This window comes from Gymnodraco acuticeps, unplaced genomic scaffold (genome assembly GCF_902827175.1).
Source record: "Gymnodraco acuticeps unplaced genomic scaffold, fGymAcu1.1, whole genome shotgun sequence".
In the NCBI taxonomy this organism is placed as follows: Eukaryota; Metazoa; Chordata; class Actinopteri; order Perciformes; family Bathydraconidae; genus Gymnodraco; species Gymnodraco acuticeps.
The window spans coordinates 256,880-328,182 of record NW_022989970.1 but is presented as its reverse complement, the minus strand read 5'-3'; the positions used below and the strand labels follow the sequence as shown (position 1 = coordinate 328,182).

Sequence of the window (71,303 nt, the reverse complement as noted above, 5' to 3'; positions counted from 1 at the left end):
AAATATAGAACCTCTGTATATTTAAAATGTTCAAAATACAAGAATATCCTGTTATTGACAAGTGATTATGTTTCAAGGTCAACACACTGGTTGGATTAAAGGCTAGCTCTTACCGATATTTGTATTGATCAATGTTGCAGAGCTTCAACATGGCAATCTGAGGACATCAACATGGTCTGTTAATATCCTCTTGTTGGCTGACATTAGATCCTAAAGATATTACATATTCAAAGCTCCAAGAAAAGCAGCAAATGGACACATTTGAGAAGCTAGGAGGAGAGAATATTTTCCTTTTATTATGATCTATTGGATATGAATATTGTGGATTATTATTCACTTAAAAACAACTTGAAAATAAAGAACAGCAGAAAATAAAATACAGAATTTATAACAAAAACAACCAGATACATTTTCCGTCCGTTATTCAACTAATTGGTTAAGTGTAACACGCAGAAATAATCCATAAAGGAAATAAATCCTGCAGATAATGCAGTCAAAGGTCTACAATATGATTATTAGATGTCTTTTTGTTGTTGATTTTATTTTTGTTGTTTAATAACCCAGTGGTTTTTATTCAGTATGTTAAAATAGTTAAATTCTTTCTTGGTTGTATTGTGCTTAGTTTAATCGTTACCTTATTTTCTCACTCACCTTGTTCAAAGCTTAAAGTGCTGCATTCATGAACCTTGGTGTTATTTGTGAAGGAGCTGGGCAGAGATATCTATGATATGTATGCTGAGTATGAAAGTGAGGATGAGGAGGACCGGCTGCCGGTGACTTCCTCCCACTTCCTGCTCTCGCCAACCAAACACTTCAATCTCAACATCAACGTCGGAGGAACGGTAACTTTACTCAACTTCTATCTAACAGTGCTTAGACCAGAATATCGCCTATTAGGAGAAATCGACCCTACTTCCTGCTTGATTTACTAACCCATTTCAGTTTCACAGGAGATTTCCTGTTCATGAAAATTAGTTTTAACATTTAACTCCACCATGCTGAATTGAAGAAGACTTGAAACAACTATCGAGACCATCAATTCATTAGGAATATGTATAGTGAGTTAATAAATCAAATGAGGGTTGTTTTTATATATACTATATATATATTATGTATACTTCTATACAATCAGGCCTATTTTTGCAAACCACGTTTAATGCACTTCCAGATTTACTTCATTTTCAACACCCATATATTTGATACACGAAAAATCATTTGTTTCAAGGACAGTAAAAGGAATATATTTGTTTTTCAGTGACGGTATTATGTAGTTTCAGCTGATAAATGAGAGGCATATTAATGGAGACAGTTGTAATTTCCAAAGGTCATTAATTATGAGGTGTATTTTTCCGGTCTCCATAACCATTTTTAAATGTGTTCCAGTCACACTTTAATTACTTAAATTCTCCTCTTACTTGTCATTATTTAGAGTTTCCTTTCCCCTGATTGTCTCCTGTCTTCCTCTCCTCCAGGTGTACCACGTGCCCTACAGGTTAGCAGCCAAGTATCCAAAGACACGGATCGGGCAGTTGGCCACGTACAAGGACCACAGCAGGAAGTTGGATCTGTGTGACGACTACATCGTGCACAGCAACGAGTTCTTCTTCGACCGGGACCCTCAAATCTTCCACAACATCTTCAACTTCTACAGGTGAAAATAAGATGTATTGTTCAATGAAAGAAGTGAGTTTTCCTCTTCTCAATGGGATCATTATGGACCTGTTCTTCTGTCCTCTCCATCAGAACTGGAGTGTTGTACATTAAAGACGAGCTGTGTCCCCACAACTTCCTGGAGGAGATAAACTACTGGGGCGTCAGAATCAAAAACAGCCATCGCTGCTGCCGCATCTCCTTCGAAGAGAAGCAGGACGAGCTGAACGAGCAACTGAAGATACAGAGAGAGCTGATAGCAGAGGTGGGTTGAGGGTTTTCTTTTTATGTTGAAGGTTTTTTATTTATTTCCATGGATCACCACAATAGGAATGTATTTTCTCAATGAAAAGGAGTGCTTATCACAAGGCCTGTGTTCAACATTGAACCTTCAGACTGTTTGCTAAATACACTGTATTAGCCACAACTCAGATAGAATTAAGCATGCTGTGGGGATGACTGTGAGTTAGCAACGCCCTTGACGAAAAGCAGATTCATTGGCTCTTGAAATATAGAATCTGTGGCAAATAAAAGTTCAAGGCACTTAGAGACTTTGTCCAGCAAGATACTCTCTATAAATGAACACCACTTTATGGTATTTGAAACCAAATTGGAAATGGAAGAGGAAGATTCTAATTGAGTGAACTTTAAAGTGGACCTATCATGCTATATTTGAAACATATATTGTAGGGCCATACCTATATAAAACATGTCTGTGAAGTTTTTTTTTCAAAATACCAAACAGATCATGCATTTTAGCCATGCCTCATTTCGCTCTATTTGCTCTTTTCCAGCCCTGTTTTTGCAAGGGCTGATTCTGCTTTTGTGGCAGACTACAGCGCCACCTACAGGCCTGGCATATGTACTACAGCGTCTCCAGCGCTTTCGAGCGGTCTCTCGTTCCCCTGATAGGTGGAGAGTTGCCTATATAAGCGGAGCACCCCTTTTCTGACGTCAGAAAAATTCAAATAATAATCAGCTCCGTTGCAGCCCCGTTTTTAGAGATTTGGGTACGGAGGAAAAGAGAGGCTTGTGTTTTCTGACACACCGGGGACACATATTCCTGTATAAAAAACGTACAAAAGTGCATTTTGCATGATGGGTCCCCTTTTAAATGGTCAGTTCCTTGTATTAGGAACAGTGTGCAGCTACGATATATATACAGTAGCATGGGGATCTTAAACCTTGTTCATTCAACTTCACGTTACCCTGAATATTCAAGGTTCAAGGCTTTTATTAGTCATACGTACATAGCTTCAGTGTTGTTTTGATGATGAACATCTTAGGTCACAGGCTTCTCCAACAGTGCAACAAAAACATTTGAAAAACAGAGCATACTTGAGGCAGTTCTCAGTGGAACAAAAAATCCCCTCAAAACTAAGTAATAATATTTTGTACACACACATTACTTTTTCTCCCTCCAGTCTCCTTATGTAGTTCTGCAAATACAGATATCAAGAGGTCTCCACCTTCGGGCTGCCGTGGTTCAGCAGTCGATGTTTTGTATTTGAACCTGTGAGATTGAGTTGGCAATCTGCTGGCTGAGTCTGCGTCTGGCTGACCTACATTATAAATCACCGCTCCGCCTCGCCGTCTTGACAGATGGAGAGCAGAGAGTAAGCTTTTTTTCTTGGCACAGGTTCGGACAGATGTTTCTATCACAGAGGTCCCACGTTCATGCAGTTTGCGTAACAGTTTCTCTCCCGTTGTGTTTTCTTGGCTCACGAGTTGGTGTGTTGAATTCCTTCAGTCCTCAATCCAAAGTGTCCTTGGGAAAGACATTGAGACCAAAATGACACCCAAAGGCAGCAGTGTGTGAGCATGTGTAGACAAGCATTAGATAAGAACCTGATAAAACCCTACCATCAGTGTGTGAATGGTAGTGAGTTGTTGTTGGTCTATAAAGCTGGATCTGGACATGTTGTGGTTTTGCCATGGCTTCTTTGTATTTGAACCGAGGATTATTCTTCATTAAAGTCATATTATTGGCTGGAGTTGGCACATTTTCAAAAAGATATTTCCTATTCTCTGACCCGCATGTATTTCTGTCCCTTCCAGATGGAGGAGGAGGAGAACGAGGTGTTATTCGACGGCTTGGTCTTCGGGCCGATGCGGAAGAGTATCTGGAACGTCATGGAGAGGCCGTTCTCCTCCGTCATCGCCAAGCTGATGGGCATCGCCTCCTCCCTTTTCGTGCTCATCTCTCTGGTAACCATGGCGCTCAACACCGTGGAGGAGATGCAGTACAAGGTGTGTGTTTACTGTGTGTGTGTGTGTGTGTGTGTGTGTGTGTGTGTGTGTGTGTGTGTGTGTGGTGTGTGTGTGTGTGGTGTGTGTGTGTGTGTGTGTGTGTGTGTGTGTGTGTGTGTGTGTGTGTGTGTGTGTGTGTGTGTGTGTGTGTGTGTGTGTGTGTGTGTGTGGGTGTGTGTGTGTGTGTGTGTGTGTGTGTGTGTGTGTGTGTGTGTGTGTGTGTGTGTGTGTGTGTGTGTGTGTGTGTGTGTGTGTGTGTGTGTGGTGTGTGTGTGTGTGTGTGTGTGTGTGTGTGTGTGTGTGTGTGTGTGTGTGTGTGTGTGTGTGTGTGTGTGTGATAAAGCAAATGCATTCTGAGCAGGTTAATGAGAGTTGTCAAAGTTTTCTTCGATTGCAGGGCTATATTTATAGATTTAACTGTTTTTAATCCATAAACAAATAAATAAAAAACCAATGTGTAAAAACTATAAAATAATAATACAGAAAAGAAAGATCAGTTAAACAAAACGTGCATTTTAGCGTGTCAGTTAAAATCTTGATATTCTTACAAACCTAAAATGACTAGGAAAGGGTTTAGTTAAGTAATACATCTGATACATTTTTTTAATTTTTTCATAGACTTCTATACAATCAGTCTTTCTTGAAACCAGAGGATTAGATATCCTTTATTTATTTGTTATTAACTATGCCGTTTGAGAGAAATGTGACAAAGTTGTAATCTTGAAAGGTCAATAATTATGAATCGGTTTTTTTTCAGTGTTGATAACCATAAGAGTATTCACAGTATTATTATAATCCAGCGCTATATTCATAGATGTATCTCCTTTTCAAACAAATAGAAGCAGTTCAACAAAAACGGGCATCTTGAATGAAAATCTGGACATTCAAAAAATAATAATTCACAACTTAATTGTAAAATAAAATCATTTACATTAAAGGTCCCCTATTATACTGTTTTTCATCAATATATCACAGGTCTCAGATATATACAAAACATGTCTCTGAAGTGTTTGGCTCCAAACTCCAAACAGATCATTGCAGAATTACCCATAATCCCCTCTGTTTCAGCCCTGTTTCCAAAGTGCTGATTCTCTGTCTGTTACTTGATGAAAATAAGGAGCCTCTCCCCACGCCCCTCTGAGAGACATTTGGTTACAAAGAACACAATGGTGCTCTAGGAGGAGATTCAGGTGATAAACTGGGGGGGGGGTACTTGGTTGGTGATTGGCTAATGGTTACACAAGCCAAAAAATCGTTATGACATCATAAAGTGGCCAAAATCTGATCAGCTCATTTTCAGACAGGTTTTTATAGAAATGGATCAAAAAGAGAGAGAATCTTTTTTCCTGAAACTTCCAGAGTCTCTTTCCACAGAGGGGACACATGTTGATGTAGAAGAGACATGAAGCAGAGGGGACACATGTTGATGTAGAAGAGACATGAAGAAGAGGGGACACATGTTGATGTAGAAGAGACATGAAGAAGAGGGGACACATGTTGATGTAGAAGAGACATGAAGAAGAGGGACACATGTTGATGTAGAAGAGACGTGAAGAAGAGGGGACACATGTTGATGTAGAAGAGACACGAAGAAGAGGGGACACATGTTGATGTAGAAGAGACATGAAGAAGAGGGGACACATGTTGATGTAGAAGAGACACGAAGAAGAGGGGACACATGTTGATGTAGAAGAGACATGAAGAAGAGGGGACACATGTTGATGTAGAAGAGGCATGAAGAAGAGGGGACACATGTTGATGTAGAAGAGACATGAAGAAGAGGGGACACATGTTGATGTAGAAGAGACATGAAGAAGAGGGGACACATGTTGATGTAGAAGAGACATGAAGAAGAGGGGACACATGTTGATGTAGAAGAGGCATGAAGAAGAGGGGACACATGTTGATGTAGAAGAGACATGAAGAAGAGGGGACACATGTTGATGTAGAAGAGACATGAAGAAGAGGGGACACATGTTGATGTAGAAGAGACATGAAGAAGAGGGGACACATGTTGATGTAGAAGAGACATGAAGAAGAGGGGACACATGTTGATGTAGAAGAGACATGAAGAAGAGGGGACACATGTTGATGTAGAAGAGACATGAAGAAGAGGGGACACATGTTGATGTAGAAGAGACATGGAGAAGAGGGGACACATGTTGATGTAGAAGAGACGTGAAGAAGAGGAGACACATGTTGATGTAGAAGAGACATGGAGAAGAGGGGACACATGTTGATGTAGAAGAGACGTGAAGCAGAGGGGACACATGTTGATGTAGAAGAGACATGAAGAAGAGGGGACACATGTTGATGGAGAAGAGACATGGAGAAGAGGGGACACATGTTGATGTAGAAGAGACATGAAGAAGAGGGGACACATGTTGATGTAGAAGAGACATGGAGAAGAGGGGACACATGTTGATGTAGAAGAGACATGAAGAAGAGGGGACACATGTTGATGTAGAAGAGACATGAAGAAGAGGGGACACATGTTGATGAAGAAGAGACATGAAGAAGTGGATTTTGCATAATAGGTGACCTTTAAAACAAACTGTCTAAAACTTGACCTGCTCATTGTTCTTCCAGACGCCGTCGGGCCAGCTCAGCGGCAGAACGTACGGCGAGTACGTGGAGTCGTCCTGCATCTCCTTCTTCACGCTGGAGTACCTGCTTCGCCTGGTGTGCACCCCCGACCTCAAGAGCTTTGCCCGTAGCATGCTGAACACCGTGGACCTGGTGGCCATCCTGCCGCACTACCTGCAGATGGTCCTGGAGTGCTTTGAGGACCACGACACACAGCTGCACTCAGAGGAAGTCCAGACTGTGGGGCGGCTGGGGAAGGTAAAGAGGGGGCTGATGGGAGAGGGGAAGCAGAGGTGGGAAGTAGTACAAATACTTTGTTACTGTAGGCCTACTTAAGTTCATTTTTCTGGTATCAGTACTTTACTCCACTACTTATTTTTCTGACGACTTTTTACTTCTTACATGTTGAACACAAACACCTGTACTTTCTACTTCTTCTTGACTCATCTGTACTTCTACTTCTTACTGTGAACTCAAATACTTGTACTTCTACTTCTCTCATTTTCCAAACAGGCTGGTTCCTTTAGTTTAAATGTGTGTTTGGTGGCGTGATCATTATTCTTTAGAGTCATTGCGTGCCTATTGATTTGAACACGATCCGTGTATCCATCATTTCCTGGTCTTCTCTAAAGAAGAGGGACCAATGGAAACGTTGTCATGTTTGCCGTTGTTCAGCATGGAAACATTCATTAGCTAACAATGACATTATTGTTCTATTAATATAAAGGGAGGTCAGGTACTCTTTAAAACAGCTGCTAGTTATGGGTACTTTTTACTTAAGTACATTTCAAAGCTTCTTTACTTTCACTTGAGTAAAGAAGTTTAGTCAGTACTTCTACTTTTACCAGAGTATTTTTAAACACGAGTATCTGTACTTCTACTTGAGTAAAGGATGTGTGTACTTCTGCCATCTCTGAGGGGAAGATGGGATGTTTGGATTCGTCTCACACAGTTCTTCCTCTGGGGTTTTCTGCAGGTGGGTCAGGTTCTCAGGATCATGCGTCTGATGAGAATCTTCAGGATCTTGAAGCTGGCTCGACACTCGACCGGCCTCAGAGCCTTCGGATTCACACTGAGGCAGTGCTACCAGCAGGTGAGACTGTACATACAGCTTGTGAAAGAAAAGCCATATCTATACATGGATACCAAAAAAAAGAGGAATTCATTTTGTTGTATCTTATAGTATGCACAAAACACACAAAGCTTTGCAAAGGTTCAAAATGCTAGAATATTTTTGCTTAATTTTCATTGCATGTTACGGCTCTGCATGACTTGAGTCCTGTGTCTCGCTGGAAAAGACTACATTACAAATATGTATGTTCATCTTCAGGTTTATATTTGTACTTTGGGATTGTAGCCTTTGCAGAACATGTACATGCTCAAAAACCTATATAACACACTACAGGAAAGGGAAAACTCCAAAAAGCAAATAGGGCCTCTTGACATCTTGAATTTGGATGAACTAAAAACCCTTAATTAGTCTCCTGATTTCGTTAACTCTGCTGAGGACTATGGAATCTATAGGACTTTGACCAAGGTTGTGCTATCCTCAACTTTTGCCAAAAAAAAGAAAATAGCCAATGATGTGAGAAGAGCTCTGCCTTACCATGAAGTTGGGATGCAGCATTTGATTATAAACAAGTGTAGCCAGTATATTTAGATGGATCTTAGACATTATGCCTTAGTTAAGAACGAAAACATTACATTTACGAGGAAATATTAAACAAAACATGTTTCCTTGTTCAGGTGGGCTGCTTGCTGCTCTTCATGGGCATGGGCATCTTCATGTTTTCAGCCATGGTGTACACGGTGGAGCACGACGTTCCCAACACCAACTTCACCTCCATGCCGCACGCATGGTGGTGGGCCGCCGTGAGTCCACACACATAAACACAATGACGTTCAAACAACATGTATTCTATCTGTTGTGTTTGTATGCTGGAGGATTACAATGTTAATCCACTGGGAGGCAGATCAGTGCTCAGTCTTCCCTGACTAACACCATTATCTTCCCGGATGATTTTCCTTATACATAACTCAGGAAGTTACTTTACTGTAAGCATTGAGGTTAGGCGTTACAATATTTTATTTTTGTATTGACTTTATTGGTCCATTCATGTTATTTGTTCAGACTCATTTTTGTACATGCAGTACAATAAAACAAGACAAAGAAACACAGCTTATTGAATGCCTTGAATCACAAATAAAAACATATACATACTTATATATAACTGTTTTGCAATCAGCTTATTATGTGAGTGTTTTATAGTTTTTCTCGTATCCCCCTTTAAAATTATTATTGTTTATTTTATATCTATATATTTTTTCCCTTCGAGTCAGTCTGATATTCCGAATTTGTAGGTTTTTTAGATTATAATTTTTTGATTTGAACTGTAACCCATGCTATTCGTGGTAATACATTCGTTTACACTACCTGTCACTGCCTCACAATAAAAGCCTGTATTTTTATGCTATGGCTTTAGAAAATGTATGAATTAATTTCCGACAGTAACAGCAAAAACTACTAAAGAAAGACTTGGATTACATTTTATTTTTATAGTTCATTTCACAATATAAATTGAAAACACTGAATATCTTGAATATCTTATATTGTGAAATTATGTTTTAAGACTGTTTTCTAAAAAAGACTTTAGGGAATTAGGGAAACAACGTATGACATTTGAAAACATTACACTTATTGTTCTCCCCCAAGATTTTTTTTTTTTTTAAATTAAGGTCACACCAAGGGCAAAACGTCAAAATGGGAAATCCTTGCCCTGAAAATAGAAAACGTATTATAAATAAATATAATAATAATAATAATAATAATACACAACACTTATCGCTTTTCTAAAAACTCAAAGACGCTTCGACAGAGATAACACAACAACAAAAACAAAGAAAAATACAAGAAGAGACAAACAAAAACTGAAGAGAGGGGGGGGGGGGGTCAGAGGTATTGATAAATATATTGACAAGTGAATATATTGCATCGAAAGAAACAGAAAGGTCTTTGGAATAAGAAAGATGAGCATGTCCTCAACATCTCATTCTGTCTTAAGTATTTCCACGTGTTATAATATTGTCTGGTTTTGTCTTTCATCCCCCAGGTGAGTATTTCCACGGTGGGCTACGGCGACATGCTCCCTGAGACCAACCTGGGCCGTATCTTCGCCTTCGCCTGCATCTCCTTTGGCGTCATCCTCAACGGCATGCCCATCTCCATCCTCTACAACAAGTTCTCCGACTATTACACCAAACTCAAGTCCCACGAGTACGCCGCCGTCACCAAGGCCCGCGGGAAGGTGCACTTCGCCAAGAGGGCGGCGAAGAGGTTTCACGACTGCTGCGAGGACGTCGTTCAGCCAAGGAATTCCCATCTGCATACAACAAGGTTTTAGATGTTCACAGTAACATGTGTGGGAGGTCAGGAGTGACAGTCAGAGATGTGAAATGAACCAAAGACTGACTATGGACATGGTCAACATGACGTCATATGTTGGTTTCTAAACTCTCAGTTTGGCATTTTGGCCATCTTGGATTTTTGGAGGCAGTAGTTTGAGAGGCTGGAGCAAAGTGCAACCAAACGCCGGCTGGACAAGACACTATCCTGAAGTGAGAAGACACAGAGACGTAAACATGGGCAACATAGTGGAAGTGGACTGTCAGTCACAATTGAATCCCTAAAGCACTCCCTGCTTTATTAATAAGTTTAACATCATGCTGTATTGAAGAAGACTGAAAACTAGCACGTGAGACCATACACCTGTCAGGAAAAGGTTTACTGTGGAAATAAATCAAATAAGAAGTACGTCATTTTCTCAGAGACTTCTATACAATCAGGCTTATATTTGCATCCAGTGGAGTTGCAACCAGTTGCTGCTTTAAATGAACTGTCTGTGACATTCTGTACAGGCCGTTTTTGTTGCAGAGTAACACTGCTGGATTCATGGCAATTTGAACCAATAACAAGCTGAGAAATCTCCAGATGTCTGGATCTCAGTTCAGAAACCTTTGAGTTCAAAATGCTGCTCCAGGGCATATTTTGTCATTATATGCATCGTTTCATTCATCCTCCATATTTGCTTATTTGTGCTATCTCAGCATGCATTGGCAAAAGGTGATGGAGAAAAACCCTAAATATATTGGTTAATATTTGTATTTATACTCATCATTATACTATTTTTTAAAATACTGGAAATCTATGCTAATGCTGTCTGTATCACAATCATCATCTACCCCCCCCCCCCCCACACACACACACACACACACTCAGTCCATTAGTCCCTAAAGCCCACAAGTAATCCAGGAATCAGGAGTGCATGGCGTGAACGGGTCAGAAATAGATCATAGGTTGAAGAGTGGACATCTGGACGACAGATATTAGACCTGTTTATCTTCCACATGCATCTCTTTAATAATAAACCATGTGTCATACTGAATCCCAAAGCTGTAGGTACTGATTGACTCAATCAGTCGTTTTAGCTGCTGACATATGAACAGTGTTACTTTATGGTTAAAAGCAAAAAGCATTATAAGGTGATCAGGATTTGGTGGAGGTACTCTATAGGAAATGTTGCTTTCTTGCAGAGTAACATTAGCAAATGGCTAGCAGTCATAGCTCAACACTTAATATAAATCCAACAAGAGATAAGCTTAGCACAGAGACTGAAATCATGGCTCTGTTTAAAACGTTTTAAAATAACTCATCACTGTGACATTTGCCAAGAAAGCAACAGGAAGTAAATTCTCCTGACCATTAAATACATAGTCTGGCAAATAACTGCCCTTTAAAACACAGGCATTATTTATGTTCTACCAAACAACAGGTATATAATCTTGATTGGTGAGATCTGCTTGAGGCTTGATTTTGTTACCTGATAAACCAGGCTGTGTTTCACCCTGCTTTCTGGCGTTATGCTAAGCTAATTGCTGCAATTCGTAGTATAATCTAACTCTTGGCAGGAAGGCAAAATGCCATGATATTAATGTGAAGCTATAGCCAGGAGATTATAAAGATTAACTTCCAGGCAAGAAGCACACTCCAGTAAGTGGTTCTCACATCACAAACAACATTACATAATGTGTGTTATCTTTTGACAGAGGTATCAATATTCTTATCAGAAATGGTTACTTACTGCTTTTACGTAAGTGATAGTTAAATACTCAAATGTGAATAATAGTCTTTATTTTCAGAAGATACAATTAAAACACATGATACAAAGAGGACTACAGTACTGGAGCAATACAGACGGATTGTTTTTATTTGTCCTGTTTAACAGATGCTGCTGAAATGTCGGTGCTAAATCCAAAAACAGAATAAAGTTATTTTCACCGCTCTGAGTTTCTATTAACTGTATTTGCCGTTACACTACTGTCAATAAAAAGCCTTCAGCATCCCAAAGGGAATCTTTTATGTGAAAGAAACTGAGTTATTGGGCAAAGTGTGTTTACATTAGATGTATAATGTTGACCTGTTCAATCACCTTCTCAAACATCTTTTATTTCATTATCAACAGATACATTTCCACACAAATTCACGTCCATGTTTCCATCAGGGACATAACAGATCCAGGTCGCATACACCTCCTGAAATCGTTGCCATTTGCAGCTTCAAACGTCTGCAGTCTTGTTTCTCTGCTGCACAGGAAATGATACGATGACATCACCAGTCTGTTTGGAATAAAGTCTCTACTTGTTGAGGTTCTCCAGCAGGATCTCAGCTCCTTTGTTGTTGGCGAGGCTGCTGAGCTCTCCTTTGATGGACTGCAGCGCCTCCTTCACCTCCGCAGCCACAGACTTCTCATAGCTGTTCAGGAGGCTGCAAACAAAACAGGTTTCATTATTTATCCATGTCATGCCTTTGTGTTGCTCACATTATTAATGAAATGTTCCCTATCAACACAGCTGACAGAATGTGGAATGACAAGAAAAATATATGTTTTTTGTTGAGATTTTTTTAAGCGTTTCATTGTTTTGAGCATCACACCTCCACTAATCTCCATGGGGTTGTTATGGCAGAAATCTCACGCTTAAAATAAATAAAATCACAGGACCCTGACAAGTACAGATACTACTAGAGCAGGGGTGGCCAACCCGCGGCTCTCGAGCCGCATGCGGCTCTTTGCCTAGTTTCATGCGGCTCTTCAGTTCATATCGAATTGTATGTGTGAGTTTGGGGGAGAGACACTGACTCCTGACTAGTGTTGCACGGTGTACCGATACTTGAAAGGTATACCCTGCCGTTAAAAACTTTACGATTCCTCCGTTTCATTAGTATCGGTACTTTAAGAGTGACGGGGGAAAGTACTCCGGTGAGAAAGCGCTGTTTTAATAAGAGCCGTGTGTGTTCAGCGCTCTGCTTTCACTCCCTGCACTGCAGCCGTGCCTGCAGTCCCTCCCTCTCAAGCACGCTCTAAGTCCCTCCCCTCTCTCGTGCACGCGGCCACGCGCTAGCTGCCAGAGCATGTGAGAAAACGAGAAGCATGGCTGCAAGTGGGAGTGCAGCTGCTGCTGCGCCTCGGCTTGTTGACAAAAAAGACGCCAGAAGCGACATTTTGATGTATTTGAGCTATATCTCTGACAGTGAGGGCAAGCCACGGACACCACGAGGCCTGTCTGTCAGACATGTATTAATTTGATTTAATACGAATTCTTGTCCTTTATTTTATTTATTGTTCTCATTGTTTAAAAGTTTGTGTTATGGTTCTGGTGTGAAATAAAGCACAATTACATTTAAGACTGTTTCCCTTTTTTTAAGAAAAAGAATCGGAATCGCAATTCTTGACTTGGTATCGAAACCAAAATGTTGGTATCGTGACAACACTACTCCTGACAGTTAAACCTGATATTTAGTAGGTCTGTTAAGTATTAAATGCTGATAATTCTGACGTAATTTGGCCGGTCAAAGTTGTTTGGGCTCGGATAAAATCGCTCCGGCTCTCCCTACGTGTGTATGTGTGGTGTCAGGTGTCAGTATGAGAGGATGACAGGCGTCTAATTTTGATGTGGCCCAAGAGCCAATCACAATAATACCTGCAATGCAGTGAACCAATCACCTTTGAGGGGGGGGAAACCTATCGTTGATTAAACACTATCCAGTGTTTCCCCTACCATTGTCTTGGAGGGGCGCTGCGCCCCGCCAACGGAGCCCCGCGCCCCACATGAAATTCAAGGTGTTATATATATAATTTAAAAAAATATATATATATATATACATAGCACCAAATTGCAAATAATCTATAACTACTGTCACTTTTCACATTGAACATGTGCTCTTTTATTAAATAAACTAAACGCTTTCATCTTAAGTTGTGGGTTTAGTGTTTTTGACCCTAAGAAACACTGATGCATTAATCAATAACAATAATCCACAGCTCCTCTCTCTGCTCCAGAGGATTTAAAAAATATATATCCCAATGCCACAAAAATGCATCAGTGACGTGGTTGAAATCTTGTCTCCAGAAAACTAAAAACTGAAACAATATCAGTGACTATGTGTTTGATGTGGCTCTTTGCAGTAACATAGAAAACATGTGGCTCTTAACCTCTGACTGGTTGGCCACCCCTGTACTAGAGGGACACTTGTGGTTTGGATGAAGTAACCGATGTGTGTGCGCTCTCACTGACCTGCAGAGCACCATGGCTCCTCGGTTGACTTTGACCCAGCTCTTCAGTTTGTCAGTTCCCACTGCGTCCACCAGAATCCTGCTGAAGCGCTCTGAGAGGAAAGAGGGGAGACATGTTTTAGCTCATAATCTTACATTTCTGTTACCCTTGTCTCAAAAACTTCCCCGATTTCAATTTAATTTGGTTAATAAAAAAGAAAACATTTGGGTGCAGTTTTGCAAAGTTAAATGAATGTATGACTTCATGGCCTAGCAGTAGGTGTGTGTGTTTTTACCTTCCTTGCCGGCCTCTGCCAGCGTCATGTCCTGCTCCAGGAGCCACTTCAGCACCAGGTGTCCTGCTGGGTGCTCGGCCATGTGAAGCTGCAGCAGAAACAGGAAGTCAGTGCGAAGAACAGCAGACTTTGTTTTGGAAAGCCATTCATTGTGATGAGAACCTGCATGCTTGCTTCTTCTGATAACCCTCCCCACACACACACACAAACACCCCTACCTGTCCGTCTATCCCCCCTGGAACTAGATCCTGATTGGCCAGCTGAGCCACGGCTGTCATGGCGGGCCGCAGATCCCCGCAGGCCGACGCCAGGATGTCACTGATGGTGACGCTGGACGCCTTGTCTATCACCATGGTGTCGGCGTTGGTACGGAGATGCTCCAGCAGCGGGGGGGAGACGACCTCCAGCAGCTCCTTTCGCCGGACTGCCATGTCCTTTTTACTGATGAGAAGAAAACAAATCTGATGTCACTCCGCTGCAGCGTTTACATCCTTCACTACTGATGTCCTCCCTTCAGGAAGCCGTTTGTTCCCATCAGTATGAATGAGCACTTTCCCTACCATGAGAAGTTTAAATGTTTATTTGGAAGCAGTTGGTGAACTTGCTTGCTAGTTGAAGGATAGACAAATGGAAACTATCCCTTTAAGAGCGGCAGGGGGCATGTGATTGGCTGAAAGGTGAGAAGCTTGAAAATAACTCCACTGTCATAAAAAGTGAAAGCAAATAATGACAAAATGTGTCATGGGATAAAACGTTGTTGGAAAAAATGTAGTTTTTATATTTTATTTAGACATTTGTGATGAGTTACCTGTGTGTGTTCCCGTCTCCTCGCGCCAGCACCTTGATGATCTCCGGCAGCAGGTGAGCGGGGTCTCTGGGGGTCAGCAGGTACAACAGAACCTTCTTACCGTATTTATTACCGATGACCTCATCCAGAGACAACAAGACTTCCTGCACAGGGAAACAGACAAGACTTTTAGATAATAACTACAACCTGATCATATTAGCCTATTAAATCATAGTTGTGTTCATCAAAGCACATGGGCTCAGACTCACAGAGAGCACGGCCTGTTTGACCAGCTTGGTGTCGTCCACACAGTCGAACATGGCCAGAAGAACCAGGTGACCGAACTCTCCCTGTGGACAGAGAACAGACACATCAGGAGTTCAGGTAAGATATTAACTGATGAGTTTAGATATTTATAAATGCAACCTTTTCTCCAAGTAAATACATATAATTACGAGTTGTGTTCTCTAAAATCCAATGAGGCAACACAGGTACAGACAGCTTGTTTCTAAAATGAATGAATGGCATTGAGAACTCACCGTGGCAAACTTCACCATGTAGGTCTTCATAGTTTTGATGATGACTTTTCTGTCCTGAAACATGACAAATAAAACTGCTGTTCAAGACAAAGACATGATTGGTTGATGCATTTAGTTCTTGGAAAAAAAGCTTTTTAGCTGTGGTTTTCATTTCCTGTGAGGCAGAATTAATGACAAACTAGTTTGAAAATATATATTCATGCGGGAATTTATCGCACCTAAAATTCGGCCAGTGTGTTGGGCATACAAGTTTATCTTCATTATAAAGAATACATCAGATGTGTGTGTGCGTGTGTGTGTGTGTGAGAAAACACACCTTGGCCGTCCCGAACCACAGACAGTTCATGGCCACTCGGGCTCCGTCGTGTGTGTGAGCCATGTAGACGACTGACTCTCTGATGGACTCGATCATCTCCTGCTCACACCGGAGAGAAGAAACATGTAATTCCATTCAACAGTAAATACACTTTAAAACATTTATTTTACTTTGAATATATTCTTGTTCTATGAAACTGTAACATTTGTCTTGTTTTACTGCTTTTCATTGATACATTTACTTTTATTTGACAGCACATTGTATCCTTCTTAATAAAGAAATATATACAATGTGTCCAATATCTTAGATGTCAAAGAGCTGCTCACCGTTCTCTGTTTCTCGGGTGCGAACAGGAAGTAGTCCAGGAAGACTTTGTGGACCAGAGAGTGTTTGATGACTTGTTCTCTGAAACACCACAGAAGATGTAGTTACCTTGTTTTTCATTCAACATACTAACATACAATCAACACAGGTGACATTAAATCACATGAAGGAGAAACAGAAGCGGAAAAGCTTTTTATTTTCTTTGACTTATCCAAGAAATGATAACTAAACATTGTTGGTAAGGAATCAAATGTCAACCGTTAAGACTCCAAACATTGAGAAACTGTTCAAATGACTTGTTTAGTCTCAAAGGTTACTAACTAAAGGCAGTGATATAAAACACGCTGCCTTACTTCTGGGCCATGGGAGTGAGGGTCTGCTTCATCTCCTCGATGATGTTGGCCAGCTTGTCCGGGTTCGCCTCGGCCACTTTCTCGATGGTGTTACACACTCCAGACTGAAACACAGGAAGAGGGACGTTCAGGCACTCAGAGCAGCAGACACAGTGACATCATCAACACTGCCCATCATCATAGAGAGTGTGTGTGTGTGTGTGTGTGTGTGTGTGTGTGTGTGTACCCTGCAGACGGTGTAGGTGTTCCCGTACAGCTCCTCAGTGAGCATGAGTCTCTGCGCTAACACGGCTTTGTCGTTGTAGGCGTACTCAATGATGGACGAGGCGGCGGCGTGGCGAAGCATCGAGCGCACGTGACCTTTGAACGTTTTCATCACAGCCGCCATCAGCTCCTTGTTCCTGTGGAAGCACACACACACACACACACACACAAGTTACACACACCACTAAAATGACTATTTTTAACAGAGTGGTGAATGAGTCCTAAAACCCAGTCGGGTAAAGGTTGAAAAATCCCATTGGATCTTTGCGATGCTAACTTCCAGCTCAGCTTACAAAAATATGTCGTCTATGCGCTACTCCATATATATATATATTCAAGTCTGATTTGAAGACGGACATCTTCTTGAAAGGAATAGAAGAAACCACTATGAGCAGACTCACCCATACATCAGCATCTTTTTCACCACGTGTTTGCCGTACTGCGACTTACACAGAGCGATGATGTCATCTGTGGGAGACAGGAAAATACTGACAGTTAATGTTTTGTTTATTAGCGGCTCGTATATAGAGCTGGACTACAGGTCAGCTGACCCTCCAGCCGTCACGTGGCAGACGCTGCTGATCAGGCAGGATGTGCACATGGAAATGATTCAATTCATGGATGCGTTTCCTTTTTTAAAGAATGTAGGATATTGTCAAAATGTCAGGACAGCTTAAAAATGCAGCCATCTCTCTCCACTGTGAGATGATATGTTCTGGTAGTCACTGATGCAGAGTAGATGGCTTGGGCTTTTATTGTGAAAGTAAGATCGTGAACCCAAGGCTAGTGTGTATTGTGAGTCTTACAGGGAAGTTTAAAAACCCGTAGCTTCCTGAAGTGTATGAAAAACTTCAGTATGTCAATTTAAACATAAGGTTTATTCAATTGTCTGATGATTAGGGGTGTAACGGTTCACAGAAGTCACGGTTCGGGTTCATACCTCGGTTTGGGGTCACGGTTCGGTACGGGTTCGGTACAACAAGGAAAAGCAAAAAAAAGTCCTAAATGCATAATTTTGTTGCTGTTATTTATTTTTAACAGTAGTGCAAGTTTTGGTATGAAAATAAGGAACTCTAACATTTGGAATCATTAACTGTATTACACAGTTAAAAACAAACCACAGTAACAGTAACACTCAGATGGCCATATTATTTATAATGGCTGATGTCAAACAAAAAGGTTAAATAAGCTGTACAACTAAAAATGTCTTGAACATATTAAAATAAATAATAAGAAAGTGTTTCAATCACAATCAATAAAAGGCAATACAGAACTGTATAACATCTCCTGATGTCAAAATATAAAATAAATACAATGATAAATATAAAACAAAATAAAATGTGTACCTTTAGGAGCAATGTCTAACATGTGTAATTAACTTGTGAGTGTGTGAGGCCATTATGCCTAAATAAAAGTACTTTACTCTATTTTCAAGTTTTTCTTCAAAAATATGAGTTTGTCTACGTTGTCAGTAGTGAGGGCAGATCTGTTGGCGGTAACTATGTCACCTGCTGTCGAGAAAACCCTCTCGCTGGGGACTGAGACTGACTCGGATGTGATTGAGCATGTTTGATGTGTTACCACCAGCATACTGCACCGCTGTCGAACAACGCCGACACACCGTCCTCGTCCGATCCTCAACTCGCACCCCATCATTGTTGTAGTCCACAGGGAACCCGAAATGTTCCCACACACCTGATTTAAAAGAAGCAGGTGGGTTCTAGCTCCTGTGTGTTGTGTGAACTCGCCATAACTGTTCTTCTTCATGTATTGTGTTCGTTTTGTTTTGTTTTGTTCTTCATTTGTTATTTACGGGCGGCTGGCTTTTAGGCGCAATACCACCCCCTGGATTATATATAATGTAATATTGCCCTGAGTGACAGACTTTTTTCCCACTCGTAAAAAAAAGGCGTATTCGCCGTGTGACTGCATGTGCCGAACCGTGACGTCCGAACCGGGACGAATACGGATACCGTTACACCCCTACTGATGATGTGAACACAAAACAAAGTCCATGAAGCACACTCACCTTGGAGCTCATCGAAGACCTCCTGTCTCTGCTCGTGGCTGCCGAACTGTGTGAAACACTGGAGAACTCGCACCGAGTCGTGAGCAAACGCCATCTGGAGGAAAGAGCACAGTGAGAAAGATTTCATATTAGAAGTTATTTCCTGTCTAACTACTTGCGTTTCTTGACATATTAGACCATTTTAAAACGTGTCTCTGTGTGTCATTAAATCTCAGCTATTAACTTGGGAAGTCCAAGAAAGTATAATTATCCCGCCGCAGGTTTAAAAAAAAAAAAGTGTAACAAAAAAGGGGAATATGTCTACCGGTTGAACGGCACCTGGCAGTAGGACTAAAATAAAGTGCATCCAAATAAAGTCTTAAGACACTGATGTTCCAAACCCTTTGATTGACAGGCGACCTGCAGTCATTTAGCCGACATCACATGTTTGTTTTTCATTCAAGGGATTCTGTTAATGAGCCCTGTAGTTCCTGAGGGGGGCAGAGTGAGGCTCACCTGCTTGATCTTCCCGCGGACCAGATCGTGAAGCTCCCCCATCAGTTTGGTCTTCAGCTCTTTGTCACAATTCTTCCTGTTGACACACACACACACACACACACACACACACCATCATCAGTCAGTGAACAGGCATATTACATCTACTATTAATATGTTCTGGCCCTTGTGTGGCTGTACCTCCTGAGGTCACCCCACAGGCGTTTGCACTGGCGGATGATATCGAACATATCCTTCCTCTCCGCGTGCTGCCTGCTGTCCTTCAGATCCCTCTTCGCCTGCTGCCTGTTCTTCTTGATCTCCTCCTCTGTCAGCCCCTCTGTGTTTGGCTTAACTTCGCCATCCTTCAACTTCTTGGGCTCTGGACCTGATCACACGCAGAAAACACTCACAATGTGTCCGCACTTCGGTGACAAACAGTAATATTTAGGCTGAATCCAGAGGAGCAGAATTGAAGGCTTTACCATACTGCTTTGAGCGGAGCAATGTGTACAGCAACTAATCAAAAGTCCATGTGCATGTTATTAATATGGTCAAACAGTTAATCAACATCACAATATTGGTTACTGCAATATTCAAATCACGGAAGGCACCATTTTTTTTACGGGCAAAGTGTGTGAAAATATGATGAATTAGGTTTTGTGGTGTTGCATAGATTTCCAGGCCTACAAAACAGTATTTTAAAAAATGCATTTGTTTGGTATATATCCTCCTAAAAAAACACCCTGATCATTTTAAATATCTAAAAATGATAAATTCTTCCAATATAGTCATCTCCATACCATTCAAAAAAAACATTTCAGTTATTTCTCCCAAGTTGTGCAGCATTAATGATTGATATCCTTTTGCTAAAGATATATAAAATATATTACTTGAACTGCAATTATAACTCCTCAAAGTTTACTTGTGGGAGAGTGACATCACTACGTAACACTCGCACTTCAATTGGCTAGCTCCAACACATTGTACTTGAAAGACTAAGTGGCATGACATCTCTTAGCGGTTGACCAATCACAACAGAGCCGGCCAGCTAACCAATCAGAGCAGACTGGGCTCTGGTTTCAGACAGAGGGTGAAAAGAGGTGCTGCAGCACAGTATGAGAACAATAAAGAGCTTTTTGAACATTAAAGCATGGAGACATGTCACAGTAGAGACACCAAATATCAACCTGAAAATGAGCATAATAGGGCCCCTTTAATTAAGCCATGAGGAGTAAATGACTAAATTATACAAAACCTTATTGACATCTTTTTAAAGTCAGCATGTAGAGGTTTCCTCACCTTCCCCTTCTTCTTCATTTTTCGCCTTAAATGGCATTTTTCTCTTCTGCGGACCAGGCCCAGCTTTGGAGAAAGCAGGTTTGTAGTCTTTGTTTCCGCCATTTCCACCCTTCCACGGTTTGCCCCCTGTGTTGTCATACGCTTTGAAGGGCTTCTTACCAGCCGGTTTTCCTCCAAGTTTGGTCCCCATTGAATCTGGACAGAGTGAAACATGTCAATGACAAACCTGGTTGAAAGTGATGCTGTATAGCTGGTTAATGTTAACTAGAGCTCACCTTTTCCTTTCTGTGTAAACTTCTTTCCACCTTTAGGAGAAAAGGGTTTCTTCGATTTAGCCTCCATTCTAAGGTTGTACCCCAGAAAGACAGCAGCAGAAGACAGATTAAATATACAGAAATAATGCACAATCCCACACTCACACATGTTTCCAGGCCTATCTGTTGAGTGAGCAGTTAGTCTACATAAAGTGAACTATCTGCAGAAATTAAACACTTCCATATGACAATCTTTTACTGCTAGGAGTATCTTAAACTTAAGTATTCGTACAAAACTTGCAGGAAAACGTATATTTCAAGACTGACTGTTTCTGTATCCTTCAATACTCAAGCAAATGTAGCTGGTATTCATTATTTGTCACGTTTAATGCTGCATATTTCTTCAATTTGGTTTGTTTTCTCTCACTTGGATAACGTTTTAAAGGTGTTGCTACTTTTGCCAATGCTAGTTAACATAGCTAATAGCATAAACAATATCTGTCAACACGTCTTAATAACATACATATAACCCTACGCCACGGATTTTTGTTTATCTCTACTTTAAACACGAACAACAGGTATATACAACATTTTACTGGTGACTTACATTTCAGATAAACACACACGCTATCGCAGCTCAGTCCCATGCGTTCTGCGACCAACACGGTTTACGGCACCACACCATCCAACCAAACTGAAGCTTCGCTGCCGTAAAACGTAGGGTGATGCGCTGCCAGCATGTTAACGCCGTAAAGAAGCAGGACGTCACGCTTTACAAATATATATCATTACAATAAAATCTTTAATATGCTCAACAAACGCAAAGATTAGCGACAACAACGTTGTGTTCAATGATAATTTTCTATCGTTTTAGGCATGTATAAAGAGCGTTCACAGCCTGGAGCGGCCATGTTTACATCTATGGTTTGCCCTCTCGGCCACCGTACAGACATCGTCACTAAGGATACAGAGAGTTCAGAGCTATGACATTCATAGTTTAATGTTGTATTTCTACCCGAGTGAATGATTCAAATAACCAATATTAGATATATGTAATTTGTCCATGTGTCTAGAAATGTTATATTCTTCATCCCAAGATAACACTGAATGAACTACATTAACCAGCAGGCTTTGCGGGAGAGTCACTCGACTTGTTGCCTGGCAACACCCCCAAACTTAAACGGATGACTTGGACAGTCAAATGTAAAGGTTTGACGTGTTAAATATGAGGCAAAATTCACGTTAAAACATTTTGGTAAGTGCTATTTTGATATAGAATATCTAAAAATGTAGTTTCCACCGCTGTCTTTTACGTTATATTCAGAGTTGTTTAAAGCTTAACGTTGGTTCGGTGAAGTTGGAAATAACGTTACTTTTGAAAAATAAATTGCCCTCTTTATTTTTCAAAGTGCAAAAACAGAGAAGCAGGTGAGTAAACTGCGGACATGTCGGAAGAAAACAGAACTACTGTTGGTGAACAGACTGAGAAGAGAGAGACTGCTACACAGGATAACGGTGAAGGTAGCCTAACTGTGGACGTTTACCTGTATAACGTAACGGTCAGATAGCATCACCTCTTTTAGCTAGCGTTACCTAGCCTTAGCTAAAGGCTTTTAGATGAACATGTGGAGTTTGCAAGATGAGAACTTTAACTTAAAATTCTTTAAGTATATTTTGATGCTTGTACTTTTACTAAAGTGCAATTTAAATGCACTTATAACAGAGTATTTCTACTCTCTGATATTGCTACTTTTACTCTAGTAAATGATGTGAGTACTTATTTCACCACTGGAGATAAGTGAATGAAATGTCTCTAAAAGTAGAAGCATTTAAATATGTGAATGTGAGATGCAAACAACTCTTAGTTAAGTTAGTTAGTTAGTCAATAAGAAACACAAGTAGTGACACTGTTAGTTAACTTGTAGTAATGCAGTCACATTGTCATTTAAGAAATAGCAGATGGATGCAATAGACATTTTAGTTTAGGGTTGCTGAGAACAGTCCAAGTGTGTGAGCTGTAAACAGTTGAAATAGCAGCAGGTATGTAAGCACTGACCGCAGTGGAACATCAGTTGAAGTGTAACATCTAAAAGTAAAATAAAAATGTGTTGATTCACATACAAATAACAATTTAACGAGTTAAATCATTGGTGCCTGTAAGCTGCTTCCAGATTTCTGTTCAACCTCTCCCTTGTCTAACAAAAGATTGTATGCATGCTATAAGTGTTGCTGGAGTTTAACCTCTCCAACATTTTACTCCCTCACGATAAACACCCAGTGATGCAGCTTGAGTCTGAAAACGGATCAACAAAGCAACTCTCTGAGTCTGAGTACTACAATTATGAGGAACTTCACTCCACACCATACATCACACCGGACTCTGCAATCCCAGAGAACCTCCTGCACCTCTGGTATTCTTTATCATTGTTCTTAAATGTTACACCACATCTCCTACAACTTTAGAAAGTACATGTTGTGTGACACTTTAGGGAATGTGACCTTGATCCTTATTCTGTCCTGCGTTCAGTCACTGCTTTGGCTATGACAGTGGGCGCAGCGGGAACCTGCAGCTGCTGGATGACAACACTCTGATCTTTATCGCCGGGAACCTGCTCGTGCTGCTCGACGTTTCCACCAAGGAGCAGAGATACCTCCGCTCCTGCAGTGGAGGAGGAATCGGCACCATCAAGGTAAGATAGTGTACACACTTCAAGAGAAGAGTGCTCGTCTGTGGGATGGAGTGAGAAGGATAAACAGATGGTTAACTTCAATTTCAGAATCAATCCAAATTTAAAATAAAAAAAATTCCCGGGGGAAATTGGTTTTGTAACAGTAAGTTCATTTTAGGATCAAATAAAATAGATTAAAAGATATGGATTACAGACATTTTCTTACCTGTCTTTAAACGCAAACCACCACCAGAGGGAGACTTAGCTCTTGTTAGGCCTTATTGATCTATTGTCAATTACATTTTGTATTTCTCCTCTTCTCTCTGCACCATATCTCTCAGAAAGCGGTGCTGCAACACAGGAAGTATGAGAAAAATAGAGCTCTCTGTTTCAGTAGAGACACACAATACAAAGAACCTGAGAATGAGCATAGTAGGGCCCTTTTAAAATCCTTTGGACATGCACACGTATTACGGCACTCTCACCTGGTGTATTCAATAAGACAAACATAACCTTAGCATAGTCTAATGGTATCAATATATAAACACATGTACGAAAACTGTGGTATTTCATTTGTGTTGTGTGTATGTCAAGGCACATCCAAGCAAAGAGTGCTTCGCTGTAGCAGAGAAGGGAATCCAGCCCAGCATCATAATGTATGAATATCCCTCGTTACGGCCGTTCTGCATCCTCAGAGGTAAATGGGACCAAGATGCTGTGAGTTTTTCAAATGTGATGTTTTATTGATGTTTTAACTTTCATGTTTTGCAGGCGGTACGGAGAGGGCGTACTGCTTTGTGGATTTTAACCAAGACGGGAGCCTGCTGGCCAGCGTGGGGGGGGACCCCGACTACATGCTGACGCTGTGGGACTGGAGGAGGGAGGAGGTGATGCTGCGCTGCAAGGCCATTTCTCAGGAGGTGTACCGAGTCAGCTTCTCCCCATACAACCCGGGTCTCCTCACATCGTCAGGATCTGGACACATCAAGTACTGAATCCTCCTCAAGCCCTGTTTTACCTGTGGGGGTACTAAGTGCTGGGAACTAAGTACGGCAAAGTACTTGGTGTGAAAGCAGCTCATGTTCACACACCCACATCTACACTACTGATCTTACTGATTAACACATCACATTGGGGTAGCTTTTGTGTTAACGTTGGGTTATTGTAATAAATATATTTTCTTATATCTTGTCCTTTCCACACTTTTGTTATGGCCAAGAGCCAGACAACAACTTCATCAGTTTCTCCCCAAACCTGCTTATAAGATTACATGTTGTATGATAATTATATGTTATTAATGTTTCCAAATAAGAGGACAATACATTTTCTCCTCTCTGTCAGGTTCTGGAAAATGGCCGACACATACACAGGGCTTAAATTGCAAGGGCTTATGGGAAACTTTGGGAAAACTGCAGCGACTGATATCAAGGGCTACGTGGATCTTCCTGATGGAAAGGTGTGTGCCCTGCAGCTCTAACACAACATCTGACATGTTTCTCTAGATATTGATTTACTCCCCTAATGGAGCAGAATTAGTTTTCAATCATTAAAATGTCAAACCAATATTTGTACATGTACTCACACACCAATAGAAACTCAGATGTGTCACTAAACTGTGATTCATGCAGTCTCAAGCAATGAGTCTGTTTTCCATTCAAGTATTTCCTCTGAACCTTATGGCTGTTCAAAATTGGATAAACATTTTTCCAAGAGAATTCCCTCCATATCATGATTGGTAGATCGTTGTTAAGGCATAGTTATCAGAATTGATGTGGAGCTACAAATCAATCTAGATTGTTTTGGTGTGAGTGTTGGAGATTTTGTAAAAGTTCATCTTGACCCTCGCCTCTCTTCGTCTCCTCCTCTCAGGTGGTGTCCGGCTCAGATTGGGGAAACCTGCTGCTGTGGGAGGGCAACGCCATCAAGGTGGAGATTTGTCGTAAGGGGGGGGGGGAAGTGCCACGCCGGGATGGTCCAGCCGTTCGCCCTGGAAGACGGACAGCTGATGACCATCGGCTATGATGGAGCGGTTCGGGTAAGACACTTCAAAATGCTTCACTTCAAACGTGTCAGAAATATTTTCAAAAACATACAATGTTCTGATTAAATTAACAATAAACTCCTATAACTGTTTAGTCTTTTTTTCTACATTAATAATGGTTTTGTTTGTAGCCATTTCTTGTCTGTAAATACCTCCTGAGGGATGCACTATAGAGTGGTGCAGGAAGGAGTCCTAAAGGCGGTGGTGGCGAAGTCCATAGGGACTTGGCAACTGGAAGGTCACCAGTTCAAGTCCTGGAAAGACCAAGTGCTACCAAGGTGTCCCTGAGCAAGGCACCGTTCCCTACACTGCTCCCTGGGCGCCGTACATAATGGCAGCCCACTGCTCCTAACACTAGGATGGGTCAAATGCAGAGGAACCGTTTTGTTACATTGTACCTGTAGGCCTACTACGTAATGACAATAAGTGGAATCTAAAGCCAAAATACCCCAATTCCCTTGTCTCGTAGTCAATGGTTTTTTGAACATATTTTTCTTTAGATACCTGGAATAAAGTCTGTGGTTACTACAAGCTAAAGAGATGTTCACGTTTTGTTCTACCACATCAAATACGCCAGTAAATACCCTACTGGTATGACGCTTCTATGAGTCATAAAAAAAGTGGCTAAATGAGACGACTAAACGTCATCACACCGACCATTAGCCGCCTTTAGCTTAGCGGTGGTGAAGTCAAGTCACTGCGATGTAGTTTGTTTATAGCCCAACGTTAGCTTTTTGCCTCGAGATTGAATTTACGCTTCAAAAATCTTAAAAGTGGTGTTAATATGTCGAGAGGATCCTGCTGAACAAAAAAGGTAAGTATCATAAATGTTTTTTGCCAAAGATCATACAATTAGAAATATCATGTTCCTTTTTGAAGCTAATTGACCCTTCTTGGCACTCCTGATCAACCTTATTGAGCCGGATTGATGATTTAAACTCTGATTTCTCTGTAGTCACCTCTTTTGAAATCGGTCTGAATTTGTAACCCCCCTGCCCCCTGCAGGGCTGGGACTTTGAAAGCATCGACACCGCAGACAGCACCGGTGACAGCGGGCGGTTTGAGCTGGAGCCCATGAATGAGCTATTGGTGGGACACAACGTGTGCCTGTCCTCGGTGGTGAAGAGCTCACAGCCGTCCGACTCCTTCATCTGCTTCGCTCAGGTCAGAGGGGAGTCAGAAGCTCATCCTTACAGCTATGTGTAATATCTGATCTCCATCAATATGCCAAACCTGATCTCTGCACCTGATAGGATACCAGCGGAGCCATCTGGAAACTGGACCTTTCATTCACCTACACTGTGAGTTCCATACACTTACTTTAGTATTTTATCATTCTTGTTAACACATATTTCAATTGTCTTGTAACAGGTTCTTCTTGTTACTGTTAAGACCATTTTTATTATACATTTGGTAAAAAGTACGATTCTTTATTTGTCCATAAAATACAAATATGGACCTGAAAATGAGCACATCTCCTCTTTAAGATACAAATCAAACCAAAGAGGACTCCCATGAGACGCTTTATCACTTTAAATAACCGTTGATGTGTGATCTGTGTGCAGACTCCTGATCCAGAGTGCCTGTTCTCCTTCCACGCCGGGGCCATCCAGGGCCTGGACGTGTCCAGGATATCCCACCTGATGGCTACGACCACTCTAGACCGTGAGTATCATACCCTTTCTCCCCTACACACACACAGGGTGTTGTCGTAACATAACACACATCTAACCACAAATGATATACTCTCTCTGCCGCCCCTAAACTGTGGAACGAGCTGCCCTGGCTAATCAGACATGCTCTCACACTGTCTGGTTTTAAATCCGTCTTTAAACCCACCTTTTCCCATTAGCATTCGTAAACAAGTAGACTGTTGCTTTTATTTGCTTTCAGTGGTCTATTGTTTTTACTATATGGATGTTTTTATGTTTTTATTTTGTAATTTTTACGTTTATTCTGTTTTGTTTTGTGTTCGTATCTTTTATGTGATTTTATACTTATTTTTATGTTTTGTGAGTTTATATTTGTTGTATCTCTCAGCACTTTGGTCTGGAGGTTTTAAAGTGCTTTATAAACGAAGTTGGATTGGATTGGATATACGCAGCGGTACATTTCCTCTAAAGGATGTCGTAAAGAGCCCCAATTTATTTAATCTTCATCATTAAACACTTCATCCAAACAGGAAACATTTGTTTTATCAGAGATAATATCACTTCAGTGTAACATCAGAGCTTTCTTTTTATTGCAGGCAGAATTAGTTAAAAAGGTTGTATTGTATTTACACCAGTTTTCCGGACAAACACAAACCGTAACAGGTCCGCCCTTTTTCTCCAGGTACCGTTAAAGTTTTTGACTTCCTGGCAAAAAGAGAGCTGACCTCCAGTCGCTTCAATCAGGGTGGAACTGCTCTCAGCTGGGCGCCAACTTTGGTGAGTGTGTCCATAGAGTGGTGCAGCAGTGAGTCCTAAAACCTGGAAATGCATTTTCCCCCTTCCAAGTCTCAAAGGCAGTTATTTGTTTTTGGTTATCGGTAGATGCCTAAAATAAGTTCTGTGGTTTAAACAAATTAACGATTTATTTTTTATCATAGACATTAGAAGCGTATACACACACACACACACACACACACACACACACACACACACACACACACACACACACACACACACACACACACACACACACACACACACACACACACACAAACACACTCCAAGAAATCAGGAGTGAGAGGAGCAGACTTGAGGAAGAGGAGGGAGAGTGTCTCTTCGTCTCTCACTCTTCCTCCTCACCTCCTTCTCTTCCTCTTCTCTCCTCCTTCACACCCTTTTCCCTCCCTCTCTCTCTCCTCGTCTGACTTCCCGCCATCTTTGTTTTTCTCTCTGCTGCCAAAATCTCTCTCCTTTTCACTCGCCCTTTTTTACTTTTCCCTGCTGTGATAAGAAGTGTGAAGCAGCTGGGCGTCACACACGCGCACACATACACACACACACACACACACACACACACACACACACACACACACACACATGCTATTAGATGAGATTAGTTTAACTTTATTGAACCCAATTCGGGAAATATATTTTCACGGCAGATCATAAACAAGGCATTGGACATGAATTAAAAAATAAAATAGAGTAGGAAAGAAACATATACATATCAACAGTTATAAATATGTATCTCTATCAAAAACACAATATAAAAATACAGGTAAAGTTAGAACACACTATAATAGACCATCCCTATGCCAACATAATATAAGCAATATAAACATGTATAATTCTACCACATAAGAAGTGTACTGACAGGAAACTGAACTCTGTTGTGAGAGTGTAGGTGAACCAGATTGGAAGTCTGCTGGTCACGGGCTTTGAGGATGGGGTTGTGAGGTTGCTGGAGTTGTACGACCCTCAGAGGCTGAACGTGGTCACCGGGCGAATCCCCAAAGGAGACGCCAAGCTGCGCCTCAAACAGGCCTTCAAGCCCCATAGAGCACCTGTAACTGCTGTGGCGTATGAGCGGAACGGAGAGATCTTAGCAACGGGGGTAAGATGTTTTCCAAGAACACCTGAGGAAATATAATTGGTCATTGTTTGCTTAAGGTCATTTATGCAGGAACAAAGAATGTTGTTAAAAACCCTCTGACCCTAACCCTCTGCCCCCCACCCTGCGGCTCAGAGCTCCGACAGCACTGTGTTCTTCTTCACTGTCGGGGGAAAATACAAACCCATCGGCTTTGTGCGCGTCCCCGGGCCGGTGCAGGCGCTGGAGTGGACGCCTCATTCCCACGTGAGTCTGCTCCGACACACATGCACCAAAATATAGTATCTATGGATACGTTATTGATTGAGCAAAAGATTCTTATATTTATTTCCAAAAATAAATTGGCTTTGCAAAGTTTTTTCGTTGAAAACTTGAATCCAGATAGCTTCTTGATTGATGAATGACATATGATGTATGTTATACAGGGTTCTTACGGTCATTAAAAACCTGGAAAAGTCATGGGAATTCAAAATGTTAATTCCAGGCCCTGGGAAAGTTATGGAAAACAATATTTTTCCCAAAGTTTTGGAAAAGTCATGGAAATGTAACTAAAGTTGCATCAAATATAATTTATATTTTATCTAATGGCCGAAATAGTAATACTATAATGATATTAAATACTGTATCGTATAGTAATGAATCGTAGAATGGCATTTAACTGACGAGGTATTTTGCTGGTGAGAGATTTTAGTCGCTTTAGCGTGTAGAAGCTATAAACCTACAATTTGATTTGTTTTAGATAGGCACAACATGTTTCATATGTAGACCTTATTTTCCTGTTCCATGTTAAAATAAACCATTTTCAGTGGTACCGCTGAGAAAGAGTCATGTTTTGGTCATGGAAAATTAGGTAAAGGTCCTGGAGAAGCATTGGTGAAAAAGTGTATGAACCCTGGTTATATTATTATTTGTATTTTATTTTACATTATATATTATAATATATTTTATATAGCTATTATCTACAGCTAAACATTTATACCTGGAGTATTTCCCCAACAGAATTATTTTATTTAATATCTGTGGACCATTTTCATCTTAGTGGCCTTAATCTTGTACAATATATTTAAGTGAACTATTCTGTAATGGGAATGATTGCTGTTGTTCTTTAATGGCTTTCCCCAGGGTGAGAACCGGCTGCTGATCCTGTGTCAGAGCGGTCACGTTGTTGAGGTGCACCCGCCTGACCCAGAGGTCCAGAGGCCCGGCATCACCTTCCACCTGCCTGAACTGAGCAGCAGAACCTTCAGGTTCAGGAGCATCAAGTCTCGAATCAAGGTCTGAACCCTGTGCGTCCAATCAGTCATTCGTAGGGTTTATGTACATACAGACCTGTTGTCCTATCAGAATCAAAACCAGGGTTAGTTCAAGTTAGCTTTACACATACAAGACATGTGTTTTGTCGTATTAAATGTAAACAGTAAGAGCCGGATATAAGTTGTAAAAAAAGAGCAAATATATAATTTAAAAAATACATAAAAATTAAGAAAAACATTTCGTTTCAAGAAATAAATATACAAATAAAAAACAATATGACAGATGATGACACATTTATAATTTGAATAAGGTTTATTAGCAAGTAGGTTTACACATAAATGTAAAATGAATTGAATTGCGTTATAATGGTACATACTGTACATAAACACAATGGGACATACATAAGAGGTATTAGGTTGTAAAGAAAAGGAGAACATATAAAACTAAATAACTAACTGGTTTTAAATGTTGCATTTTCTTTTAGAGAGAGCAGGAAATTGCCAGACGACAAGCCGCAAAGGACAAGAAGCAGAAAGAGAGAGAAGAGAGGCTGAAAGAATCCAAGCAGCCAGACTTAGAACCAGAGGAAGATGAAGAGGAGGTGGCAGAAGAGCTGCCCTCCATCTTCATCCCTAAGCCTCCAAGTCCTCTCTACTGCGGCTTCTACTCATCGCCTGGCCACTTCTGGCTCTCCATGGTACACAATTAAAAGAAACTGAAGATCAACATTACATTTAAAGGGGACCTGTGATGCAAAATGCACTTTTTGATGTCTTTTATACATAAACATGTGTCCCCGGTGTGTCAGGGAACTCACGCAGCGTCAGAAAATAAAACCCTCTCTCTTTTCCTCCGTACCCAAATCTCTAAAAACGGGGAACAACGGAGCTGATCCAGATTTGCGTCCGATATGACGTAATATCTGAAATGTGGACCCACGGCCCAATCAGAAACGTTGCTATCAGAAACAATGCCCGACTGTTTTGGACGTAATATGGTCGGTGTTTACATTAGCATCGCTAACACTCAGAGCTAACCTGTACTGGAGAGCATGTGTGTGAAGAAGCAGGAAGTAAAAAGGAACTCACCTTGTGGTATAACCGGCAAGAGAGAAAGCGTTTGAGCTCCAGACTGTTTCAGAGAGAATCCTTGATAATCCATGATATGGCGTTTCATCACCGCAGTATTTAGTTTAGACAGTAGCTGCCGGGTCCCGCATGAGCTCAGCCCCCTCCTCTTTTATTTTAAAGCTTTATACCCAAAAGCAGCCCTTTTTGAAACAGGAAGTGAAATAGAGGGATATGAGGCATGGCTAGAGTGATCTGTTTGGTATTTTGAGCAAAACACTTCATAGACATATTTTTTATATATTTGTATATATCTGAGACCTACAAATAGCATGATAGGTGACCTTTAAATAATGGGTTGAGAAATGAAAACATGTCCTGTAGACTCTACACAGACTCTAGCTGTGTTTTGGTACAAATACCAAACTGCATATAGTAAAACACAGCTATAGATTAGAAAGTATGACAAAAACAGGTTCACAACCTTCTCTCTTTCCCCTCTCCTGCAGGGGGGCTATGACTCTGGTTTCCTGTATCACTGTCAGTTCTCTGAGGAGCAGGACCAGGACCCTCTGCAGCGGCAGGACGAGCCCTTTGACTTCCTGCCTGTCCTCAACGCAGACGACGACCCCATTCGCTCCTTCACCTTCAGGTATACTGAAGGTCCACTGATCAATATTCTATATTTCAACAATGATTCAAAGACCTAAATGCAACGTGAGAAAGTTGCTAGTAGCTTCCACCTCTTTTGGCCCATAGCTTTATTTATTTTTGCCTGGTTCAGTCCCTTATCACAGCTAGTTTCAGCAGCTAACAACCGCTACGCTCCAGAAATGTGGAACATCCTACCAGGAAATATTAGAGAGGTTAACTCAGTCGACATTTTTAAACGAAAGCTGAAAACCATTTTTTTGAATTAGCTTTTAAATAGCAACTTTGCTCTTCTATTGGTCTTATTTATTTATTTAATTTATTGTATTTATTTATTTAGTCTTATTTCTTAAGTTAACTTATGGATTACTTTATTTATCTATTTTGGCTTCTTGTAATCCATGGAGTCACATGCATCATGAACATATGCTTCATGTATGCTAGTAGCTTTTAACCTTTGACCCTAACCCTGCATTTAAAGTCTGTCTGTCTTGTGTTTTTTGCCAAATTGTTAAAGCACTTTGAGCTGCATCCTGTGTATATAAAATGCTATACAGGGTGTCCGCGGGGTCTTAAAATGTATTAAAAGTTGATAAATCAATTTAGCGAAAATTAAGGCTATTAAAAAGTGTGAAACGGCATTTTCCAAGGTTTTACATTTTGTAGCTTGTTTTCTTGATTTCTTGATTTGACGTCATCTGAACAGGACATCGCACGCTCACTGCTTGATAGCGCACGAAGGTCCGTTTACGCCGGTTGTTAAACAACATCGTTATGGGGAAATGCAAGTCTGCGTCCAAATGGTTTGAAGATAAGGAGGAAGGACAATCAATACTGTATATAGTCAATGTGAGGTGAAGTGTGTCGCCAAGGTAACCGGTTAAAACTCCAAGTGGAGATGAGGTCTTCAAATGTATGGAAAGGGTCTTAAAAAAGGTCTTAAAAGGTATTACATTTGACTTCAGGATTCCTGCATAGACCCTGTATACAAATAAAGATGTATTTGTAATTACTATAGTACCTGTTTAAAGTATTATGTTGGTGTTGTCCAGCTCTGACAGGCAGCTGCTGCTCTGCGGCATGCACTCAGGCTCCATCAGGGTCTACCCTCTGCAGCCCGGAGACCACAGCCTCAGCTCCATGCAGGCCTACTGGGCTCTCAGTGTCCACGACAACCAGTACGGACACCTGCGGCACATCCGCTGTAGCTATGACGACCTCTTGGTGCTGACGGCGGGAGACGACGGGAACTTCTTCTCCTTCAGCCTGCTCCCTCCAGAGGAGCTGAAGAAAGGCATGCAGAGGAAGAAGGCAAAGGTTCCTTCACCCAGGGTCAGTCTACACTTTACTAAGACTTTAAACAGTGTGCTACAGATGATAAAGTCTACTCAATCAATCACATTTGATTTAAATAGCCCAATATCCCACATTTTACATTTGTCTCGGGGGCTTTACAGTGTGTACAGCAAATGACACCCTATGTCCTTAGACCCATGTGCACAAAGAAAAAACTCCCCAGAAAAACCCCACAGCGAATAGAAAATCATTTGTAGAAACACCCAGAACGGGACAGCAATAGATATGGTTTGAATAGACAACATAGACTATATAGACAACATAGACTATATAGACAATCCAAAAGGACAAAAATGGTAATATGAGTATACAAAAGAAATGGTCGGATCCAGGAGGATGTCAAGAATCGTCCAGACACCACTATAAAATAATAAGGTAGGCTTCAGGCAGGACCAGAGCAACAGACACGACTCATGGTCCAGACGTGAAGAGAGGACATGAGTGCATAGAGATAACAAGAGAGAAGTAGGAGAAGAGAGGTGGAAGTCCCACGACAGCGTACGCCTATAGCAGCATAGGGTCTGGTTAAAGGTAAGCCTGATCCAGCCCTAACTATAAGCCTTACCAAAGAGGAAATGTGTCAGTCTGTCCACCAATTTGAATGGATTGCTACGAAATGTATGTTTCTTATTTGTATGAACGCCCAGGTGTTCCCTAGCTTGTGTCAAACATTTGGAAAAGTTGACTTTACACCTTTTTAAAGTTGTCTGTTGACGTCATCACATAGTTCAGATTTGTTGTAAGGGGCAAGAAAACAAACAGTTTATGGTGCAAATGGATTGTTATATAAAAAAGTATAATGTCTTGTTATTCGAACAGGTGGGCCTTGAGAATGAGGCGTTAGCCCAGGATATTGAGGACCCAGCAGCCTGCAGGTGAGTGCGAATTATCTGTTGATCCTTCTTGTTTTCAATGTAGCCTATCTGTATCTTTCTCTGTTTTTCAAAGTCATTCGGACAGTTGACACCGACTGCATTTGGCTCAAGAATGTCATGAAATCACTCATCTAACTTTGTGTTCCCTCCAGCATAGAGTCAGAGAAGCAGAAGCTGGATAAGGACCGTCAGCGGCGAGAGGCGGAGCTTAAGATCGCAGCGAAGCAAAATAAGCTGGCTGAGCTGAATAAGAAGTTTCAACAGCTGCTGATCACCAACCAGCGTCTGCCGGAGCATGTCCGTCTGAAACCTGAGGTACGGACACCCGGATCACTGTCATCTGTATTCTAATGTCCGACCACTGAGTTCTTCAGAATATGTTCCTATTTAAAGACAGATAAGACAATAAGAAAACCAAAAGACATGATACTAGGAAAAAAAAAAAGCTAGGTAAAACATTTAAGGTCCTATTATGGTTTTGTATTTTTCCCTTTCCCTTGTGTGTTATATTATAGGGTTTTGTGCATGTAAATGGTCTGTAAAGGCTACAACCCCTGTGTTCCCTCCAGAAGGAGTTTCTCTCCCACACACTCCCCCCCTGCCTGAGAGTCCTCTGTGGCAGGATTGTCGTCTTGCTTAGCATATCACAATTCAGAATAGGTAGAGAGCAATGGCTCTTTTCCTGTATGCAAGTGGTATGATTCTTAGTATGGAGAGCAACATGACGGGTAAGCCTTAGCTTCAAATCCCTATTATTAAGAATGATCCCAAGCAGAGGTGGGCTAAATGCAAAGGAAGTCACGGTGTGCTGTCGGATAAGCAGCAAGCGGTACAACATGGTGTGACAGGAACTGTAATGTAGACACTGCATAGGAGGCTGTGTCTCATGTGATAGAGATACTGAAATGTATATTGCAGAATATTTTAGAAAGGGACAAACAATGGTAATAACAAATAATATGGGATCAGTCAGGTGTTTTAACTCTTCAAGGAAAGGACTGAGGCCTTTGCTGTTGTTGTTACTCTGTGCAACCTTTCACTGACACACATTTTGAGGTTTTGCAGTTTAGGGGAAATGGGGTTGACATGCATTGCAGAGCCCTTCTACACTCAGCAGCAGATAAGCACTCGAACAAAATGTATTATTTAATATCCAGATTTTCCTTTATTTGAGTTTTTAATACACAAAACCAACTTTATTTGAACATACCACAGGGATTTAACTATATATGAATACCAATATATCAGTAGCAGTGGTCGAGTGGACACAGACTCCTTATATTCTGGTCAGGTTTATAGTTATGTTAAAATGATGACTTTTAGGCAGCTGTAGCGAAGCCGAGACGGTTGTTGGTGCGGTCGTAGATGGAGTAGTACTCTCTGAGGAACACGTCCCCAAAGATCCACAGGAGCTGGCCGTTACGAGAGGGCAGGTATGTGGGGGCGATGTCCACAGAGCAGAACTGCTTTCCATTCTGGTAGCGCTGTAGGAGACAGGAGATGGGAAAGGTAAATGACATTGCTAACAAACAAAATAAAAAGACACACACAAATACATGCTTATTGAGTGCATGCTTGGAGTAACTTACATGAGTGATGTAAGCAGAAGGAGGCAGAGGGAGGGCAACACCGCTAACAACAAAGCTGAGAGTTGGCAGGTTGTTGAGCTGGCTGCAGTCCACCATGTACTGAAGATCAAGACAACAGAGAGATATTAGAATTGCTTTTAGAAATTGCATGGGTATCACACAAGAGATCTGGGGAGGCTGCGTTCTGTGGTTACGGCCCTAAACTATGGAACAGCAAACTCCCGTGAAATGTAAAAGCAAATTCAAAACCTATCTTTTTAATATTGCTTTTAATTTGGGTTAACTTTCAATTCTCACTCATTGTCCATGTTTTACTGTATTCTTTCTGTTTTGCTTTTATTTATTTTTACATTTATACTTTATTAAACATTTTGAAAGACAAAAACATACGGACAAGGACATGGCTCACTCACATCACAAATAGGACTGGACAATAACATGAAGGGCGGGGGGTAGAGGGATTACAGTGTCAGTTACATTTCATGTATTTCATTGTTTAATAGGTAAATAGATAAATAGTCAAATAAATAAATATATATATATACATGCACACATCTCTTCCTATTCTGATTAATTCACCTATTTATCCATTTAATTTCACTTCTTTCATTATTATTACTGTTATTTTTCTGTTTCTTCATAGCTTTATTTATATTTATTTATTAATATTATTAATATTTCTATATCTCTTGTTGGCAGCCGGGATGGTTTGAGTCCAGGAAAGCCCTTATTTTTTTATTTAAAGATATTTAAATGTCTTGTCAGCTTTAATTCACGGGAATGTCATTAGGATCACTGTAGACGTTTTATCTTGTTCTCTAGATAACATTTTAATATTGTTGTTGTGTTTTCTGCTTTGTGCATGAAAGGTGCTATACAAATAAAGTGTATTATTATATTATTATTAGAAGAGACAGAAACTAAAACAAACCGGCCCAATTTATACATGCTTATTTTCCTACTTCTTCAATATGAGAGTGTCTGTTCATTTGTCTTACCATTCCATACTGGCTCTGTTGAGCGCCGATGACCTGCATGATGTGACCAATGAGCTGGCTTGGGGCTGTCAGTGTGGAGGTTCCAGTGTCCACAATGGACTGGCAGCCCTGAGAGCACCAGCCGGTCTCTCTACCATTGATCTCGAATCTGCAAAGCACAACAAAAGTAAACAAAAATGTGCAGTTATTTCGGAACGCACAATAAGCACTGAAGTAATGTAAGTAATTGGAAGATCATTTGATATTTAACATTATTAATGAATGATGAAAAGCACTGACCCTTGAACTCCGATCTGCCAGTAGGTCTCAGAGGTGACGGGGGTCCAGTGGATCTGTCCCTGGTACAGGCTGGTGTCCACTCCTCCGAAAGAGAGCACGCTGCCCTGCTGTCCTCCCCTGAATCACACGGCCAACACTTATCTGAATGCTCACAATGTGGATATGCAGTCATATCTGAGGTGATATCCTCCATGTGATAGTGTATGTTTCACAGTGCTTAATAGAAGTCTTGTGACAGTTATACCTGGAGAGATAGAAAGAAAATAAGTTGGCACTCAGCAGGTTTTGAGAAATCATGTTGTCCATGACGGGAGTCTCTCCTCCAGCGGAGATGCTTGGGTAGGACAGGCCGAGGATGCCGTCAAACTTGGCAACCACAAAGTTCTGACCAGGTTCATTTGTGCTCAGACCGATCTCCTGGTGGTTGATCTCAATGCCACCAACCTATGGTTCCAAAACCAACCACTGCGATGAGTAGGATGTCAATTCATAGATTGTATTTATACATGTTCAAGCTACAGCCTATATGACTGTAGACAGCAATGTTAAAAAAACAACTACAGCCTCTGTTGTTTCTCATCAAAAATAATGTATATATTTTCACTAATACACATACTTACTACACACTCAAAACTGCCACACAGATCTTCCTACTGAAACTTTCCAATGCAACATCTTTGACTGGTATGTTCTAACTGTGAGACATCAATCTTTGAGGCGTTATTGACATAGTATGCTTTCTAGTAGTACTCTTTCTCAGTCACTAAGAACTAGTCATGTTTGTTCGGTGGGTCTGACTCACATTGACAGTGTCATATCCAAAGGTACCATAGAGGCTTCCGGCTCCGTAGGGCAGGTAGAATCTTTTTCCAATGGCAGAGTAGGTAGAGGACTGCCGGGGGTTGAACTTTGTGTGTGCGTCTGTGAATGACATAGTTTATCTCTGGAGGCATGTCAACACACATGTTATCATGCCTCACAGAGTCTTTTGACACTAATAGTTCTATTATTCAGTTGCGGATTGTTCCTTAAAGACTGAAAATTATAAGTGGCATGCCTGCAAGCACACTAAAACTCTAAGTCCCATGATGTTAAATAATGTAATCTCATGGAAACACGATGACTTGCTCTGCGCGCTTGGCCTATGGGAGCAGATGAGGGATTTAGTCATGTTTATACTCACTGCAAGCCCGAGTGCTACAGTAGATGGAGTCAACCCACAGGTTGGCAGAGCCGGTGTCAAAGAGCACTTGGAAGGACTGGGGGGGTGTTCCAATACTGATGGCGCCATAGTAGGTGGTCTGGGTATTGGAGGTAAAGAAAGAGAAAAACATAATAAAATCAAATGCAAACCCATCAGCTGTGTGTAAAATCGCGTTAAGCTAGGATTTCTTACGTCAGCGTAGTTATTGATGTACATGTTGGCAGAGGTGGAAAACTCATCAGGCTGGTACTTGAGAGCCGGATCATGGTAAGGCAGCTCGATCCCCTTCTCTCTCAGGGCCTCACGCATAGACTTGTGCTTATTCAGAGGGATCCTGAGGAAGAAGGAAGCATAAACATGAAGAAGTGTAACCTGATATAACTATCCTTAGCAACTTTAGCGGTTGATCTTCAAAGTCATTTGCTCTCTCATAAAAAGAAAATTGTTTCTTTTACGAAACAGGCCCATAGAAATACAGAGATGATTTCCTTACCTGACGAGTCCCTCCACAAGCGCCACACAGACCAAAACAGCAACAAGACACTTCATGATACCTCCTGTCCAATACAATACAATTCTGAGTCTTAACAGGCTTTATATATACATGTCCAAGCCCCTATCAGCTAGACTGTTATCAAAACTTCAGTCATATGACGACTCAGACAGGGTGACCCTTACAGGTTTTTTCTAAAAGCTACACACTTCATTTGCATGAATTCAATAAACACTAACTCCAATGAAAGCCACAGAGCCAAATACACATCATATGAATCAAGGACATGATAAGATGTCATCCATTTGGGTATATCCATTGGAATAATGTAGTGGTGACATTAACCCATCAGAGTTTTTGAATTTGACACTTTTCATAGAGTAAATACTTAACTTGTATTTACTGTAATGTATGATAAATGTGTCTATTTTCTGTCTTTCAAGAAGATGATGCTGAGTACTTAGCGCTTACGCTGAATTATTTATACCTTTTTGCAGAATTAAAACAAATCTCTCTATAAAATATAAATATCAACAGCAAGGTCAAGTTTAATAGTTTGTTTCGAACGGTCACTTTCCGCAAATGAAAAATGAATGTTATATCAGGACTTCACTATCAGTAGCACCTTAACCACACAGTTTAATCAAAAGCTCTCGTGTCGTTAGGCTTATCAAAACTTTTAACAGTGTTTGGATTTGATAGCTTTTATTCCTTTGAAAAGCTCAAGGACATTCAATGAAAAATACAACTTATTTATGAATGTTAATTGATGTTATTCTTTGTGCTTTGACTGGACTATAGTAATAATAACATCTCCCCTAAGATTGGCTTTTACTTCTCCTGTATTAGTTGCCAATAGCACCTTGTTTTATATGAAAGCAGACCAGTAGCATGGGGGAACTCTGATTACAGTGCCTTTTAATGACCCCATTTGTTATGCAATTAGATTAGATCAGCACATTCTCATTTTCTCCATGGGACAATTGACATTGTGTACACAGGACCCTTTGTGGCGGTGTGATGTAAGCTTGCATCCGTACGTAATAGGTGGAGTGCCCCTTTCCTATTGGGAAATCTGCAATGCTATAGAGCCGGCCAGCTAACCAATCAGAGCTGACTGGGCTCTGGTTCCAGACAGAGGGTGAAAGAGTATGTTTCAGTGGTGGACACGTACTTTTTCAGACTTCGAGAGGTCACCTTATGTCAGTTTGATGGACATGAATCACAAGTAGGCTGCATGGGATGTCTCAGCAATCTATCAAAACGGGTTTCCACAATCCACCATCCAAGTGTGGAAAACATGTTGACTTTTAAGAAAGCATTGTTACTGGAACCTAGAAAACATCTTTACCTTTCAATGGGGGATTCATATCTGTTTCACACAAAGTCAACCATTAAAGTAGGGGCTAAAGAACGTTGTATTTAGGGTAGGGTTTGGCATAATATCATTAAGATGTGGATAATTCTCCAGGGAATTCATGTACTTCACGTCATTGTGTGTGTGTGTGTGTGTGTGTGTGTGTGTGTGTGTGTGTGTGTGTGTGTGTGTGTGTGTGTGTGTGTGTGTGTGTGTGTGTGTGTGTGTGTGTGTGTGTGTGTGTGTGTGTGTGTGTGTGTGTGTGTGTGTGTGTGTGTGTGTGTGTGTGTAGGAGCTGCAGCTGCACCCATGTTTCAGTGAGCAGGCAGAGAGGGAGAAGGCCCAGCAAGTGAGGCTGGTGAGGGAGCAGGTGGCCTGGGAGGAGGAGCGCTGCAGCATAGCACTCAGAAAAATGCAGGACTGGTACTGGCTGAACACACACACACACACACACACACACACACACACATGCTATTAGATTTGGTAGTTTGACTTTATTGAACCCTTTATTGAAATATATTTTCACGGCAGATCGTAAACAAGGCATTGGACATGAATTTAAAAAATAAAATATAGTAGGAAACAATAAACATATACATATCAACAGTATCTATATCAAAAACACAATATAAAAATACAGATAAAGTTAGAACACACTATAATAGACCATCCCTATGCCAACATAATATAAGCAACGAATACTACCGGTATTAACATTATAAAAGTGTGCAAAGTAATTGCGGCTTTAAAATATTTATTGTTGAGTTTATTATTATTATTAGTAGTAGTAGTATTTACAATAAATAGTGGTGGTAAATGGTGTATTCATTAGATCATTAGAATTATATAAAAACATTATTTTAAAACATCTTACTTGCTGTGTATTTGACTTTAATACAATTTAAAGAAGTGTTGTCTGTCTATGAGTGTAATACTTATCCTTCAATATCTGTGACTGATATTTCGTAACATGTCTGTTAAGTTACTTGTTAATAAGTTTAACTTTAATACGTTTTTACTAAGTTAGGACATTTTGATGGACATTGAGTGGACATGTAGAATGTTAATAAATCCCTTCTTCATAGTCATCAAATCAGACTAACTACCAAATATTTTTACCGGACTGGCATCCTAAGACGTTTTCATAACATGTCCATTCTGCCCCTGTAGGTAGTTAGGAGGTAAAGACATCCAGCCTCCAGAATCAAACCCACCTCTCATGTTTGTTGTCAGGTTCAAAGACTCTCTTTCCAAAGTGGTTACCGTGGTCGCCATCTGCAGCGACCACAGAGTCTCCACCTACAGCCTGCCCACGCTCCCGGAGCATTCAGCGCAGCTCAGACATCAGACGAGGCCCGGCTGGCCTGAGGGAGACGGGGCTGCTGCAGCAGAACATGGAAGACCCAGAGTGGAGCCTGCTAAAGACAGCAGCATGCTGGAAGGTAGGTGTGATGGAAACTTCTGAAGCAATGGAGACGAGACTCAGAGAGACACGGAGAGAGCTGGAACTTGATGGCAAATATTTACGGTTTATTTGGAGCTACGGCCGGAGAATTCACAAGACATGAGGTGACACAGCAGTTGCCAAACCAATTCTGAAGAGCTCTACCCCAGACACATGTATTTAGCTAGTTCTGAGAGAATAATCAACATTGTGTGATGAGTATAAGTGTTGATGACATTGAAAAAGATAAAACATTACCGAATTGTAATTAAAAATGGAAAGTAAAAGGAAATGGTTGCCCCCGCTCTTAAAAATAATAATAAAGCATAATTGATGGGGTCTACTGCTGTGCTGTGCAAATAATTAATGAAGCATTGAAGCTCCTTTCCTGAGAATTTCAAATATTTCCTAAAATGGGATCAATACAAGTTTATATAGTCTAGTTTAATCAAAAGAGAATTTTGACAGCTCTCTTATAATGTCTGCCCCTTGGTTACTCCTGGGTCCTTCAGAGGAGGATCTGCGCCCCCTGGTGGTCGGTTCGGAAGGGGTGAAGCTGGGAGACCGGCAGATGGAGAGGCTCCGTAAGGCTGCAGAGAAAGCTGAACAAGCTCGAGCCAAGATAGAGAAGAGGAAGCAGGAATGGGCCCAACTGTGAGTGTCTAACATCCTTTTAGTTAGATTTATAAATGGCATTATTATTTCTTTGTAGTTATTGTGTTGCCTTTGATGGCTTTTGTAGCTAAAAAAGACAAATTAAAGCCCAGGGAAAGAGGCTAATATTCAGAGTAAAAAAATCCAGAGATTGAAGTTCATAGAATAAGCGAAATTGTTTGATATTAGATCACACATTCATAGGAAAGAAACTTCATAATCATCACTCTATTGTAACTATTGTGATGCTAGTACAAAACTGTGACAGCCTTTTGGTGTCTCAGTTATGCAGAGAAGCCGAGCGAGAACTGCGAGGATCCGCAGGATGTGCAGGCCATCGTCGAAGCCAAAGAGAACCTCGGAGACTTAAAACTGAAGTCAGACAAAGACTTCACGATGCCCAAACACCTGAGGATGAACGCTGAGAGGAAGAGCACAGAGCTGATAGGCCTGGAGAAAAAAGTAGACACACACACATACACACACACACACACACACACACACACACATACACACACATACCATGTATGCATCACTTCAGGGGACATTACATTGACTTACATGCATTTCCTGGAGACTTATCCTAACCTTAACCATAACCAACACATGCCTAACCCTAACCAAGTCTTCACCCTAAAATGAATGATTCCCCTCGTGGGGACCTCCCTTATGTCCCCATGAGGGAGGCAAGTCCCCACACGTGACTGTAACAGATGTAGGTCCCCACAAGGATAGTAATGCTTGGTCACACACACACACACACACACACACACACACACACACACACACACACACACACACACACACAGCACTAGGACACACTTCATCATCATCAGCCATTGTCTTTTTATTGCATATTCTTCCTTTTACTTCTTATGTTTCAATACATATTTTCATTCTATTTGATCTTTTATTGGACATTTTAACTTCAACTTATTACATCTTTATGAATATTTGTAGTTGTATCTTTCTATTGCACATCCTCCCTTTAACTTATATAACTATTTTACATTAATTAGTGATTTTTTTACCATATGCAATTTTCACGATGACTTGTTCTTTGTCTGTTAATACGAATTGTAAATAGACTAATATAAATAAGCGAAGGATTGATGTATGATGGACAGATCCTTAAGTTGCATTCAAAGCAGATTCAGTTAGTGAGTCCATCCGTCCCCACAGATCCGTGAGAAGCAGGCGGAGATGAATCAACGGATCGTGGCGCTGCGGGACTCCAAGGTCCGCCTGGTGTCTCAGCTGCACTCTCAGACTCAGCAGGTCCTGACTGTGCAGCTGTGTCTGCCGGCCCATCTCCACCGCCCTCCACCCACCCTGCCTGCCATACTACCAGAGGAGACCCCCGAGAAGAGGCTGCAGTTCAACCGTGCAACCCTAGAGCGCTACCGTCGTCTGAGGGATCAGAGGTACAGCAGCCCGTTTGATCCAGGTTCAAATCGGAATTACAAAGCAGCAAAACATTTATTGTACACTATTATACTTAGCTGGTTTAAAGGTCTATCTTTAGAGGACATTTCTTAATGTATGACTGTGTATATCAAATGTTTAAACCTGAAACCATTGCTAAGATAATAGAGCATTAGCTCCTGAATGCTTTTGTATAGCACCTTTCATACAATAAGTTCAAAGTGCTTCACATAGACATTTCACAGAAAATGTATATCACACAGATACCAGTAAAATACATAGACATAGAGTAGACATATAAAAAATACATTTAGATTAAAGGTACAACGATGAAATTGTTCATTAAAAGGAGGATAGTGCAAATTCATAGTTTAAGAATATTTAAACAGGATGCAGAGCATGGAGCAGGACGAGCAGGAGGACAGCACCTATATATTGGCGCAGCTGGAGAAGGAGGTGGGAAGAGAGGAAGGGACTCTGAGTCAGTCAGCTTCATCTGTAACCAGAGAAGAAGAAGAAGAGGAAGGAGCAGAGCTGAGCGAGCTGGAGGAGGAGCTCCGGAGGGAGGAGGAGATCAGACTGCTGCACGAGCAGGACTCTCTGCTGGAGCAGGTCTGCTTTGGAGTCTATTATAGAATCTGAAAATAAGCATTATGTGTGCTCTTTAAGGCGATTGTTTTATATATTACACGTTTTCTGGTATGCAGTGTTTGAATATGCAAGCGAGGCATTACGTAATATTTACCCATGGTGAATTTAGAAGAACTCTTCATACTGAACAGAAACATGTAATGTAATGTGAATATGGAGGTTTTCTTTTCACTTGCAAAATCTCAAAATATATTGGTGCATTAAGAAGAAAAGTTGTTTTAGACAGGGGTGTCTAGCCCTAAATGTGTAACCACAAACAAAATCTTCTATAAAAAGAATGTTAGGTACCACTTTACAATAAGACGAATAGTTTGTAAGTCATTTATTGATTAGGTTGTGAACACTTTATACATCATTAATAAGCTTTTATAAGATATGAGATAAACAGGGCAACTGTGACCGGTTGCTTGCCAAATAGTGAGCCCACATGTATCTGTACTGCTAAGCCTTATTATTAGAAATGGTAGTAACTCATTAATAAATGAGAATGTGTTTTACACTTTACAACAAGGCTCCCTTTTGGCGACTATAAATGTTAGTAACTCGTAAATAAATGGTCATAAAGAGCTGCCAAGAAACATCAAGATGGAAGGAGGGAGAATCAACTCAGTGAACAACAGATACCAAGGATGCTGGCTGATGAAGAAGACGAAGTAAGCTAGGTAGCCAATATAAGACTTAGTCATCTTGCCAAATAGTGAGCCTGTGTTGATGTATGAAAACTATGTTAGAACTGGTTTATAAATGGTTCTTTAAGTGTTTACAACCTAATTAATAGCCTAATTATAAACCCTTTATAAGGGTAGTCTTATTGTAAAGTGGTACCGAATGTTACAGACAATGTTTAAGAATATGACATTCTGCAGATGTCTTTCACCTCGTCAGATGGAGAGTTCGGTGGGGCAGTTTGACGCGGAGCTCGTGCTGCTGCGCCACCAGAAGCTGCTTCTGGATTGGCAGCTGAAGCTGGCCGACCTCCGTGAGCTGACGCTCTACCAGGAGCTGCTGCTCCTCAAGGAGTTTGAGAGGAGGGAGGGCAGCATGCAGGAGAACCTCAGCGCACGCACGAAGGAGGAGATCAGCATCACGGTGGGAAACAGTTTAAATAATGTGGAGTATCTTCTCATGTTTAGCCCTTTAGCTATCTGTTTGGAGTAAATTATGTTATATTGTTGACCTATCTCTAAAATATACTATCATTTGTTACCATGCTTTAAAGAGTCCTCTCCTGCTGATGTTCAGGTGTATATCAGTATGTAGTCTCTCTACTTTAAAGAGTCCTCTCCTGCTGATGTTCAGGTGTATATCAGTATGTAGTGTCTCTACTTTAAAGAGTCTCTCCTGCCGATGTTCAGGTGTATATCAGTATGTAGTGTCTCTACTTTAAAGAGTCCTCTCCTGCTGATGTTCAGGTGTATATCAGTATGTAGTGTCTCTACTTTAAAGAGTCCTCTCCTGCTGATGTTCAGGTGTATATCAGTATGTAGTGTCTCTACTGGACAAGTCTCCATGCATTAATGTTCAAAAAGCTCTTTACCTCTGTTCACCCTCTGTCAGAGCCCAGTCTGCTTTGATTGGTTAGCTGGCCAGCTCTGTTGTGATTGGTCAACGGCTTTGAATCATAGGCTCTTTTTAATAGATCCTCATCTGGTGTGTACCTCTCTCCTCAGTCTAAGCTGGAGGAGTATAATGAGCAGCTGGAAGTGAAGCGAGCTGACATAGTCAAGCTGCAGGAGAGAGAGAAAGCTCTGCACGCCGCCTTCTACGCATCGCTGGGCGAAGATAACAAGTTCGAGGAGTTTCTGACCAAAGTCTTCAAGAAGAAGATCAAACGAGTTAAGAAAAAGGAACCGACTGGGAATGAAGGTGAGAGGAAGAAACACAATGCGTACCATGTAACAAGTGTGATGGTTTGTGTGTAAATATGTGTCTGTTATGATCTGAATTTGCATTTACGGAAGAAGAGGAGAATGAGGAAGACTCTGATGATGACTCTGACTGGGATAATGATGACGATGATTTTGACAGCGGCTCAGATGAAGGAGGAGCTGCTCTGGACAATGTTTGCCCTCCAGGTCAGTGTGGTGATGGTAAAACATGTCTAACCTAGAAAGGTCTGAACAATAGATCATAATCATAAATGATGAACTCCAGCATAAATATAGGATACATATCTAGCTGATAGCGAGCTAGATAATTGAATGTGAGTGTTTCCTATAGTTAAAAGTTATAGTTATTATACCCAAACCAAATAATACAGTACATGTTATATTAGGCCCTACTTAAGCTGAATAAACAGAGTGGATATGAGGCGGCGCTTCAGTGTGATTAAAGTTGAATTGTAGCTTAACTATAAGTAAGAATCTGTGTGTGTCTCAGGCTGTGTGCCGGCGCTGTTTGGGAACACTCTGCAGCTGCGTGAGCGTCGGATGGACCTCGAGGAGCTGCTGGTGGAGGAGAAGAAAAGTGCTGAGATTCTGAGAAAGGAGTGCACCATGCTCGTCAAGAAGGTCAAACTATTTTCTCTGTCTTTCTGTCTCATCTCACATGTTCCCTTATCACCATGTGCTCTCATACCCTGCTGTGTGTTGTTAGAGGTCAGGAAGTATAAGGTTGGGCCACAATATGAACATGGATCTCCTCACCAACAGTTTTAATCTTTAATAGTGTTACATTGTGTTTGTCTCTGCAGGAGAAATCGGTGAAGAGCAGTCAGAAGGCAGCAGAGGACGACTTGGAGTTAGTCAACAGGGAGAAACAGCAGAAAATAAACGAGCTGGATGTGGTGGTTCCTCTCAGACTGCATCAGGTACACACAACAACAGAGTGAAGATAACACAGGTTCTAGTCATCAGACTTGAAAGCACATTTTAAATCCATTTCACAATCTAAGGCCGCAACAGTTTATATTCATAACTGATATATGTTGGTTATTTTCTTCATTAAAAGATTACTTGTTTGGACCAAAACAAGTAAAAGATGCCAATTGGTTTGAAATTAGTCACATGATTAATTGATAATATAAATACTATGAAAATTCTATTTTAAATCCTCAGATATGAACATTTCATACGTGAAAATTAAAAATTTGATATTTGTTTTAATATGAGTTGCTAACAAACAGAAGTGCTATTCAATTTTCATGTTCAATATTTTTTATTTTAAGTCATAAGTGATACAAAACAAAGACCCACACCGAAAATATACAGAAAAATACAGAAAAAAACACAAAAATGTACACAAAAACATAAATAATAAAAATGTTTTTCATCAACTGACTCTTTTTTTGAAAATTGACAAACCTGGACTTTCATGCTAAAACTCTGCCTGTGTCTTTTGATAGGCCCTTTTTTGAAACGCGGGTTTAAAGTTGATTTAGTAGTTGGGAATTTTGACTTCCTTACAATTTCTCATCTCCTGCATTTCCTCCTCTCTTCCCTCCACCTTCTCCAACCCTGCACCAGATTATGTTGTTGTTAACGGCTCAGTGCCGTCTGGACCAGAGCCCGGCGTTGGTGCTGGACATGACGGAGCTGACCCGTCTGCAGGATCGCATCAAGCAGCTGCAGGAGGAGAAGAGCCAGCAGAAGGAGCTGTACATCGATGCACGCAAGCAGTACGTCGGCCTCACCCATGACCGCAAGGACATGAAAGTCAAAATCAAGGGTAAGCCCAAACCATGGATGTATAATAAGAACTGGATACAGCATGGGAGGCGGGGTCTTGTTCTTTCCTATGAGAGCTGCTCATTGGCGCATGAAGGCAAAATGGCCTAACTTTTGAGAGAGCGAAACGTCACAGATTACCCGTATATGAGCTCACAGAGCATGCGCCCCTTAAGCCCCGCCCCCCAAAGCACACACTCTCGGCTCACTAGAATAGCCGCGTTCACACCGCGTACTTTGCAGTACTTAGTGCCCCGGCACTTATTACCCCAGGGCACTAAGTACCAATCGCGTTCACACCGGAATAAGTTCCCTGAGGGAAGATTACGCAAATGAGCCGCTGATCACTTCGTCTTCTTCTGCTTTGGGTTTACTGGCAGGCCGCAAACAACTTCACGGCGTATACTGCCACCCGGAGTCCCCGGCCGGAAGTCCCCGGAGTTGGGGACTGGCTTCAATAGAAGCTGCTGGGACTCCCAGCAGCTTCTACTGAAGCCTTCCGAGTAAATCGCCAGAACGCCGACACCTCCTCATCTCCACCGCTCCCATGTTTTCTTTTGTGTTGCCATAAGTTATTCTCTCTCCGTTGGTGTGCGGGGATAATGCTAATAATGCTAATGCCACAGATACAATGGCGGCTTCACAACACTTTTCAGAGTTTTACGGGGCGTGGTTTGCAGTTCGCCCAGCCAATCAGAACTGGGGCACTTTTTCTCTCCAGGAGAGTACCACCTCTCTAGCAGGCACTAAAAATGAGGGTAAAAGTTCCCGGTACTAAGTACTCTTTTTGGTGTGAACGCAACATAAGGGGTACTAACGGAACTAAAGGGGAAAAGTACTCCGGTGTGAACGCGGCTAATGAATGGAGAGAGAAAATAAATCTAGATTCGGCTTTTAGTGCATTTTACAACTTTAAGGACCTAACGATTCTAATAAGGGCAATACAATAGTTCATACTGGGTAGTTTATTTAGTTTAAAAAAAATTATCCGCTGATTTACAGACGTTTCTTTCGCCATGTTAGTCAATGGGAAAAAGTATTTCTGGGCCGGGTGACTTCACGAAAGTTGCAGTACCGCCGTTTGGACACTACGAATTTTGGGCACAGAGTCCGGGCACTTCCTGGGGGCTTGGACCAAACCTACAGGAAGATCGCTAGGCGTTGAAGCTAATTGTCTTAGTGGCCAAACCACGGTACTACAACTTCTGGTCAGTCCGTGACATCAATGGGTCCAAAAAGATCCTTTCCCATTGGCTTACATTGGGAAAGAAACATCCGTTATTCAGCGTATTTAAAAAACAAAACATAATCCAACTTCCCAGTACAAAAACTTGAAGAGCCCTTATTTAAATCATCAGGTCCTCAAAGTTGTAAAATGCACTTAAAAGCCATTCAATTCAGCTGACACAAGATTGTTCAAAGCAAAGTACTCATCATAGGTAATGGTACTTTTCAGAATGATATATATTAAATGACTGGTTTGATGATTATTGCTGCATTAGTGTGTCTATTACAGCTCGTCAAGGTGGAGCTAATTTAATAATGTAACTTTACTGCTGCTGGATATCTTAACCTATAATTATATGTGTTCATTTATTGTTTTATTTATATTTTGTATTGGCTATTGATCTGAATCCGTAAAGTAACTTGAATTGTCAAATACATTTCGTGGTGTACAATATCGGCTTTCAAATTGTAGTGGAATAATCATTTATTGTACTTAGGGAAATGTACTTACTAGAGACTGATGTGTGTGTTGGTGCAGTTCTGGAGAAGCAGTGCCACGAACTGATGATGATGAAGTTTGGGAGGGAGGTGGACCTGGAGGCTCTGCAGACGCTGTCAGGGAACAGGAGGCTGGAGGAGCTCAAGCAGGAGAAACTCCTCCGAGAAGCTGCATACGCCAAGGAAATCAAACAGTGGGATGTACGCTGACCTGTGTGTGTGTGTGTGTGTGTTTGTGTGTTTGTGTAAGTACGTTTGAGCACCTTGTGAGATATCTGTATTTTTGTGTGTGTGATATTTAGGCCAAGGTAGAAGAGGCGCGTGACCGTTTGATGGAGGTGACCAGGTGTAACACTGAGCTAGTCCTCTGCATGACGACTCTTATGGACCAGAACCGAGAACTGGAGCGTAAAATCAACGCTAGCCAGAAGAAAATGGTAATTTCTGTGCACTCAATTATTTTTATATGTATTATCAAACAAAGCTTGGATCCCCAATGTCGTATAGGAGTATTAAACTTCCCTTTCCTTGAGCTTTATTTCAAGCTGATTCAGAGAGACACATTCTGTACACACAGAATTGTATTTCCCTTTCTAATCTGCAGAGGGCGACAGACATTATAGTCATGTGATCTATTAGATGTTATATTAAAGGGACCTATCATGCAAAATGCACTTTTTATGTCACATAAATATGTCAGAAAATAAAACCCTCTCTCTTTTCCTCCGAACCCAAATCTCTAAAAACGGGGGTACAACGGAGCTGATCCAGATTTGCGTCCGATATGACGTAATATTGGAAATGTGGACCCACAGCAAGAGAGAAAGCCTTTGAGCTCCAAACTGTTTCAGAAATAATCCTTGATAATCCATGATATGGCGTTTCATCACGGCAGTATCTGCCGGTAGAATCTCCCGCATGAGCAGGCATGAGCTCAGCCCCCTCTTTCTTTCTTTTTTAAAGCTTTATACCCAAAATCAGCACTTTTGAAACAGGAAGTGAAATAGAGGGATATGAGGCATGGGTGATCTGTTTGGTTTTTTGAGCAAAACACTTCATAGACATATGTATTCTGAGACCTATGCTATTGCCTGAAAATAGCATCATAGGTGACCTTTAAATTGAATTACTAGAGCAGTCAAAAAACAATCCACACACAGTGATCACACCCAGTCTTGTTTGTGGTAATTACATGTAATAGGTTATTCTGCATTTCCTAACATTCGGTCTATATGCTGTAAAATGTATTATCTCTTCGATTTACACACGGCATCTATTGCACGTCTGTCCGTCCTGGGAGAGGGATCCCTCCTCTGTTGCTCTCCCTGAGGTTTCTCCCATTTTTTCCCCTTAAACTGTGGGTTTTCTCTGGAAGTGTTTCCTTGTACGATGTGAGGGTCTAAGGACAGAGGGTCTAAGGACAGAGGGTGTCGTTTTTCTCATCCTGATATTCTGAACAATCTGTGCTGCTGTATTGCTGTGTCTCTACTGTAGGCTAATTTTATTATATGTACAGCACTTTGGCTCGACCAAAAATCATTTATAAATGTGCTATATAAATACAACTTGATTTGATTTGATTGTTTTACCTCAATTAAAAAAGGCGGTTGACTAAATGTAACGTCATCACACTAGGTAGGTTTATTGCCAAACATTCGCTTTTTACTTCTGTCGATTGTATTTACACTTCAAAAATCACAAAGTGGTGATAATATTTGGATATTATATTTGAAGATTATTTGCTGTGATGTACCGAAATCCAATAGGGTAATCCCATTGCTTTTTGTTAAGGGAGTTCTCTCGATGGTAACTTCTGGTTCGACATACAAAAATACAATCATCACTGCACCACTCATACCTTAGGAATGTGTTTGTGCCTATCCAGGGCAACAAGTCTAGGTGTGGACTGGTGAAGAATTGTACTGTCATAACTACACTGTAGCTATTTATAAATGACAATAAAAGCCTTAACGTCATCACACTGACACGTCCGCCTTTAGCTAGGCGTGGTGATGTGCTGCCATGTGATATCATTTATTTATGGCCAAATATTAGCTTTTTACTTCTGTCGATTACATTTACGCTTCAAAAAATCACAAAGTGGTGATAAAATGTGTTTGTGCGTGTCCAGGGCAACAAGTCCCAGGACTACAGGAGAGGTGTGGACCAGGCGGAGATCCAGAGGCTCCAGCAGCTGGTGAAGACACAATCACAGCAGGCTGAGGCGCTCCGGAGAGAGATCGGCCTCCTGTCCCATAAAGGAGGCCACGTCCTGCCCCCCGCCCAGGCCCGGCTGCCCCCGATCATCCCCTTGCCCAACCCCACAGGACGCACCAAAACCAGGACACAAGGACCGGGGCGTCCCCTCAGCCAGGTTAAAGCACCAGACTCCAGCAGACAGGGAGTCAATTAACACTCTGCTTAGTAACAGTAAAGCACTTTCTTATAAATGATTGTTCTGAAGATTAAAAAATACTTTGGTTTGCTGACCATTAAGTTTGTGTTTGAAAAAGCTGCTCAGTGCAAACCTTTTTATATTATTGACTTTTTTTTTTATATTATAAGACTTTTCCTATCACATCATCCTCAGCTAAGCTAACAAAAATGAAAAAGGAGTATGTCTGTATGTCCGTCCCTCAATTCCGTTCATCAGTGGACTTCACACATCGGGTCGGTCATACTGTTGTACAAAAGTATACAAACAATATAGGGTAAAAACAAGAAACGAGACGAACTAAGTAATCTAAGGTGCAAACATTTGACAAATTAGGGAAATTAGCACCAACTACCTTTCACCCAGGGAAACGGAAACCAATGGAAACACCTGGTGATACATCATATCGATTATTTTGGCCTTTAGGAGAAAACGGCCACATCTGATCAGTTGTGGCCAAAATGATTAAGTCAAAGACGTGATGAAGAGACCTTTTTCACAGCATCATTTTCACTTGTCAGTAGAAAAATCTATGTGTACCCAATAACGATTCTATTCTATAAGCCATCCTAGTTTGACAGTTTGCCAGCATGAAGAGTACAATGACGCTGTAACCAACAATAAAATAATTTACAACAGGCTTTAGGATTACTTCCAAGATTCCTCGATCCCATTGATTTTATGTGTCACTACCATAGACTGTATATAAATGGACGTAGGGTCCGTGACGTCACCCATAGAATTCTGCAGAGTTGCCGAGAAGCCCTTAGTAGGCGGAGTCGGCCACTAACGGCTCGGCAGTGACGTCAGAGATCAACTCCCGCCTTCTCCAGCCTGCTCCAAATAAGGGCAAAGAGGCGGAGCCGAGGCGGGACCTGCTGCCACCGAGCTGGAAGCTCCAGAGCTAGCTGAAGCTACCAAGCTAAGCTAACATGCTCCCCATCCATGATCTGCACACTGCCGTCGCATTTTACGTTTTTAAGGTAAGCGGACATGAAACTATTCAGCAAAACTATAAATAATAATCTAAGTTATTGAGTTTTTAGCATAATACTTCAGAATCTTAAAATCCCTTAATGTTTGTATGCAATTGTGCTAAATTCAACACTGGAATCAAGCAAATATAAATATGTTTGCATGACATTAGTTATTTATATTTTGATATCACTTAATTATACGTTTAATACATTTAAGTCAAGCTAAGGTACATGTGATGGTAGCTAGTTAGTGCTCTTACCTGTGAGGCCTCCTCCAAACAGCATAATAACCAGACTGTATCATTACAACTAAGTACCAGTTATAGATCCTTGACTTTAGACAAACAATTCAAAAGACAAAATGTATTTAAAGACCAATCTTTATTTGAATGTGCCTCTTAACCTGAGATATTAGTTATACAGTAATAGTATTGACAATCTAAAAAAACTGAGCAACTCAACAGTCAACTTTATGTTTCTTATTGTCTAAAGCATTTATTATTTTCATTTTTCCCCTCTCATATTCAGTGTGGACGGATTGAGACAGCATGGTGTCCAGAGAGCTGCAGAGACTTCAGGGAGAAACCTCCGTGTGATGGACGTCCTGTCTGTTGGTTTGGAGAGGACTGAGGGTCTTTCCTCTGCGAGGGGGACTGAGGGTCTTTCCTCTGTGAGGAGGACCAGGCCTGATGGAGGAGCCCATGCTGGGCAAAGCTGATACCAACTGCACAGGCCTAGTCTGTCACTTTATTTTACTAAATGTGTTTACTTATACATTTAATAGGTTTACACCTTCTGTCCATATGTGCTTTTTATTTAAAACATGTTTGATTAACTTTTGGTTCACATTTCAATAAATTGTATTTGTATTTGCACTCCTTTTGTCCATTATTCTTACTGAAAATGTTAGATTACACATTCACATCTGACTGAAGATTGGCCCCATTTATTTGTGACGTTGCAAAACAAGGTACAAGGCACAAGTGATGTGAAGCTCATAAAGTGAGGCAAATAGAAATAATCAGCTGATGGAGTGTAGATGTGGAAATAGGTGCATTCGATCAGCTGACTGTTTTTACAATAAAAGTAGTTTCTTAGTGAATGTCCTGTACTGATCTTAAAATCTCATAACATCAGCTTTTAATGTTCCTCTTGGATGTTCTTCTTGACCCTCAGAGAAGGAGACAATGTCCTGTCTTTCAGGCATGTCCTTTCCTCACAAAAATGACAGGAAACATAAAACATATTATTGCAGAACAAGTGTGTTATTTATGAAAGCGGTGTGTTTGTGTGTTTAGGGGCTGTCGATATAATTATTTTGTAATTGTAATGTTTTTTTTTTATTTCAACAGAGCTACAAATACAATCAGATTATGAATGAACAGTATGAAGCTCATCAACATTGAAATATATGTTATTATCAAAATAATATTCAGGGATTCAAACTTGTCACCTTTCGGCGAAATTCGCCGTTTTGAATCCAAAATAGGTCGTTTGTGTGATTCATGTAGATCTGCAATAAAAATATTTTTGGGGTATTGGGGGGGGGGTCTGGGACCCGGAGTAATCTGCGGCCGCAAGCTGCTATGTGCCATCATGACACGCATGGTGTATTCTTTTTTTATATATTATAATGAAGCGCGAGCTGTGTGCTCGAGTCTTCCTGCCTGTCGGCTCTGCTCATGGATGTATAATAAGCAGGGCTGCACATAACTGGTGCGCGCACCTCCGCCAAAAAAAGAGCACCGGGTCATTTGAAAAAAGGCGCATTTGCGTACCAAAATTGAGAGAGGGAGAGAGAAGAGAAAAGAGAGGAGAGAGAGAGAGAAATATATTTGCGAGTTGCATATGAACTCAGGGTCGGCCCGTAGCACTGGCGTTATAGATAGGGCACCAGATCTGTGGAGGCGCTGCGCTGGCAATTTCTTTGAGGGAAAAAAACATTTTTTACCGTTGTGGCTCATCCTAATTTTCGGCCTTGATGTAACAATATTCATAATTAAGTAAATGTAACACCCTTTTCACCCCGGTTACACATTTCATTTGCCCTGTAAGATGGGCGCTGTAAGTGATGAAAATGGGGGATGTTGGCTTATCTGGCGCCCGCAGTTCACAGCCAAAGTGCGAGTGAGCGAGGGAGAGAGAGCGGTACCGGCGCTGTTGTTATTAGAATCTGGTGCTAGCTGCTCTAACGGATATAAGAAGAAGATGTTTCTACAATAATGTGGAGGGAGAGTCCTCTCCAGTCAGACTGAGAGGCTGATACTACAGCTCAGTGAGGTAAAGGACTCTTGAGTGTTTAGATAGGCTAGTTCACTTTAGTCTAAGTTCAAACAGTTTGGTCACAATTTATGTAAACACATATTTCCAAGGCACTCCTTTATAATTATTGGGATAAACAGGTTTTAAATAATTCCAATGTATACTATAGGACAGTAACCAAAAAAAAAATGCATAAATAAATAAATGCTAAGGTAAAATAAGATATGAATGAACAACACAAATAAAATAAGTTACATTCATTTGTTATTGGCTATGGTAGGTAATTGGTTATGTTCACTTATTTGATTACATCCACTTGTCTAAGATGACAACAGAGACTTTCGACCCAAAACCAGCTGTTGACTTGTGGATGCAAGCAGCTAATCACAGACTCAACCAGAGAGAAAGAAGTAGGCCTACATCATCAGCTACCATGTCTGACAGAGAGGAAGACAGTGAGGACAACAGTCAGGAGGGTAGTGATGACAGCTTGTAGGATTACTGGACGTGATAATGTTGTCTTGTGTTCACCTCTGCATGTGTGTTCTGTGTTCACCTCTGCATGTGTGTTCTGTGTTCACCTCTGCACGTGTGTTCAGTGCCGTGTGTCTGGCAAATAAAGTCAAGACCCCCCTCAAAAGTTACGGTTTATTTCATTTTAAGGATGAGCACCAAGCAACATCTCCAGGTGCTCCTTTGAGAACCAGGGCAAAAAAGTTATGTGCACCCCTGATAATAATAATAATAATAATAATAATAATAATAATAATAATAATTCCCTGTCTCCACTTTCACCCAGACCTGTGTTTGTTTTCTGTGTGAAACTAAACTTTGTATTTTTATGTATTCTTAAACTGAAATAACATTACATTTGTGCTTATTTGATGCTAAACATAACCAAGTAGTTTTGTTGCATTATGTTAACATTTACAAGGTTAATCAAAACCTTTAACTGTATATTTTGGGATAAAATACATTAAACTCAAAACATAATTGAGAATGCAGTTTAGTTGTATGGGAACGTTATCGGAGACAGGGTTGAATGTTAGTTTAGCATGACATTAGATTTAAATAATCTTTTGGATATATTTATTTCTAAGTCTTACAGTAAGAGGGTCTCAATAACACAGTAACTTAGAGCACCATTGCCCATATTTATAGGAACCCAATTGACTAGGATTGGCTACCATCTGCCAGGACTTCACCTCTAAAGACAAATGACCTTCTATTAAAAGGTGATTGATTTTCTCCTCGTACTAAATATGATATTGATTTTCTTATATTTCTTATATTGTCCACTAATGATACTAATTATAATATTCACTGGACCTGAAAAAAGGCTTCCGAGCTATAATAGCTACTGTCAGAGAAAGTGTGTATGTGTGTATGTGTGTGTGTGTGGTGTGTGTGTGTGTGTGTGTGTGTGTGTGTGTGTGTGTGTGTGTGTGTGTGTGTGTGTGTGTGTGTGTGTGTGTGTGTGGCTGTATATGTGTGTGTGTAGTGTGTGTGTTTTATGCAAACATCTATAAAATCCATACTAGCATTATTTCACTTGGTTCTAATTAGGGATGCTCCGATCGCCAATTTCGGGGCCGATCGCTGGAATCAGTATCGACCGATACCGATCGAGTGGGCGGGGCCTAAATGGAAGATTTAAACATCACTTTAAATCTTCCATTTAAAGTGATGTTTAAAACTCAGTTAATGGGGCTCATTCTCTGGAGCTTCCACAAACAACAATCAACTTAATTATTACATTCAAATGATGTACATTATTCAAGTTTACATTCACTTTGGAGAATAACACGGGAGAAATTAGCGGAAGCGCTCTCTTTTCCTCTCTCCCTCTCTCTCTCCCCCTCTCTCTCTCTCCTGACAGCCTGTCAGTATCTCATGCAGCTCACTGATCCAGTAATGAGTGACCCGACAATGAAGAATACTATATTTATAATAACTAGTTTAGCTTGTTCCAGAGGTAGATAAAATAGCTAAGTGTGTTAGGTCTAACTCTTACGGTACGTCCACACAGCAGCTTTTCAAAAATCTTGGAGCTGGGCGTGTCTGAAAGCTTGGGGATTTTTTGCGAGCAACGCGACCAACAACCAATCACATGAATCTCCCGCCCCCGACATACAAAGCAAAAAGCCCCGGGGATTTCATGCGAGCAATATATATAGGCCTATATTCTTTCACACACAGTGACGTCACGAGCTACCCACAATGCAACACGCGCCATATAAATATATATAAATGCGCCATTTTCCTGGAGGTGCTAATATCCTGGAAGTGCAAATATAAACAGCTAGCTAACTAGCCAGGCAGAGCGTAGTAGGTTTTTTTTTCTGAATTAACGACCGAAGAAATCGCTGCATGTCTTCGGATTACATCTCTGGACTTGAGGGGTGTGCTTTAGGTCGTTACCAGCGTAAACTAGAGCTGTGTGGGTTGTTACAGACTGCCTGCAGATGTATGGTAAAACGACAGTGGCCTTCGTCGATGTTGGCTGCATCTACGTCTAATTTCTGGAAACACCAGGTGAATACCCCACTTGTCACAATAATATTATCATGCCATTGCATATATGTGGTATTTTAGAGTTGACTAGATATTGATTAAGGCAATAGACTATGATATTCAGTACAGGAAGCTTAGCAACACCGAGACGGTGTACGGCTGCTTGCACCTCGCGTAAAACGGCGCAGACCGGAAGTACGGTGTCGCGCTCGGCCCAATACCCGTATGTGTGTGTGAAAGAATATAAACTCCCCAAACAGGCGAAAACCTACCAGTTTCACCCACTGTCTCTGCCACCTCCCTCCATGCCTGGTTCCTCCGGTTTGTATCCCGTTAATAGTTCTGGTCATAAAGAACCGGGTGATTGTCTACCGTAATTTCTCGTTTGAAATATGAGGAAATGAACTGCGGTCTGGTTCTCCCTGTGTGTGTGTGTTTCGTCCCACTTACCGGTCCGGCGGGCGGAGCTGCAGGATTTCTGCTTCACACACGTTGCATACCGCTATTTTACTGTCTTTTTCGGACACCTTAAAATAATGCCAGAGCGGTGAAGCCATTTTGGCGAGCTTGTTTTGCCGCACACAGAGAAAAGTGTCATGTATTTTACGTCATGCGATCGGCTCTCGCGATCGGCATGTTTAGAGAGCACCGATCGATCGGTAGAGAGTGAGTATCGGCCGATCTCATTGCATTACAGCAGCCTGTATAGATCACCTGCAATATAAGGAGTTTCAACCAAAGGGGAAATAAAATACAGAAATGTTGTGAAAACAGAGGTGTACATTCTCTACCAGTACTTCTAGAAATCTACAGCGGACAAGTTCACTACATCTTTGTATTGTAACATCATGAATAAATTGCAATGAGGTAGCTTTGAATTTGTCTGAAACAATAATCACTAGCTAGGGCTGGAGCTCAAATAAAAACAATGTCTGTCTAAATATTTCCACAACCATATGATGGATTTCCTTGACATTTTGTACAGACATACGTGTTCCCCAGATAGTGATTGTGGAACATCCAGTCCTTGACATCTGCCAGAAAGTCATGTAACAGCACCAACTTATATTCTTCTGACTGAATCGCTCGTGTTTTTATTTCTCTGTCCACCTAAACTCTTTTTCCTTACCTATTTCCATTTAAGTCCACTTAGATATTTCTCTCTCGGTCAGTCAGTAATGCAATATTATGTATTTGTCCTAGTGTTTGAGGGGCTGTATTAAAGAAGGCCAAAATGACCCATTAGTGCTCCCTTTATTGGGGACAATTACTCTGAAAGCTGTACAAAATAAAATTGTAATGACCATTCATCATGTTGTTGTCCTTGAAAAACAAATACCTGATATAATATAATAATTGTATTATTGCACATATATGTACTATATCGCAATATAAAAACCTCTTTGGCGGGGGAAGTAGATACAAAATCCTTATTTTCCATATAACAGTCAACTGTTTAATATTTAAGTTTTGGTTACCTCAGAAAATGAATACTTGTACACCTTAAAAAAGTAGCCTCCTGAATGGTCCTTGATGCTATGGGGGACAGAACAGTGCAGAATATTTAATCAAATGTAGGGATTATTAATGCATGGTTTACTCTACATCAAACCATGTCTCTGCAGGTTAGACACAGCACCCTCTTCACTAGCACAAAATGTACAAGTTCCCACAAACTAAGAAATTCAGGGAGTACAGTAAATGGAGTAGCAACAGTATAATGCTCAAGCACATTTATTTCATGGTGAAGCAAGGCACTTTTAGACAGATTCATCCGACTCTGAAACCTCCACAGACTCGTCGTCCACATCATGTAAAAACGGCAGTGCGTCACGAGGCAAAGCGTACTCAGCCATGTTGGGGAGTCCGGACACCACACAGCAGCTCAGGGCGCTGCGGAATACCTCCATGTCACAGGCTTTGCACCACTCATCCGTTATTGAGTTGTAGTATTCAACGTCATAGGAGGTGTTGAAGCCGTTGAAGCCACCAACAACAAAGATACGACCTTCGAGCACTTCGATGCCAAAGTTGCTTCGGGGAGACAACATGGAGGACAGTTCGTGCCAGGTGTTTTCTCCGGGAGTCGTAAGCCTCAGCACTGCGCAGACGGGTGGTGCCGTCAAAGCCACCAACCTTTGGGGGGAAAAGCAGAGAAATCATGGTTAGATTTGTTTAAATGGAGATCGGAGCCAACACACTTGAGAGAGTAAAAAACACCGGCCCTCAAAGGTTTTTCTGAGTCTAAAAAAAAGAATGCTGACCAAAACTTATATTATTATTTGAGCATCATCAGTGTTCAATGTACTTACTGCAAAGATATGGTCTGCATGTGCAATGATCCCAACGCCAGTGCGGCGGCAGTTCATGAGTGCGATCGCTGTCCACTGGTTGGTCTCTGGGCAGTAAGATTCAGCTGTTTGCAGGCACTCGTTTCCATTGAAACCTCCACAAATGTAAACCTGGTGAGAACAGGAGATGTTTCAGTAAAATGTGGACTTTTCTTGGCTGCAACTGTTATTCATTTGTTTGTGTGTATGTTGAATGAAACGCTTTTTTTGGGCAAAGAAAAAAAGATTTTGTAAATGAATTGGAACCTTGTTAAAAGGTTTAACAACAATATTGTAGGTGTTAGCTCAAAAAAATCTAATTTCATTCAGCGTTTAACAGTGAATATAAGCATGCCAATATGTATTTAAGTTGTTATTTTAGAGCGATGGACAAGCTTTACACAGTATGCTTTCAAACTTTAAATAAATCCATCAATGTGAGAAATGACAACTAGGTCCATAAACATAATAACTTGTTTATGCATAAATGTTCAACCTGTTGATCTTCCTGCTTACAACAACCTCACACAATTAACGTCAGTATTTAATACTTCTTCCAGTTGCTTAAGACCTCTACTCTGCCACCATCCTCTAGCCAATTATTTCGCTTACCTCAATATAACTGCAAAAGGTCAAGCAGTAGGCTACTTGTGGACCTTTGCTAATATCTTAGAGTTTGGTTTTCTTTACAATAATCATTACACTCTTGTTTCAAACAGGCAATATGACTTTCTGTTACTCTGTTAAGGTAATCCCAGCTGCTCTTTGACTTCACCAACCTTGTCATGGAGTGTTGTGCAGCTCGCGTCGCTCCTTTGCTCGCTCATGGGTGCAATCAGACTCCACTGGTTGGTCTCGGGCATGTAACGCTCCGCTGTGCTGAGTCGTGTATGTCCGTCATAACCTCCCATGGCATAGATGCATCCGTTCAGCACGGTGACGCTCACATAGCAGCGGCGGTAGTACATCGATGTCACCTCATGCCAGGTGTGTGTGTTCGGGTCATACCTGCGAACACTGTTGAAATACTCCACCCTGTCAAAGCCACCAACACAGTAGATATCCCCGTTGAGGAAGGCAGTGCCGTGAGAGGCTCGGGGACGCTCGTGACCGTTTGACACGTTCACCCATCTGTCTGTGCGGATGTCGTACGCCTCGATGCCGTTAGTTGGTTCCCCACCACTCCAGCCTCCGATGGCCAGCAGGACAGCGTTAGGCAGGCGATGACGGACGAGATGGTTGCAGAGGACATAACTATAGTTTGGTCTGATGCAAGTGATGATATCAAGGGCTTTTCTAACCATGAGCATGCACTCAATGTTGTTTTTCACCAGCTCATTAGACCTCACATTGCTCTTTAAATAGTCCTCACTCATCAAGGTCAGCCGGACCTGCTCAGGGAAAACAGGACAGAATATTTTATTTGAACTTAATAGACCTGGCCTCTGTTTCCCTGTTGCTGAAGATGTTAATTTAAACAACATGTAGTGAAAGAAATGTATCATACCTTGGAAAGGAGTGTAGCGAAGTGCCCTTTACGCTCTTCCGGTGAATAGGCAATCCAGAGAATGATCGCCTCAAACACAGTGCTCTCTTCTTTCACGTTGAGTTCGTCTCTACCAATGATCTCAATGATATTTTCCACAGAAAGCTGCTGGAACTCTTGGGAGAAAACAACCTCCTCAAAGTGAGCAAGGACATAGCTGAAGGCCTTGTGTTGCAGTCGGGAGCAGTTGATGGTTTTGGTAAACCGATGGATGCCAATGCAGTTCTTTACGGAGAGCTGCTCCTCCATGAAGTCGCAACAATTTTGCACGATGCCTGGGACATCGAGCTGATCCGCTGCAAGCAGGAGCTCCTCCACATTGTCCCCAGTCACATGAACACTGCCAGTGTATGCAAACTCAATGATAAGCGCCATCATGTCCGCAGACAGGCCACCTATATTGAAGACCTGCTGACCTGGAGCTGACCAGCGTCTGAAGAAAGCTCTGAAGGATGGAGGGGGGGATTCAAAATAGGATTCAAAATAAACAGTTTTTGTTAATAGAAATCGTTAAAACGTATTTTTTGGATTGGTTACTCAGAATCGGTATTGGTCAATCAGATATCTCTCCTATGTCGAATTTGTCTAATCAGAAATGCTCCATGAATCCAAGAGTTACTAATTGCATGTGATTACTGTGCCCCTTACACGTGGATCATAAACTGTTGTCAATTTGCTTTCATTTTTTTACTTACAGGAAGTACTTGCTGCATTTACACAGGATGACTTTGTGAATTTGAAATTCGACATCCTTGACTCTGATGACTGCATCGCAAAACTCTCCCTCTTGGCGGAGATCATTAAACACTGAGCTTGACATAGCCCCGCTTCTGTCAGTCACTTTGAATTTGTTATTTAAAAGAGGTTCTTCTCAGTCTGTTGGTTGTTGACTTGTTGGTCTCTTGAGATTGAATGAGTGAGTTCAGTCAGGAACGGGAATGAGAACACTCCCTCTGTGTTGGGGTTCTCAATCTCTAGAACCAGGATTCCATTCCAGAACTCAATACTTCCATTCCATCATTTGAACTCATGAAAAGCAATGAATTTAAGCGGTAGACCATTAGATGTACATAAAAGCATGAACATAAGCATTATTTGTTGTTATAAGCTTGTTTTTGTGTGTTTTACAGTTTTCAACAAAGTGCTGAATAAAATTGTGTGGATACGTTTCACATTCATCCTAAACAATACTGATTTTGCAAGAGAAATATAAATGAACATAACAATAATCACCATATTTATTTTGAATTAACCAAATAACCATGGCAATGCTCATTCTGTACAGATTATAGAGGTCAAAATGTGTGAAATGGCCTTTTATAATGGGTGGTGTAAATCACCACCCAGTTTGTCTTACATAGGTCCACCAGTTAAATAAGCAACCCAGCGATTTGACTACTTACTACAACAGATCTGACTCATACTCTACATTGAAATCCATGATAATGTTTTGCTAAAACTAATATGTTTATATCGAGATTTTAGCTTGCAGTGCTAGGAAGGAAGGAAGGCTTTATGCACAGATTGACAAACGCACATGGATCTAATCTAAAATCTGCTCTCATTCCCTGGTACTAAAGCGCTGCTTCCTCAAGGGCAAATACAGCAGGTAGCCTGAGATTTAATTAGCTAGTTAGCCTCTGGTTGAGTGAGCAGCTTCTGATTAAACAGTATCAGAGGAGGTGATCATAAAGACAAAGAGGCAATGGATACGAATGACTGTAATCAAACACATCTTAGCAAACTACTTCTTTATGCTTGTTTTCAAATCAGTGGCCGGCTAATCTGTCTTGAAGGCAAAACAACTCAGGTGGACTATGCTGGACATTGGAACGGTCCTGCTGCGCCACTTGATGAAGTAGCATCCTTGAAATATTGGCTTGGAAGCCAATATCCTCGCGATTGAGAAACGGCCAGTGTATTCGCCTGTAATATTGAGTTACATCCGCAGGGAGATTTGGTTCAGTTGGATCAAATAATGTAACGCAGTAACGCACCCATTTAAATCACAGTAACTATAACGGCGTTACTGAATGGGAATAGGTAACTAGTAACGTTATTAGTTACAGCAAAAGGTAGTTGCGTTACAGTAACGCGTTAGTTTGTAACACGTTAGTCCCAACACTGATGAAGAGTACAATGAACCTGTAACCAACAATAAAATAATTTACAACAGGCTTTAGGATTACTTCCAAGATTCCTCGATCCCATTGATTTTATGTGTCTGTATATGAAGGGTGGCCCTACCTACAGTAAGTGGATGTGGGTGTGGCTCTAGCTTCCTGTTTAGTAAGAGTCTATGGAAATTCCACCTGGTGATTTCTGCTGAAACAAAAGCCTGGAGTACTTTTCCATTCAGTCAAGGCTTTCTCTCAAAACGAAACTTAAAAGCATAATTAATAAGAACATCTATCATAAGCCTTTTTCATTTATCAGCCTGCACAACAGTTTAACTTTATAATGTAAAGTATGAAGAAGACATATACAATGCATTTAAAATGTCAGGTTAGAAAATATTGCATTTGATTTAAATACTTTGGGGCTTTCACCCTCATTCTGACAATCTCAACATGTGTCTCCTGTTGATACGTATAGTGAAGATTTTATAATAAAAACTATATAATACATTTCATCAGATTTAGTAAATGTGTATTACAATGGGAGAGACTTATATCAGGAAATCGACAAAGCAGCATTGGTTCAACTTAGTTCTTCAAACGATTTATAAACTCGCCTGCATTTTCTGCGTAGGCTCAGGGTTCATGGAGTGGATAAATGTATCATGTTAATGTTCTACAGGGCAGCAATTAAGTCTATTATTCGTTATGGCATCACAACATGGTTTGGTAACTGGTCAGTTAAATCTAAATCACAACTCCAGAGCTTGATAAAAAGGGCTGGAAAAATAATTGGCATGCTTCCACCATCCTCTCTTCAGGAGATATTTGAGGAGATGGTGAGAAAGCAAGGCCGTAAAATCACATGCGACCCCAAACACATCCTGTATAGGGAGTTTGAGTTGCTGCTTAAGGTATAGATTACCAAACTATAGATTGAACAGGTACAAGTTTTACTTTGTTCCGCTGTCAATCAAGCTGCTGAACAGTCAGAAACAATTGTGATTATGCTGTTAGGAGTTGTTGGGAGGTGCAATGTTTACAGTGTAGTTTGTGCAATCGAGAAGGTTAAATAGGGGAAGTGCATTATGTGTAAATAGGTATGGACACAATAGGGATATGTGCAATATTGATTTGTGTATGAAGACAGTAGGGAAGGTGCAATATTTGATTTATATATAAATACAATAGGGAAAAGTGCAATATTTGATTATGTATGAATGCAATAGGGAAAAGTGCAATTTGTGCAATAGGGATATGTGCAATAGGGAAAGTGCTGTATGTTTCTTGTTTGTTTCTTTGCCGTGTGATATGTGATCTCTGTTCTGTATCTATGACTGATTGACCTGAATGTTTTATGTGTATTATCTCGATGGCCAAGACACATTTCTCCTAAGGGAGACAATAAAGCTCTATCTTATCTTATCTTATAACTCAATGTGAACAACACTGTCGTTAACCAGACTTAACATCACCATGATCACAACATTGATGTTAAGCAGACTATTTCAACAGAAATGTTCTTCTTCTCTAATTAAATTCACTCACTGATCTATCGACTTCTTGTCTAATACTAATACTATATATGAATAATCAAAGTTGGCAAATGTTCATAGAAATGAGCATGGGTGTAGGAAGCATCCTGAATGTGGGGGGGACATTTTTAACTGGGGGGTGTAGGGATCCCCCACCACGAAAAAAAAATAGATTTCCTGTATTCTGGTGCATTTTAACAGGTGGTTTGATACTTTTATGTGGCTATACTAGCATGAGGAAAATGATGGGTACATTTTGTAATTTCATCCAGTAATAAAGAAAGGAAACATATTTGATTATTAATTCAGAGCGGTCTTTGAATGAATAAAAAGCAGTTTAAATGCCCATTTTTTGTACATTTATATACAACAATACATATTTATGAGTGCATTGAGAGATATTGTTGTGGAGAGTCATTTATATATAAATCGTAAAATACATTTGTGAATCCTTCTGTGAGCATTTATTAATATTGAGACTGATCTGACTCCATAAAGATGTTAAGTTCACCTGGAATGGGATGTAAATTGCCTATAAGCACTCAGTAAAACATAAACACACACAAAAAGCTTCTGAATTATAAGAAGTATAATTAAAACATAATGCACATTACCATTTTGAGAGAGAGTACCCAAGTTAAAGAACTTGGGTACCTCCGCTACCGGCATCGCTTCATACAACAGATCTGAGCTGTCCAACTATGACAACACTCCTTGAACATGCGCGCGCTACGGGAGAATCTGCCTTGGTACAAAGTATCAGTGAAAACATGGTACGGAGTTTCATTGAGTTGGGCATTCTCTCAATAAGCAAGTGGAATGGATTTGATAGTGAAGCACTGACACAGCGCTCTACAAAGTGCGGCGAGTGGATAGACCGATTCACGGACTTTCCACATGGTAAAAGTGGAGGGGGTCTAAACTAATCATTTCAAAAAGTGGGGGGGACGTGTCCCACCCTCATATAATGGCTGTGACGCCCATGGAAATGAGTAGGAACAAACTATCAAACATTGGCCTTTATAGAGTGTAGTAGGAAGATAAACACCTCTCTCTCTCTCTCTCTGGAATAAAGCACTATGGAAACCACTCCCACTTGGTATATTGTTAGTCTCATGCTCGATATTCAGAGGCAGTGAGAGGTGAAATGGCGGTGCAAGGACATCAGCTCGGTCGAGGCTGTGCTGTTTTATCTACAAGGATCTGATGAAGGATCCGGTGACTATTGCCTGTGGACACAGCTACTATTTGAGCTGTACTATTAGACGTTAGGATAGAGAGGAGCAGAAGAAAATATACAGCTGTCCTCATTGCATTAAGACCTTCAAACCAAGGCCTGCCCTGGTAAAAAAAAACTTCATTTTGGCAGATTTAGTGGATGAACTGAAACAGAAGAAGATGACACAACCCCAAGTTGGTCCATCTGATCCCCGTGAGGCTGGACCTGGAGATGTGGGATGTGATGTCTGCACTGGGAGAAAGAGGAAAGCTCAAATGTCATGTCTGCAGTGTCTGGTCTCTTTCTGCGAGCAGCACCTCCAGCCTCACTATGAAGTTCCATACAAGAAACACAAGCTAATTGAAGCTTTGAAACTTCAGGAGAACATCTGCTCTCAACATCATAAGGTAATGGATATCTTCTGCCGCACTGATAAGAAGGTTATCTGTATTCTCTGCCTCAATGATGAACATAAAGAACACAACATAGTTTCAGCTGCAGCAGAAATGAGCAAGAAGAAGAAAAAGCTCGGGGTGAGTCGGCAAAACATCCAGCAGAGAATCCAGAACAAAGAAAAACATGTGAAGCAGTTTCAGCAAGAGGTGGATGCCATCAATCTCTCTGCTTATGAAGCAGTGTGGGACAGCGAGTTGACTTGTACTGAGTTAGTCAATCTCATTGAGCAAAGAAGCTCTGAAGTGACGCAGCAGATTATGTCCCGGCAGGAATATGAAGTGAGTCGGGTCAAAGAGATTCAGGAGACGCTGCAGAAGGATATCAGTGATCTGAAGAGGAAATACACTAAGCTGGAGAAACTCTCACAAACAGATGATCAGATCAAGTTTCTACAGGCCTACCCCTCACTGTCAAATCTCAGGGACCCTGAAAAACCATTCAGAGTCAACAAGGATCCTGTACGATACTTTGAGGATGTGACAGCAGCTGTGTCAGAGGCCAGAGGTAAAGTACTGGAGAGATTTAATAAGGAATGGATGAAGATCTCAGAGACAGTGACTGAAGTGGATGTTAAATTGTTGCCAGACCCAAAGACCAAAGCTGACTTTTCACAATATGCAGCCCCCAAATATCTTCTCAAACTGGATCCAAACACAGCGAGCATGCAGATACAATTATCTGAAGATAACAGGAAGGCAACCTCAGTGACAGAGCCACAGTCATATGATGACCACAAAGAGAGATTCATGGCTAGGTCTCAGGTTCTGTGTGGAGAAGGTCTGACTAATCATTATTACTGGGAAGTGGAGTGGAGTGGTATGGGAGGTTCAGTAGCAGTCGCATACAAAGATGTTCCCAGAAGAGATGGGGAAAGTGTATTCGGGGACAATGACACGTCTTGGACACTAGAGTTTAGTAAAACGATTTGTAATTTCAAACACAACCATATAAAAAAAAAAATTCCTATCCTTCAATCCTCAAGGATTGGTGTTTTCTTGGATCAAAAGGCAGGAGTTCTGTCCTTCCACAGCGTCTCTGAAACCATCACCCTCCTCCACAGAGTGCAGACCACATTCACTCAGCCGCTCTATGCTGGACTCGGTGTTTATTATAATGAAGCTTCTGCTACATTTTGTGACATCAAGGTCGAACAACTGTCAAGTGAGGTCAGTGAAAACTAAATGGACATTATTTTTGTGAGATCTGCTGAGATGTGTGATCTCACATAGAGTTGTTCATATCATTGTGTCTCCCAGAAAACAATGAGCAGAATATCTTTTGTAACCTTTTGTTAGCCTGGTCCTGGTCCTCCACCTTCAGCCCAGCAGCAGCCTGGTCCTCGTCCTTCAGCCCAGCAGCAGCCTGGACCTGGTCCTCATCCAGCAGCCCAGCAGCAGCCTGGACCTGGTCCTCATCCAGCAGCCCAGCAGCAGCCTGATTGTCGTCCTGCCAGCAAGGATCTCCCTCTCCCTGATGATCAACAGCCTTCAACTCCTGAAGATGACTCTCCATCCCTGTCAGGTGAGGTTATATTAATCATTGACATTGATGAGGAGAGTGAGTACAGTTCTGAGAGTGAGAGCGGAAGCCCAAGCTCTGATTCCAGCCCTGTCAGCCTTACAGCTGGTCAGCGAGTCAGCACCCCCCTCCACTCGCTCTCTGAGAGTAACTCTGGGTCATTTTCAACTCCGGAATATCCAGACCCCCCGAGTGAAGCTCAGGGGGAAGCCCCATTTGAGGTCTCAACAAAAAAGAGACATGCAAGCAGAAACTTGAACCAAAATGAAAAACGGGCAAATGTAAATACATCACCATAGTTCATTTTCAAAACCAATATGAGCTTCTTAAATGTAGCTACCTGGAATGCACGTGGTATTCAGTCCAAAGACTTTCGAGATAGGAAAATTAAATATTTACTAGACACTAATTATGACATTCTGTTTACGCTGGAACTTAGGCTGAGTACCACCAGTGATGTTGACAATGTGTGTAAACTGTGGTGTAAAGGTACATGTATGATATCGATTGGAGAGAATAGAGCTGATGGAGTCTGCATTTTCTTCAAAGAAAAATATATAACTATTATTAGAAGAAGGGACATAATCCCAGGAAGGCTGCTCATGGTGGATTGTTTTTATTTGCCCCTGAGGCACAAAATAAGCTCAAATTATTCAGAAGACTAAGAGAACTTTTAATAGTAGGTTATAAAATTATATTAGGTGGGGATTTTAACACAGTAACAGAAGAAATACATAAGTGTAGTACAGCTGTTTTTAAACTGAGGCCGGAAGTAAAGCTGTTAAAAGAAATCTGCGACGATGCAAACCTAATCGATGTCTGTCGATCACTGTCACAAACGAGCTGAGTACCAAAATGCAACACACGGGAAACCAGGGATCAATCAATCAATGTTTATTTATATAGCCCAATATCACAAATGTTACATTTGTCTCAGTGGACTTCACAGTTTGTACAGAATATCAGTATGACCATACGACACCCTCTGTCCTTAGACCCTCACATCGTACAAGGAAAAACTTCCGGAGAAAACCCACAGTTTAAAGGGAAAAATGGGAGAAACCTCAGGGAGAGCAACAGAGGAGGGATTCCTCTCCCAGGACGGACAGACGTGCAATAGATGCCGTGTGCAAATCGAAGAGATAATACATTTTACAGCGTAGGTAGACCAAATGTTTGGAAATGCATGTGTCTGTAATAAGAAGATGAATCCACGAGAATGTCAGCAATCTTGTGGGAGCCATCAGGGAAGTAGTATGGTGAGAGTCAGGCAGGACCGCAGAGACAGGTTCAGCCACGACTCGAAGTCCAGGACTCAGATCCAGAACTCAGGATAGAGGATCCAGGACACACGGCCACAGCAACAGGATTAGCCTCGACTCAGGATCCCGGCGTATATATGGACACAAAAAAGAGATTTGGGGGAAGCTGGGTTAATCGGAACATGAGAGTACACAGGTACGAACAGACAGAAAGAAGGAGTAAGGTGCCCCCCCAACAGTCCAAGCCTATAGCAGCTAAACTAACGTGTCTACATACATGCACTCCCTTAGGATAGGTTGAGGGAAAAGGGTAGCAAGTAAGAAGTAGGAAACAGAGGTGGAGAGGCACATGCAGGGAGAAAGGTCCCCACTGGAACCTGAATTGGTTAGAGGTAAGGAGTAGGTCTGTGGCTACGTTCCACACTCCCCGGCCGGGCTAGGCCTTCTCTGCAACCTGTTACCCTGTAATAGAACCTCGAGAGGTCAGAGAGGGGAAAGGTTTTGGATAAAGTTTTAAATATAAGATCTAAGTTTTTAGGATGTAAGTGAAAGAGTAAGAACTAAAATGTATAGGTGAAGAGGCACAACGTATCTACGTCAATGCACTCTTATTAGATTATTTGATTTTATCACTATAAGCTTTATCAAAAAGGAAGGTCTTAAGCGTGCTCTTAAAAACGGATAGGATGTCTGCCGCCCGAACACAAACTGGAAGCTGATTCCACAAATGCGGAGCTTGATAGGAAAAGGCCCTGGCTCCCATTGTACTTTTAGAGACTCTAGGAACAACCAACAACCCTGCATTCTTGGAACGCAATGCCCTAGTAGGACAGTAGGGTATAATGAGTTCTTTAAGGTAAGATGGCGCCTGCCCATTAAGGGCTTTGTAGGCGAGAAGATGAATTTTAAATTCTATCCTGTGTTCTAAAGGGAGCCAGTGTAAGGCAGCCAGAACAGGAGTAATGTGATCCCTTTTCCTAACTCTAGTTAGTACACGTGCTGCAGCATTTTAAATCAGCTGAAGCGACTTAACTGACTTCTTGGTAAACCCTGATAATAAAGAGTTACAATAATCCAGCCTTGAAGTAACAAATGCATGGACTAGTTTCTCTGCATCGTTTTGAGGCAAGATATGCCTGATTTTGGCAATGTTGCGTAGATG

The 71,303-nt window shown here is 41.1% G+C and overlaps 5 protein-coding genes and 1 pseudogene across 5 annotated transcripts in view; 3 read left to right on the top strand and 3 right to left on the bottom strand.

Annotated features, from left to right (window-relative positions):
- Positions 1-10,752, top strand: part of kcnv2a (potassium channel, subfamily V, member 2a) — an 11,088-nt gene extending 336 nt beyond the window's left edge. Inside the window, exons 2-9 of the mRNA XM_034210829.1 lie at positions 705-842; positions 1,473-1,651; positions 1,744-1,915; positions 3,709-3,900; positions 6,490-6,744; positions 7,463-7,579; positions 8,233-8,358; positions 9,597-10,752. Of these exons, the coding sequence (XP_034066720.1) occupies positions 705-842; positions 1,473-1,651; positions 1,744-1,915; positions 3,709-3,900; positions 6,490-6,744; positions 7,463-7,579; positions 8,233-8,358; positions 9,597-9,887 (1,470 nt within the window). The 3' untranslated portion in view covers positions 9,888-10,752. The remainder of the gene's footprint in view (positions 1-704; positions 843-1,472; positions 1,652-1,743; positions 1,916-3,708; positions 3,901-6,489; positions 6,745-7,462; positions 7,580-8,232; positions 8,359-9,596) is intronic.
- A 905-nt stretch (positions 10,753-11,657) lies between these two features.
- On the bottom strand, positions 11,658-21,907 carry pum3 (pumilio RNA-binding family member 3). Its single transcript, XM_034210832.1, has 18 exons — positions 21,639-21,907; positions 21,053-21,120; positions 20,778-20,972; positions 19,677-19,863; positions 19,497-19,572; positions 19,002-19,095; positions 17,374-17,440; positions 16,935-17,109; positions 16,709-16,812; positions 16,358-16,436; positions 16,032-16,130; positions 15,716-15,769; positions 15,446-15,526; positions 15,198-15,340; positions 14,608-14,830; positions 14,390-14,477; positions 14,116-14,206; positions 11,658-12,307 (listed from the first exon to the last, which is right to left on the bottom strand). Exons 2-18 carry the CDS (start codon positions 21,117-21,119, stop codon positions 12,178-12,180), a joined length of 1,953 nt encoding a protein of 650 aa, XP_034066723.1. The 5' UTR covers position 21,120; positions 21,639-21,907; the 3' UTR covers positions 11,658-12,177.
- Positions 21,908-22,036: 129 nt separating this feature from the next.
- On the top strand, positions 22,037-53,191 carry LOC117542919 (cilia- and flagella-associated protein 44). The gene is given in 36 exon segments (XM_034210799.1): positions 22,037-22,286; positions 22,441-22,552; positions 23,310-23,442; positions 23,559-23,721; positions 24,295-24,397; positions 24,472-24,688; positions 25,042-25,156; positions 25,570-25,644; positions 25,646-25,735; positions 26,747-26,905; positions 26,995-27,042; positions 27,307-27,406; positions 28,076-28,170; positions 29,078-29,287; positions 29,420-29,530; positions 30,407-30,559; positions 31,023-31,235; positions 32,115-32,257; positions 33,309-33,588; positions 34,432-34,487; positions 34,640-34,802; positions 40,700-40,830; positions 41,641-41,849; positions 42,364-42,505; positions 42,790-42,967; positions 43,688-43,929; positions 44,320-44,542; positions 45,467-45,670; positions 46,252-46,447; positions 46,543-46,656; positions 46,961-47,091; positions 47,274-47,390; positions 48,046-48,247; positions 50,012-50,172; positions 50,274-50,408; positions 52,103-53,191. Coding segments are annotated over 35 exon segments (5,370 nt in total). The 5' UTR covers positions 22,037-22,286; positions 22,441-22,476; the 3' UTR covers positions 52,385-53,191.
- Positions 35,782-39,106, bottom strand: LOC117542921 (gastricsin-like). Its single transcript, XM_034210800.1, has 9 exons — positions 39,051-39,106; positions 38,750-38,891; positions 38,537-38,654; positions 38,156-38,274; positions 37,598-37,797; positions 37,354-37,470; positions 37,075-37,222; positions 36,077-36,175; positions 35,782-35,971 (listed from the first exon to the last, which is right to left on the bottom strand). Exons 1-9 carry the CDS (start codon positions 39,104-39,106, stop codon positions 35,807-35,809), a joined length of 1,164 nt encoding a protein of 387 aa, XP_034066691.1. The 3' UTR covers positions 35,782-35,806.
- Positions 53,192-59,644: 6,453 nt separating the features above from the next.
- Positions 59,645-66,380, bottom strand: LOC117542918 (annotated as a pseudogene).
- LOC117542937 (tripartite motif-containing protein 16-like) lies at positions 64,949-69,873 on the top strand. Its single transcript, XM_034210833.1, has 3 exons — positions 64,949-65,065; positions 66,959-68,527; positions 68,657-69,873. Exons 1-3 carry the CDS (start codon positions 64,949-64,951, stop codon positions 69,176-69,178), a joined length of 2,208 nt encoding a protein of 735 aa, XP_034066724.1. The 3' UTR covers positions 69,179-69,873.
- Positions 69,874-71,303: the final 1,430 nt, after the last annotated feature.

Bases quoted from the DNA above. Each gene is read 5' to 3' on its own strand.
- pum3 (XM_034210832.1), bottom strand. From the start codon at position 21,119: ATGGAGGCTAAATCGAAGAAACCCTTTTCTCCTAAAGGTGGAAAGAAG. The intron at 19,864-20,777 runs GTGAGGAAACCT...GCGTGTGATCAG, and splicing joins AAATGAAGAAGAAGGGGAAG to GTCCAGAGCCCAAGAAGTTG. The intron at 12,308-14,115 runs GTCAGTGAGAGC...TTTTGTTTGCAG, and splicing joins GGAGCCATGGTGCTCTGCAG to CCTCCTGAACAGCTATGAGA.
- LOC117542921 (XM_034210800.1), bottom strand. From the start codon at position 39,106: ATGAAGTGTCTTGTTGCTGTTTTGGTCTGTGTGGCGCTTGTGGAGGGA. The intron at 36,176-37,074 runs GTAAGACAAATG...CTTGATCTTCAG, and splicing joins AACAGAGCCAGTATGGAATG to TACATGGTGGACTGCAGCCA. The intron at 35,972-36,076 runs GTAAGTTACTCC...TGTCTCCTACAG, and splicing joins CTTCTGCTTACATCACTCAT to CGCTACCAGAATGGAAAGCA.
- LOC117542937 (XM_034210833.1), top strand. From the start codon at position 64,949: ATGCTTCCACCATCCTCTCTTCAGGAGATATTTGAGGAGATGGTGAGA. The intron at 65,066-66,958 runs GTATAGATTACC...ATTAGACGTTAG, and splicing joins AGTTTGAGTTGCTGCTTAAG to GATAGAGAGGAGCAGAAGAA. The intron at 68,528-68,656 runs GTCAGTGAAAAC...ACCTTTTGTTAG, and splicing joins TCGAACAACTGTCAAGTGAG to CCTGGTCCTGGTCCTCCACC.